General features: G+C 37.7%; 1 protein-coding gene across 1 annotated transcript; it reads right to left on the bottom strand.

Annotated features, from left to right (window-relative positions):
- Window positions 1-17167: 17167 nt before the first annotated feature.
- Window positions 17168-60073, bottom strand: LOC113120216 (POU domain, class 2, transcription factor 2-like). Its single transcript, XM_026290150.1, has 16 exons — window positions 59128-60073; window positions 28220-28285; window positions 27686-27720; window positions 26606-26662; window positions 25694-25798; window positions 24795-25037; window positions 23553-23664; window positions 23369-23460; window positions 23078-23278; window positions 22377-22518; window positions 22139-22287; window positions 20650-20841; window positions 20338-20386; window positions 20114-20261; window positions 18750-18823; window positions 17168-17475 (listed from the first exon to the last, which is right to left on the bottom strand). Exons 1-16 carry the CDS (start codon window positions 59228-59230, stop codon window positions 17168-17170), a joined length of 2076 nt encoding a protein of 691 aa, XP_026145935.1. The 5' UTR covers window positions 59231-60073.
- Window positions 60074-67374: the final 7301 nt, after the last annotated feature.

Below are 67374 nucleotides of genomic sequence, written 5' to 3'. Positions count from 1 at the left end.
ACCTTGTTTAGTTGTAAAGTTAATTAAAAAAAAATCTTGGCTAATATAGCGACGTGCTGATGACATGTTGTTCCACAGACCCAGACCGAAAACCAACAAAATCTGTCTTCAGTGGTGGTCTCACGTTCCTCAAAGTTGACACTGCTAAAAATGAGCTTTGTATTAAGGCTTGTTGTGTTACTTTGTGAATAATGGCTCACACAGAGACTGCAAATCTGTTTTTATTTACTCATCCTCACGTTGTTTCCCATCCAAATGTCTTTCTGTCTTCAGTGGAACTCAGTTTAGAAGAATATCACTTCTGCTCTGTTCGTGTATGGAGTTCACAGAGGTATAGCGCATACAACTTGTGCACAGTTGATGCTTTGATATTAATTTTATAAATTTTTTAAAGCTTGATAACTTGTTTTTTTGTGGGAAAGTGCAACTAAGCTTATTCCACCATTTATGTTTTATTTTTTTATTTTTTGGTATGTTTCTTCGCCCCTGGCAACATAGAAAACCAACACTGTTGGCACTGAAGGTAAGTTTAACAGACATAAATATAAGCTGAGGACTGTAAATATAGAATGAGCAATAACCTTGTTGCAGAAAAGGCCATGGATCCAACAGATGCTGAAATTATAGTTTATTATTTAAACTATTTATTAGACTAGGGGGCAGTAATGGCCTAATGCATCACTACCCACTGCTGTGTGTGTGCACTTGGATGGGTGAAATGCAGAGCGCAAATTCTGAGTATGGGTCACCCTACTTGGGCACAAGTCACCTCCTTTCCTTATTTATGCGAAGCGAAGTGTCACAGTGTCGTAGCATATGGATTGAACGCGACAGAATGTTCTTCAAGGTTGTTTACTCAGAAAAATGCAATTGTTATTGAGAGTGCTAAATGTGGGCTGGAGTGAGAAACGAATGCGAGTCTGTAGGTGGCCTTCTCTTTTCCTTATCTCTCATTCTTTTCCTCCACCGCCTCCCTTTCTCGCTCTTAGGGCGGGAGCAGTTGTCAGTGGAAACTCAAGGGTAGTACATGACATTTGTAAAGCATTTGCACGTAAGTGCTAAATTACCAGTTCAGCGTTAATGCTACTAGCGAGCATACGCACATAAACCAGGGCTTGACTTCTTCTTGCATGCAAACCTCATCTCTGGGGACTTCCAAATATTAAGCATGCAACGAAACCCCACACTTCATCTTTAAATGTAAGCGATGGCAAAATAAATGATGAACAACATTTGTCTTTCATTAGGCAAGATACATTTTCACACGTAATGCTTAACCTCAATCATTACACTCTAATTAACACTGGAGGAAAAACTGACGTCTACCAGTAATTGATGTTAATTTGAAGATGGCTCTTGGTGTAAAGCACTGAATACAGCCATTTGCTGGTGCATTAGCAAATGACTCAAAACGAGCAAGACAGAGAAAGAGACAGAGATCTGATCTGGTTTGTGGCCTCGTTCGGAGATGTTTTCTTTTGCTCCTCTCCTTTGTGGCACGACCCCGCCGTCTCTAATCAGAATGACAGACAGACGCGCAGGAGAGAAAGAGAGGGGGTGAGACGGAGATGAGAAAAAAAGAGATAGAGAGAAAAAGAGGAGTCATACTCAAAGCAAATGGGCCTTGGGAACATACAAAGTGGTACACGGCACAGGACGAACTGTAGTGCTTCTTTAGTGCAGCACTAATGGGTAATTCACATATTCTTGTAACTTAATGAAAACCATAACCGTGAGCTTACAGAAATAACCCTTTTTTGGGAATCCAAGAATATCAGAGCGATGGAAAGAGATCGCAGTGTAAGTACGTCATAAAGATTACTCCAAAATGGATTCGTATGGAGAATAAATGTAATTTATGTGCTGTTTTTTCCATGGTATTCTCAGACGCACAGAACACTTTTGCGCTTTCACGAATCTGAACGCTGACATGCACGTGATCATGTGAAGACGAGAACAAGAGCAATGTTGCTGTGTCCCAAATCGCTTACTTGATCACTTACCACGTGTATTTTTCCACATAACAAATACTGTTCTTTTGAACTTTCTGTTTATCAAAGAATCCTAAAAAGGTTTTCACAAAAAATATTAAGCAACACAAATATTCTCAACATTGACTAAAACATTTTTAAATAAAAAATGATATATATATATAAAAAGCACCAAACCAGCATATTAGAATCATTTTTGAGGGATCGTGTGACACTGAAGACTGGAGCAATGATGCTGAATATTCAGCTTTGCATCAAAGATATAAATTATATGTTAATATATATTAAAATAGAAAACTGATATTTTAATTTGTGCTAATATTTCAAAATTGTACAGTTTTTACAGTATTTATGAATTTTTTAAAAATCAGCCTTGGTCAGTATAAAAGTCTTCTTTCAAAAACACATCTTTACAAAATCTCCAAACTTTTGAATAATAGTTTAGTTCACTACATGGAAAATAAGTGAACGATAATAACTGGATGAATTTAAATACATGGCATTAAATTAAAATAAACAGCTAAAACAAACATAAATAATTCTGACTCACCACATTTTAATCAACTGATGATAAAAATACAATATAGCCATAAATCAGAGTGCATTATGGGAATAAAATTATCTCTATATATAGGGAGTTAAGGACATAAACTTTTAGACAAAGCAATCAAATAATTTTTTTTTTATTCATTTATTTTTTTATTGATTTCAGAAAGAATTAACACCTTGAATCATATAACCAACAATTTTAAACAATTACGAGTTTCTTTATTCCTACGCATGACTGCATCTTATGGCGCATCCCTAATTTCAGTCATGCCGTATTAAATGACTTGTCTTACACAGAAACAAGATAGATGTCATAACAAATCAAAGTGATCCTTCAGCCTGTTGTCCTTTACTTCAACTTCTCACCCGCTGACAAGTCTACACAAAACACCACAATCACTGCAATTAGCGTCCCATCTCCCACACATTTGAGGCCAATGATCACTCAACCGAGGATTCAGAATGAATGAGGAAGATTAATCACTGACAGCTAAAAGTACTGATTAATGAGCGGTCATTAAAACTTCATAAAGGACTTGTCAAAGCAACTTTGTATATGTTGCAACCAGGTTTACAGTGCAACAAATAGAAGCTTGCTGAGCAAAGCAGAATGGGGAGGAAGGGTGTTTTTTTGATGAAGGAAATCTAATGATAATGCGATTGGGGTTCGGCAGGCAAAATAGTTTTCTCTTAGTCATCTCCCAAACACGACTATAGTTCTAGTCATAAATGCCCCTCATTGACCCCATGAAGGGGCACCGATATTCACATCCACATATGCACGCATGCAGAATCCAAACACACACACACACACTCAAATGCACAAAGGGAGCTTTGTGCACCAATGATGGTAGGTTCTTATGTGTGTGTGTGTGTGTGCATATGTAATTGGTATTTCGAAGGTGTTTAAAGGTGTCAAGGTCAGCACCATGGCATACCTTTTCATTTTTCTTACCAGGTTTTTAAAAATGCAGTTAAACTACAGCATCCAAAGTCTTGTCTTCCAAGCTGAGAGAGAGAGAAAAAGAGGCAGAGAGAGATATAGAAGTGCTGTGGGACCAACAGAGAGGAATTCTCAAGGGAATCGGGGATTAGGAAAGAGTGTCAGGGAGAGAGAGAAAGGAAGGGGTGGGGCTAAAAGTGCAAGGGGTAAAAGCAGAAGCCCAAAAATGGTGGGGGAAGGGCTTTGGGGGAATGAAAAAAAAGAGAGAGAGAGTTTATGTATACATCTGTGTGTGTGCGTGTAAAGGAGCGTGTGAATAGACTCTTTGTGATCAAAAGACTTGTTTATTTTCTCTGCGCTTGAACTCTACAGGAAACACATTTGGCCTGTCTCTCCACCGTCTGGCACACTAACCTCGAAACACACACCTTTGACTTTACACACAACTCCAGAGGTGGACTTTACAGTGCTGCGATCCCATGGACAACAACTCCTGTTCAAATGCACACGTACATCTCAAAGGGATTCCCGATGAGGAGCGTGGAAATTGACGTCCATGTTTTCTCTTTCAAGTACACATAAACTTTCCCTCTTGTTCTGTTCAGTGTGCCCTCGCTCGCTGCTTCTCCTTGTCCCGGCTGGTATTCACACATTTCTAATAGGATTAGCACACTTTCACTTTAGGGAAGAGCAGAGATACGTATACGAGGGATGAAGGGGTGGAAGATACGAGCTAGGGAAAGCAATTTGAGGGTTAAATGTGGAAGTGAGAGAACTGGAGCTGTGCTTGCATATGCATAACTTCATGTTGATAAGGTATTCAGAGTGGTTGCTAGGGTATTCAAAGTGGTTTCTATGTTATTACTAGGGTGTTTTTGGTTTCTAGCGAATCGGTAGCTCCTAAAAGTGGTTGCTAGGTGGTTTCTATCCTGTTCTGGGTGGTTGCTAGGGTGTTCTATGAAGTTACTGTGGTGTTTTTATGGTCTTCTTCAGTAAAGAATGCAAAATCTGACTTCACTTTATAATATTTATAATGTCCCTGTGGCTCAGTGGTAGAGCATTGCATTAGCAGTGCAAAAGGTTATGGGTTCAATTCCCAGGGAACCTACATACTGGTAATAAAATATATTTATAATTTTTATTTAGTTAGATGGCAAACTATAATTGAAACATATCTACACAAATAAATTCTGTGCATCAAAAAACAAACAAATAAATAAATATTTACTTAAAATTATTTCAAATTTAGCCTCATGGGATCTGCAATGGCTGCTTCTATAAACTTCTATTTTTATTGTGCACATTTTTTTCTAATTGTATTACATTTTTGCCCCAAAATCAAACAAAATCATCCATTAACACATGGGACCGAAGCACTGCCTTATTTGCCAATTGTTTGTGCAAATACTCCAATTTTTCCACACAAATGACATTCATAACGTGCATGGAAAAATGAAAAAGCTAATGATAGTCCCTAGATATGGCTCACTTCCCTCCTTAAATGGAAACCTGTGCTGTGAGCGCTCGCTGACATTTAATACTCGGGGTTACAACCAAGTATGAGCAAAAACAGACTTAAAAAGTGATGAAAAATTAAATACAGATCAATTTGTAAAAAAAAGAAAAAAAAAGGTGTATTATTTACTCATGTGGGGCTTGTGATGCTGACTAGCTCCTTCCTATAAGCAAATGCAATGAGAATGCAGCGATAATTCATCACACACACACACACACGTACACACACATCATGCAGGCAGAGCTAACATGGGCACCCTCCAGCTATTTAAAGTAAATATTTCAAAAGTGGTAAAACCAGGTGCCCTGCGACCACTTGATTAGGTGTAAATAAAGTCGACTGTAATCCCTGAGAGAGCGAGACTGTTTGAATGTGTGTGTGTGTGTGTGTGTGTGTGTGTTAGGCCTCATAAGCCAGCGAGGAAAAGAGACTTGAAGGAGAGGAATGCAGGAGTTATATTTGACCCATTTCAGGCACTTTGCCAAGCGCTGTGCCAAGCCCACGAGAGCAAGAGAGAGAGAGCACTGGAATGAGGGTGAGGAATTAAAAGTGAGAACAGAAGTAAATTGTAGAGCAGAGACACAGGGCACCAGCCGAAAGAAACATGAGCGGGGTTAAGTGTTAAAGGACACTGAACGGCTACGAGAGCGTACACGTGTTTATAAGTGCCTGAGAAGGCCGCTGGTATGGTGATGGTCTATATCAGGCCCGGCATGTGTGTGTTGACAGCGTCTCCTGTATCTCAGCTAGGAACTCTCTCTTCCTACTCCTATTCGCACTATTCACGACTTCCTACTCTTCTTTTACCTCCCTCCCATGCACAGACTCTTTCCATCTTTCTTTCGGCCCGGGAATGGCCGCGGAGTGAAAAATTTCAAACCGACATCTACACTCTGTTTTGGTTGGAGAAGTGCTCAAAGTCTCCCGATAATTTGTTTCATATTAAAGCAACAAAGCTCAAAGTTATATTTAAGAAAAAAGGACAGTGGGATGAGGAAAAAATGGAGAGGGGATAGAAATGATGGGGTAACATTGGGATAGACAGGGTATAAAGTAAACGTGAGATATAGCGCAGGGTTCGGAAAGAGTGAAACGCTGCCCGGGGTGAGTCTGTCGAACACTGCAGACTGTGTGGCAACTGCTGCCTCATTACCTCACTGGCAATGAAGTCTCAGCCCTGCCTTTTAACACAGAGGAAATGTGTGTGTGTGTGTGTTTGTGTGTATTGCAGTGAGAGGAACACAGTGTCGGTTTGTAAAGGGGAGAGAAATAAAGAAAGAGGGTGAGAATATGTGTTTGCGTACCCAGTGCCAGGATGACTGTGGCGTGCCGACAGCTTGCCAATGCTCCAACCTCAATCACGTTCGTCGGGTGTCGAGAAACACCTCGCGGTGTCTGTTGCTATGGCCATTAGTCTCCAACCGCACGTAGATATAAGCCAAGATAATAATACATAATCATTAAACGCTGTTATAATGGCAAGCCACCGTGATGCCTACGTCGCAGTTTGGCAAATCTGAACAAAGGATTCAAGTAGCTATATTTAACAGTTTTAAACTTAAGCCTTTTTTTGTGCTATATAATTGCAGTGTGACCTTAGTGAAATTGAGTACAATGGATCTACCACTTAAAGCGACTAGTGCTCAAAAAGAAACTTTGATTTAGATGAGTTTGTTTCTCCATCAGAACAGATTTGGAGACATTTAGCATCACTTGCTCAGCAATAGATCCTTTGCAGTGAATGGGTGCCGTCAGCATGAGAGTCCAAATAGAGCACAAATCCATCATTAAGACATTTTTAATTTCAAACCATTGCTTCCAGCTAAAATACGAGTCCTCTGTCCATAAGATTGCTTTCTCCAGTCAAAAAGTCGTCTTGTCCAAATCAGAAGAGAAATATGTGTAGATCAAGCAGCTTTTACAAGCTAAAAAAGCCCAAGATGGCATAAACAAATATTTAGATTGATCTTGATGTGAGAGGACATCGGGGGACATTTTTACTGCAGGAAACACTATTATGGACTTTTGCTATTTTGTCCAGAAACAATATAAATATATATAAATTTAAGGTCTTGATGGATTTGTTTCTTACGAACATGCAGCTTTTCACTTCATAATCAGTTAACTGATGGTCTGGAGTTGTGTGGATTACTTGTGGATTACTGTGATGTTTTTATTAGCTATTCAGACTCTCATTCTGACGGCACCCATTCACTGCAGAGGATGAAGAATCAAACTCATCTACATCTTGAATGGCCTGAGGGTGCGCATATTTTTGGGTGAGCTGAAAAAGAGAATTCTGTAATCCTTTACTGACCCTCATTTTTATCATTTGAACACCACAGATTTAAAAAAAAATTAGTTTTTTTTTGTCAATACTATGAAAACCTTCATTATATGGATAAAGAAAGTCGAAACATCCCTTAAAACATCTTCTTTTGTGTTCTGCAGAAGAAATAAAGTCATTGAGGTTGGGAATGAATATTAACTCTTGTGGAAGGATACTGTGTGCATTGTGTATATAGCCTTGGATTCTCCCAACTGCTTGAGAGTCTGTACATTTTAAACTGTAAGCTGACATGCATTGTGTCAAATGTATTCTGCATCTTGTTTTCTTGCCTCTGCAAGAAATACAGCCTACATGTTTGGCCGGATTATGTATAACACAAGGCCTTGACTGTGAATGACCTTGTTAGTCAGAACTGTTGGTTTTGTGTTTAAATGCGGAGGAAATGGATGAGTAAATTAGCGAGAGTGAGATATCTTCTCATGTCTTGCCTTGGTGTGATTTTAATACGAATCAGCATGTTCAACATTATACACTCATTGAGGGATTCTGAATGCCTGCCATTGTACACTTCAATAATATGATATGACTTCTCATCATATCAGTAACAGGAGCTCAACAATACAAATTAAAGTTAATCAGGCATATATATATATATATATATATATATATATATATATATATATATATATTGTCAATAGTTAAAAGGGATGTGAAAAAAAAACATAGTTGGTGGGCTGCCGGCATAACAAGTCAACTAAGTTTAACAGTAACCCAGAATAATTAGGTTGATTTCAGTTTGACTCCAGTTTATATGTGTTTTCTTTAGGAGCTTTTAACTAGTCTGCTTCATTTATTGAATAGCTGGACAACCTTTCAGACCTATCCCCCCTAGTTAGGCTAAACCCTCAGACCCATGTTCAAATCTGAGTAACAAAGGTGTTCTGTGACAAAATGCGGAATAATTAAAGTGTATTTGTAACAAAATCAACCATTTAGAGATTTTTTTTCTTTGCAAATTCACTAACTTAGACTATTCTTATTTAATTACATCACAAGGCATGTTTTGTGGTCATGTATAGGCTATGTAAATACTTTGGTAGGCTATAATTAAAATATAATACATTCTGTAATTTAAATCTAACTAAATATGCTAAAAAGAAATGTGTTTGACTGTCATGAGAACGTGTTTGTATTAGGTCTACAGCTTCAAAACTCTATTCAGACTCTTAGCTGACATTCAAATATGTATTCAAAAGAACTCAGCCATCACCCCAGGATCTGTCACGAAATGGGAAGTTAACAGTCAAGAGGTTATTTACATGAATTCTCACCGCAGACACTTAGTCGGTTTTGCAGGTGGAAATCTTCCCGTAATCTAGTAAAATCCGCCTGGTTTGACGCTGAAATAATCAGATAGAGTTTGGTGTCCATCTAGTGGTTGTTGGACATGTCTGCAAAATCAAATCTAGTTAATCCAGTCCGAGTGGGCGGGAAAAAGCGTGTGCGAATCCTGAACCCTCGATTTCCTCACGTTCTAAACAGAACAACAAATAACTAATAATAATAATAATAATAATTTATTATTTTTAAAAAAACATTACAGAATTTGTAATGTTTTTTGGTTATAATGCCACTTGTATTAGTTTTAATGGAAACTACCCTGTGGGTTTCTACTGGTAATGGTTTGCCTTCTATTGGTTGCTTGTTAAAACCACTAAAACCTAATGGAATATGTCCCAAAACACAATACAGAAAACCATTTTTAATGGATTTAATGGTTAAAAGATGTTGGTTTGTTATGGTATTCGTTAGGGAAGTCGTGGCCTAGTGGTTAGAGAATTTGACTCCTAAATGTTGTCATAATGTTCACCTTGGATATTGAAAATGTTTCTTTTTTGAGACCCTAGGAGCCCAAATTCAGACCCAGAACAATAAAACCCACAGAAGAGCTGGGAGTTCAAAGGAGGAATCTTTATTGGCTATTACCAAACTGCAGTGAGAGGAAGATGTCATGATCTGCAAGATTAACCACAATACGATGTGATCCGACCACCTCAGAGAAAAAGTTTGTGGATGTTTCGACGTGGAAAGCAGTTCGGAATGGAAATATTGATATTTTATTTGTTAACAACATACTTTTCATACCTTAAATTCAGTAAATGTTATGAAATTAAAGAACTAAGCTAGTATCGCTGGCGGTGTCATTTGGATGGAAATTTCAGATTATGAACCATTTGAATCAGTTCGGGAGTTCGTTGCGGGTTCGCGAATCATTTGAGTCAGTTCGGGAGTTCGTCGCGGGATTGCGAATCATTTGAGTCAGTTCGGGAGTTCGGAGCCGGATCGCGAATCGAGTCAGTTCGGGAGCTCATGGTGGGTTCGCGAATCATTTGAGTCAGTTCGGGAGCTCGTAGCGGGTTCGCGAATCATTTGAGTCAGTTTGGGGATAGCGAATCATTTGAGTCAGCTCGGGAGTTCGTAGCGGGTTCACGAATCATTTGAGTCAGTTCGGGAGTTCAGAGCGGGTTCGCGAATCATTTGAGTCAGTTCGGGAGTTCGTTGCGGGCTCGCGGATCATTTGAATCAGTTCGAGAGTTCGGAGTGGGATCGTGAATCATTTGAGTGAGTTTGGGAGTTCAGAGTGGGTTCGCGAATCATTTGAGTCATAACGGGAGTTCGTAGCGGGTTCCCAGATCATTTGAATCAGTTCGAGAGTTCGTAGCGGGATCGCGAATCATTTGAGTCAGTTTGGGGATCGCGAATTATTTGAGTCGGGAGTTCGTAGCGGGTTCGCGAATCATTTGAGTCCGGGAGTTCGGAGCGGGTTCGCGAATCATTTGAGTCAGTTTGAGGATCGCGAATCATTTGAGTCAGTTCGGGAGTTCGTAGCGGGCTCGCGGATCATTTGAATCAGTTCGAGAATTCGGAGCGGGATCGTGAATCATTTGAGTCAGTTCGGGAGTCCGGAGCCGGATCGCGAATCATTTGAGTGAGTTTGGGAGTTCAGAGCGGGTTCGCGAATCATTTGAGCCATAACGGGAGTTCGTAGCGGGTTTGCGGATCATTTGAATCAGTTCGAGAGTTCGTAGCGGGTTCGCGAATCATTTGAGTGAGTTCGGAGCGGTTCGCGAATCATTTGAGTCATTTCGGGGATCGCGAATCATTTGAGTCAGTTCGAGAGTTCGTAGCGGGTTCACGAATCATTTGAGTGAGTTGGGGAGTCCGTAGTGGGTTCGCGAATCTATAATTTTTTTTAATGGTGCCTTTTTAACAGTATCAAGTATATTAAAAAAAAATCTAAACAAATCGTGCCTAAAAAGTGCAGGCATCTAGGCTAATGTAAAATTAAATGATGAAGTCATACTAGTGCGTGTGCATTTTGAGTGCATTCTTTCACTGCATTATGTGTATTCAAATACATATGAATGCATGTGAATGATCACAAAATTCAAGATATGGGGGTTAGAAAATGTATATAGTTATATAATTTTATGTAGTTAATCAATATCACACAAAGAGTGCCATTTCAGTTTTTCTCCAAAAATCAGCATGATTAAAATGTGATATTAAGTTACTACAAACAATAATTTAATTACAAATAAAAAATGTTGCAGAAAAATGTAATGTAATAAATGAATGAATGAAAGCCTAAAGAACCTTTGTGCCAAAAGTGTTCTTTCTTGTCATTATAGAACCTTTTTAGCATAAAAGGTTATTTGGAGTTGAGTAAAGAACCCTATTGTTTTATATAGAACCCCAATGAACTCTTTTTTTCTAAGAGTGTAGGGTTGTGGGTTTGAATCTCGGGCCGGCAATACCATGATAGGTGCCCTTGAGCAAGGCACTGAACCCTCAACTGCTCCCCGGGCGCCGCAGCATTAAAAAATTCTGAGTATGGGTCACAATACTTGGCTGTATGTGACGTCCCTTTATTTTTAGTGGAAACCATTAGAATTTTTGTGACAGTTTTTTTTTTCAGCAGTTTCTAATTAAGCTATTTGTTTAAAACTCATTTTTTATGAAAGGTGTAGGTAGGCTGCCTTTTTAATAAACATTTAAAAATGTACATAGTAACATGTACTTATTTAGTAGCATATTGGACATCTGGATATCTCTGATATAAGCTTACCATTATTGCACCATGGTGCTGCCACAGTGGGACATAGGCTACTTATTTGAGGCTAGCTATGTTGTTTCATTAAAGGTAGATGGGTAGAAGATAAAAAGACTGCTATAGGGATTTTAAAACGTCCAAATATTTGTGTAAGGAGTTTTAGAAGTGACAGCACAATGACGTCACACAGCAAAAGAGGTCAAGAACTGCTGTAGATGTTAAAAAGTGGTGCTTGACTGACTTCTCAAAACACCTCATAACCAGCTTTCAGAAGAGTGGCTCTTTGGAGACTCCAGTCTGAGAAATCATCCGCTTGTTAGTCTTAAAACTTGAAATTGTTTGGAAATGCCTTGCATTCCAATGCTTAATGTTTTTCTCCTGAGGACCTGGATTTCCACTGCGTGACAGTTGGCAGGTGTGATTTGAAAGTTTTCTTTTTAGAACTAACCATTCCTTAGCTAACATAAATGTTACGTTTGTCAGTTATGTGTCATTTAGAAGACATGGTTATTGATGTATAACGTGAGGTTGCTCTGTGGAATAATGATTAGATGTTTTCTTCAGAACAACTCAGAAAGCACAAGTTCACCTACAGTGCAACTATAGTGTTAGCCTTCCAGGACTTTACTCCGCTTCCAGCTAGAGTTTAAATTGAATTTTTCCAAACCGTTTGTAAAAAGCAGCTTGGATAGGTTTCCAAAATAATCAATGTATAAAAAAGGAAGGTATCTAAAACTGTCAGATCAAATATATAAGGTAACTGAAATTTTGTCAGAATTGAGCAACATCAATTTGGCAAATTAATTTAATACAAATTGGAAGGCAGATTGAAAGTTGCTTCTAGACTTTCCCACCACTTTCTAATAAAGGAATATTACAGGTTCAGAACAAGACAAACTCATTCAGCAGCATTTGTGGCATGCTTGACTAACACAAAAATCTGGGTTACAGTGAAGCACTTACGGAAATGGAAATGGAAGTGAAAGAGGACAATCCGAAAATGTGAAAATATGCAGTACTTAATATGCAAATTGACATGATTTTAGTGTGATAAAATCATACTTTCTTTTGTGTAAACTTATAAACAATTTTACTACATATTAGTTAGCATCGAAACATAACGCTTTAAACCCTAGAACCACAAAGCGACTGTTTAAACAGCTTAACAGATCAAGCAATGCAAGTTTTAACTGTCAATATTTTAGCAAGTGCTTTTATATAAATGTTAACATTACATTTCTGTTTAAAGCTTCCAAAAATCAGTCTTTTGTAAATGCTTCATTTCAGCCTCTCTCTCTCTCTCTTTTTATTTTTAGTCAAAAGGAGAGACATATTGAAATTATTTTTGTGTTAGCTAACATTATGCCACTAATGCTGTTTATTGAACTTCTATTAAATATTGTTTTTGAACCAGGCTTGTCACACTTGAGACTAAACTCATTTTAACTATGGGTCAACATGATCTTATTCCAAGTTTCACTCGGTTCATACTTCACCCTTGGATAATAAATAAAACCCAACTCGTCTGGGTTTGGCTAAATCTGCAACTTATTTACATATTTACAAAACTAAAAACTGGATAAGTGCAAGACATAACCTGTAACTTGTTTTAGTAAGGAAGCTGTCACTTAAACAGTGCTAACCTCTTCCATCGCTGCACTTTACATATTTACCTCAAATGCTGAAACTAAACCCAGGATGTGAGTTTCTGTCACTGCATTCATGAAGGTGCATGCATATTTAATAAGGCAGGCATTGTTTACCTTATGATTGGATGGCAAACAACTTGTGATGTTTTAGCAACACGTTATTTGACACTGCACGCCTTTGGCATAACCCACAGTTTAACAGCAGAGTGAAATGTTAAGCTACTTATCCCAGGGTTAAAAAGAAATGAACCCAGAGTTAAGTGTAGAATTAAAATCCTTATTTTACATACACACACAAGCATTTTTAAAAGGTAAAGTAGAAAACAGAACCAGACATGGACACATTTTTGGTCTAAAGTTGCACTTTAATCCTAACACTTATTGGCTGTTTGGCCCCCTCCCTTCTTTGCCCACCCCACCCCATACAACAGGCACACAGAGAGCGATGAGTAACAGACAGTTCAACAGTTCTGAAACAAAATCTGGATTCAAATCCAGAGCGGATTACAAATTCCATGAAGAGCTTCTGAGGTAAGAGCGAGACACACCGACAGAGAGGGAAAAGGATCTTCGCAAAAACGCAGATACAGAGTCAAAAGTGACCATGGAATTAGCATCGTCATCAACATCAAATGTCAAAAAGAGAAGCCGGTATGTGTTCTGAAAACTAAAGGAAAAGCATCTGCACGTTACGGCAGAACTCTTTGGTTTCAACTCGTGAGGTTTTAGCATGAATATCTTCCTTTGTTGACCTAATCAGTTACCTTTGGATTGAAGCTGTAGTAGCTGAAGAGAAACAAATGGGAAAAGCAATGACATGTTGCATTGGGTATTCATTTAAACTCAGTCAAAATAACTGAACAAACTGTTCGAAGTTTTAATCTGAAGACAGAAAATTCCACTTAAATGTGAGATTTACCTCTGTTTGGCAATGCAAAACAACAGAACATACTGCGCACATTGATAACGATGCAGTCGTGGACATTCCTGCTGTAAATGGTTGAAGAACAGTTTTTCATGTGCATGTCTACAATAACGTCCATGCATTTGAGCGTGTCTAGCATGTGAGAGGTCCCGCTGTAGAGGTTTAACTTTGGTATCATTCAGGGCCCTCTATGGCAAAGCCTTCCACACACACCGACACAAAAACCAGTTATATACAAAAACCAATAATCACATGTGCAACGTACACATAGAAAACCAAATCTGCCATCAACTGTTCTTCAAAACCGATCGTGCATGGGCCGGATATTTGAAACGGACTGAGGATAGACCATCTGGGGAAATCTGTGAACTCTTATGCTCACGCGAAAAAGACGCTGAAAAAGACCCTCTCCTGAGCAACATCTCCTCCGCTCCCCTTTGTCAAATTCTTAAAGCTTTTTTCCCATCTATTTGGCATTTCTAATCAAACATGAGGTATATGCAGAAGCGTATCTCTCTCACTCTTTTCCCCTCATCCAACGCATAGAAAAAAAACAAATCATAACTAAATAAAAATAAACAGTTGCAACAAGAGTTATACTTAAAATTAGCCCATAACTATACATCAACTAAGTGTGAGAGACATGGTTTGGAAACTTGTCATCTCTCAAAAGCAATGGACAGTTTGTTTGAAAAGGTGCCCACAAAAACAACAGTCAGTTTTAGTAGCTAGTTTTGTTTTGTTTTTTGTTTTTTCCTGAAGCTACCCCACATTTCCCCAGTTTGGTTTTAAGAAGATTAAAAGGCGGCCGAATCGATAAAATAAAATGCTATAAATATACATAAATAAGCCAATAAATAAGATGAAGAGTTAGAAACATATAAATCATCGATACACCCTCCCCTCACACAATAAATACAAATTTTCGAGGGAAAAAAAAATCAAAGAGAGACAGTTTAAAGCTTTTGGTCTAAAATCAAGTCATCATCATCATCAACATTTCATAAGGACTATTTTTTATCACAGCCTTTTTTTTTTTTTTTTTTTTTTACATTAGCAATAGTAAGCAGTTGAACATAGATTTTTTTTCCTACAAAATCTATCAAAGCACTAACAGGTACATTCCCTCTAGAAGTGTAACATCAACTGGATTTCCAGTTTCTTTGAACCCCCATCCCGTCCCACCCCGTCCCACCCACCTCTACATTTCTCCTTTGTCTGCATTTTTGTATGCGTCTAAGATCACATAGTCAAAAACAGTTTTGCCGACACGCCGGGCAAAGGTTACGTTGGCCTAGCGGTCGTGTTTCGGTTTGGTTTCCATGCTGGAGATGAGCTTCCACATTCACACAAGTCTCACACATGTCTCCCTATCTCTCCTCGGAGAGACCTAGCACCAATATGGTCTTTCTCCACGTGTTGTGCATTGGTTAGGTTGCTATTTGGTGTCAAAAAAAGAAAAGTTTTCGCTTTTGGTATGTCTTCAGTTTTGGCTTATCGTTTCACAACATTCGCAATCGAAGCAAAACTTGGAAGCTACATGTTCACAGTATTGTTGCAAACCGCCTGATGAGGGAGCCCCCTCCCCGGCACGATCAATTCAAGATGACCAAACACACGAAATATGAAAATAGGCAATGCGTCATTATCCCCATTATCCCAAAAATATAAAGCAATGAGACGAATCATACAGCATAAACAGACAGGCCGAGAGGAAAAAGCAATAAAACAAAATATATATGTATTTATATATATATATTCTGAAGCTCAGTTCGATGAGGTTAATAAATATTCTCCCGTCCAGGAAGGAGAGTGAAAGCATCGACTTAACGGAAAGAAGGAGGGAGGAGGAGGTGAAGGAATGATCTTCTGAGAGTCTTTCTACTCTAAACACCTCCTCCTCGTGCACCTCCTGTGGTCCACTCCTAGTATTTGGTTTCATTCCTTTGAGCAAAGTTCAGTTTTAGTCCATTGGTTTTGGTTTGGTTTTATTTTTGGTTTAATCCGTGAGTTGAAAAGAAAAAAACGGCGACATCACGTCTCCCCTCAGTATCTCGGTTGTTGGATGTCCCCCTGCGAGTTTCCTTTGGTCGCTGCTCCTCTTGCTTTTCTTTGTTTGACCCATGTTTCTGTCCGAGGCACAGGAGAGGGGTCCAGAGAGGATGGAGGGCAGGGGTTTGGCGGCTCGGGGGGGATTAGTTTTTAAATTTCTCCTTGTGTATGTTGTGTTTTTGTGTTTTGTTTTTTTTGACATGTCTGAGGTCTTGTCATCTGAGCACTTTTCAGCTGACGCAAAAGGCCAGACTTGGTATCCAAGAAAAGTGAGTCGAAGTTTGAGGCATGGATGATGGAAAGGGAATCGGGGATGTGTTGTCACAGTAATGTGTGTAATACTGTCGAAAGTGGAGAAAAATCCCTCTAAATACGTTTGCCGTTGTGTGTTTCATTGTAAGTAAGACAGGAAGAAATGCTGAAAATGTCATGGGATCAAACGGAACAAAAAGAATGAGAAAAACTAAATACTTGGTAGCAGAGGTAGATTGAGAAATACATTTACAAAGAGTTAAAAAAAAGTTGAAATTATTCAGGGTGCATGGAAAATGGTATTTGGTAGAGTTAATCTGATCCTGGACAAGTCAGGTTTCAAAGTCTTAGGTAAAGCTTTTCTCTCCGATTTTTTGGTTTTGGTTTTTGGTATTGGCATTTTTTTGTCTTTTTAAGTCTTTCTATTCTTCCTCCACGTGTTTATTTTTTGGTTTCTCTTCTCTACCATCCAGTGACACTTGTCAGATGTCCTTCCTTTGTCCCATTCGTTGCCACCCGTTTTCCTTTTTGTTTCTTCGCAAAGTTTTTTGGCTCTCAACCCTGCCCTCAAATTAAACTGTTCATGTAAGTTTGTCTTTTTCCACTTGGAAAGGAATAAATGTACATTCTCAAAGTAGCTCCGTTGAAGCCACCTCTCAATTTTTTGGTTTAATCAGTCCCCCGTAATCCTGTTCTCTCCTTATCCCCGTTCTCTTCTGCTCATTTCTCTGTATTTTTGGCATTAAAAGATGTAATGAGAGAAAGAGAGAGCACAAGAGAGAAATGGAGGGAGGGAGAGATGGCTTTGGTTGAAAAGGCGAGTCTTGTCTATCTTCTTTCTTCTGCCCCTCTGACTCCCCTCAGGTGCAGCAGGTTGGTGTGGGCGTCACTCAGCCATGGCTCCGCCCAGAGGGGGCGGTGAGGCATCGCCTAATGAGCAGAAGGAGGCGGGGCTTGAGCAGGGGGAGATGGAGCAGGAGTCTGGGCTTGTGCCGCTGGCTCCAGGAGGCGGAGAAGCCCTGGGGGTGCCCAGCAGACCCATGCCTGCACTCCTGGCCAGGGGCAGTAAAGTGGGGCGGTTTAAGAAGAGGGACTGGCGAAGTCCAGCTCCTGGACCTCCAGCTCCACCCAGGAACATTTGGCCGCTGCCCTCAAGAGCGGAAATGGGCATCTGGCCACCACTGGCAGCTAGGGCTGTGAAACAGATGAGAGGGCATATAAAACACATACACTCTCACCAAAACCTTACAATAGCTGTTTGATGCCCCTTTTCCACCAAAAGGGTGCTGGTGTAGTTTTTCTACTAATTGAGAGTTGAAAAAATTCTTGAGTATTATTCGTTTTTAGAATGTATTTGAAAATTAATAAAATTCAGTGCCTTTATGCCATCATGCCATCTTTCGAGTGAAGGGCAGAAATTTTATTCTAAAAATATATGCACAACATTTTAAAAGATTTCTTAAAAAGATTTCTTTTTTTTTGCTCACCAAGGCGGCATTTACTTGATCAAAAATACAGTAAAAACAGTAATATTTCAAATTCAAATAGCTGTTTTCTATTTTAATATATGTTAAAATATGATAAATAAAAGCTGAATTTTCAGCATCATCACTCAAGTCTTTAGTGTCACATGATCCTTCAGAAATCATTCTAATATGCTGATTTGCTTCTCAAGAAACATTGCATGTTATTATCAATGTTGAAAACAATTGCTGCTTAATATTTTTGAGAAAAACTAGTTCATCAGGATTACTTGATGATTAAAAATGTTTTGTTTAAATAATAGTCTTTTGTAACATTATAAACGTCTTTACTGTCACTTTTGATCCAGTTAATGCATCCTTACTGAATAAAACCATTGTTTCGGTATATTGTTTTTGAAGAAAAATGAATACTTAATAGTTTTCAGTAATATAATTCACATATATCAATTCACATATATGATTTTTATAAATCAAATGTAATCATTTTATCAACTTTTTTCAAACTTGGTATAATTTTTTTTAAATATATAAAAACACAGTATTCGTAGATCTCAGTTACCAAGATTTTTATAAACGTACAGAACGGTTCTAGATTGTGCGTCGGCTCCAGCACTGTGTTGGTGACAAAGGGTTTTAAGTGGTTAGAAAGAAAGTTCAATGATGAGTTCAGTAAGGGACTAGAAATGGCAGGTGCTTATGAAAAAGACAAACAAGGTACACAAACACAGTTCTTCTCACTCACGCACACATACATGCACGCAGACACACACATCAGCAGTGAGGATGGAGATGTGATGGATATGCAGTGGGAGTACAGCGGAAGGCTCTTGGATGATGAATGATGGGAAGGTTTCCCTCATGCTATTCTAACTGATCTCTAAATATCTTCCCCTGCTCTGTGTATTTCTATCAAAACACTTTCATGCAACCATCTTTTTCTCCAAGCCTTTTTGTTTTTCTCTCGTCCTCATCACTTTGACAAACCTTGCATTGTGGCCAGAGGGTTGCTGCTGATGAAGGCCTGGTTCATTCCTGTGCTTACGCCCATCATTGTGTTCCTGTAACGTGTGTGGTGTCATTTACACATGCCCACAAACACACACCATTCATACATGCAGAGAGAAGCAAGTATTTTTAGTGACATTTCAAGAGCAACCGTGTTCATCGTGGAGTTTGTGTTCATTTCACATGCTGGAGCCAGACAAAGAAAGAAACACAAGAGCAAGAAATCCAGCATGCGGTTAGGCTTCAAATTGACAGCTTTGGCACACATATGAGAATAGAGATAGCATAGCGAAAACAAGTATGATAAGTCTACAGCAGAGCTTTTATTATTTCAGTTCAGAACGCTTAGTCATATTGAAAGCTGCTGACAGAAATACACTCTGTTGCAATCACAGGCTTCCTGATCTCAGCATTCTGCTAAATACTGAACACTGGACGCCAGATATAAGAAGCATCATAAATAATAATAAATGAACATTCACAATATTTTATGATTCAGATACAATTACTTGATTTAAACAAACTAAACAAAGATTTTTTTGGTACTGTGTATTATTATTATTATTAAACATATTTGTAAAAATTCTGTTCTTACATTATTAACATTATGTAGCACTATATTTTTTATATTTGTGCACATTTCCAAATGTGATTTCAAAGTTAAAGTATAATAAATAAGAAAAATTAACATTCATAATATTGTATCACTCAATATGTTACATGTAAACAAATATTGTTCGGGCTAATTGATTAATAATAATAATATAATTTAAATTATTGTTATTATTATTGTTGTTGTTATTGTCTTTTTTACTGTTATTAATAATTATATATGGAGCAGTCCTGGTCTAAGATCATTTACGTTTTGTACAGTATCGGATACAGAATTGGTACAAATATTTTTCCAAATGTCAAACTATAATAAACAAGAATATATTAATATTCATTATATATCACGCAATATAATACTTTCTTAGCTGATTAAAACAACCTAAACAAATAATTGATAAAATTATTATTATTATTATTATTTATTTAACCGTCTTGTTCTAAAATCATTTACATTATTTATAACATTGGATTCTGAATTTCTTCAAATGTCTAAGTATAATAAACATGAATAGAAAACTTTCTTAGTGGACTAAAACTACCAAAATAAATAGTTTAAATATATAATAATTAATCCATTATAATCATCTTCATTATTAATATTCATATTATCATAATAACACACTTATAATAATTTATAGTAACGTATTATTTACTATTACTAATGCTTATTATTTAATATTATTATTGTTTCATCATTACTGTAAATAGAGCATCAAAAGAGCATTTCTCACCCTGTGTTGAGGCCAGGGCTGCTGAGACTGCGCGGAGTCGGGCTGACTGTGCTCAGAGGGGGCGGAGTCATGGAGGAAGGGGCGGAGCTCATCGCTGCATGTCCACTGGGGTTAAGAGGGCAGGCCACAGAAGGTGTGGGACTGACGGCTAGATTCAAGAGAAAGGATTCAGAGTCAGTACTTATAACCGCAGACCTGAAGTGTAGATTATCTGCTCTTCTTACCTGTTGTGCTGAGACTGGTAGCGGCTTGAGCCAGTCCCTGACTGGACATCTACAGGAAAAACCAATGAGACTCTAATTAACAAACGTACATCTCCTCATGACGGTGTTTAATATTTTCCTTTAATTCAAAATGGTCCAATTATATCATTTTCTGGTGGAACACTGTTCAAACACGTCATGAACAGACATGTCTCCTCGGTACGGCATTTTGCACCTATTCTCAGCATGCACCATGCAAACAACATTTGAACGCAGCCGTCTGCTGAAACGGCTTGGGGCCGGATCGGGGGATAAAGCGGTGAGTGTGTGTACCATGTGCGGGCTGTAGCAGGGCGGTTTGTGCGTTTGCGCCGGAGGATGATTGGGCAGAGGAGGGGTGGCGCTGCTGGGGTTTATGCGCTTCTCTTTCTGCCGCCGGTTGCAGAACCAGACTCGGATGACCTCTTTCTCCATGTTGAGCTGCCCGGCCATCAGCAGGATTTCTTCAGAGGTAGGCTTCTGGTTCTGGGGTGAGACGAGGTGCATGAGTACACAAGATATGACAAAAACACTTGGACAAAGGCCAGGTTTCAGCACCAGACTATTTCATGTTGATGCATGAAATGCATTACATAAATCAAAGAAGCAGTTGACCATAATGCTTTCAAGTGTATTGGCTGTTTGCCTTGACTTGATCTTGGTTTCCTCGGAAAAACACATCAGTCTTCACCAGGACAGGTGTGGTGTTTACCAGAACAGAAGTGTGATGTAGTGCTTTAGTGATGCATGTGCAGACATACAACTTGGGGATGAGTGTTTGTGTTGTGTGGTATCATGCACTGAAATGATCTTGAAAGGGGTGTAGTTTGGGTTTCAGATTCACCAACTCTTAATGCTACTTGGTGTTCTTGTGTAAAGCAATAAACATTATTTTATTTTATTTTAAATATTTATTTGTTTCTTCAATCCAAATCCATATTATTAAATAGAAGAACATTTTATTTTATTTATTCAAAGCAACTCACAAATAAAGATTGGAAGCATAATTATGTATAATTTGGTATATATATTTGTAATATTGTTTTATTTAATTGTTAAATTAACTTATCATAGCATATCATCAAAAATTATGATTATGATTAAAATGTATTATTTATTATATTTTGGAATAATATTTAATTTTTTATATTATATATTGTTATATTTTGGTATTATATTTGATCTTGTTTTATTATTATTTGATTTGATCCAAATAGACCTTAAAATTAACAGTTTAATAAGATAAGTATTTAATAAGATGCAATAAACATGATCATCTTTATTATTCTATTATATATGATTGTATTTTGTAATTATTTCATAATTTATTAATAAAAATAGTATGCTCTTTTTTATTTGTTCTTTTCCTTAGTTGGGCCACTATCAAATTACTACACTTTTCCAAAGAGAGCCTTCTTTCACAGTGTAGTAAACTGATATTTTCGGTCTAATGCATATGATTTGATGTCTATAAACATGGTTAAGTAATACTTCTACAATCATGTCAGATGTATAAGGGGTTTAACGTGGTGACAATTCTTATACTGTATATTGCAATAAATTAGGTTGCGGCAGACTTCTGATCCAGAGAGAGAGAGAGAGAAAAAAAGGTATCAGCATTTTTAAAACCAATATATAATTTTTTTTAATCATGAGACAGCAAAATAAGATGTCATTTCTGAAGCTGAGCTGTGCTGTTCAGAATGACCCAAGTCATGTGAACAAGAAACAATTTCTGTGGAAAGGAAATTAAATCTTGCTACATGTGATGTGTGAGTCTAACCGAGATGAAGTTGCGCTCCAGGGCTATGCGGACGTTGGTCTCGATGCTGGTGCGTTTCTTTCGGCGGCGTCCAGGCAAGCCTTCGAAGCCCAGCAGAGGTGAGGACAGAGAACTGGGGCTCGGCAGCATGTTGTCTATCGCCATTGTTTCTGTTACACACACAGAAAAACACACCCATACTGTAAGCTGAATCACAGGGAATGCAGCTGCTGTTGTGAAACGGCAAAAGGAAACACACCTGCATCGCTCAGCCACTTCTCCAGCAAGGGTTTGAGCTTGCACATGTTCTTAAAGCTGAGGTTGAGAGCCTCGAAGCGTGAGATGGTGGTCTGACTGAAGTCATTGCCGTAGAGTTTACCCATGGCCATACCCACGTCCCCCTGCAGGAAGACATGCAGCAGGGTCGGCATTCGCTTGTTTTATTCATTCAGCCCTCTGCTTTACCTCCAGGACAGTTTACATTTCATTTACATAAAGAAAGTCGGATTCTACATAATGCATTACATTAATGTGTAAAATAAAAAGGTACTTAATAAATAAATAGATTTTATAAAAATAAAAAAAAAGTTATGTAAGCTAATGCCTCTCCTAATTATATACATATTCATACACACACACACACACAAAAACACACGCACACACACACACACAAAAAAGACGACAGCTGCATATTTAAAATATTTAATAACAATTTGAATGCATTAAAGCTGTATTAAAATGGCATTAAATAAATTAATATAAATACATTTATTATTTAGTGTGATTAAAATGCCTACCTTAATTATATTTTATAAATAATCGTATAAATAAATAAGTATTGTTCATTTGTGTTTATTAATTGCATGTCAAAAATAAGTGTCTTGAAAGAAAGTTTGAAACGGTGACAGAAAATATCAGAGATCACCACAAACACACACACACACACACACACACACACACCTGTGTGAAGCCTAGTTTAATTCTCCTCTGTTTGAAGGTTCTGGCGAACTGTTCGAGCTCCTCCAGATCGCTGGGCTCCTCGGCGTGAGGTGTCACCGTGGAAACAGAGCTCATGGGCGGGGCTGAGGAGGGGGCGGAGCTTACGATGCTCTCCACGCTCTTCTCCCTCTGCAATGACCACAGCCTGTCGTCAAGATGATGCTACAGCACAGATCGGGGAAACACACTACTTTCTCAAACACATGTGTAGTGTACGACAGACACGACTGGACACCATTCGATGCTTCATACCTGTGCTTGAAGGCTCAGTCTAGGTGGGGAGGTCAGGAGACTCCCTGGGCTCTGCTGAGGTAGTGGAATCAAATTCGATGTCGAAATCAAACCTGAAAGAGCATCAATGACAATTTCTCACTCGAGACGTCAGTGCACACAAATGGACAAATGATGGCCTAATGTGTGAACAGGTGTGTCTCACCTTGCTGCCCCTGCTGAGCCTGGGCTTGAGGAAGCAGGAACTGAGCAGGAGACTGTAGAGGATGCCCGGGCATCAGGACCAGCTGCTGTAACTGCAGAAACTGCTGAATGTCCTGCAGAGACAGACAGAAAGCCTTATGAGGATGAAATAAAGACAAAAGAAAGGGGGAATAAGAGAAAAGATCAAGTTATTCTACAAAGTCAAGTTTCAGAAACAACTGTATGTTACTTCAGTTTACTAAATATTTGAACTCTATGTAAGACTATATATTCAAAATGCATTTGCATAACATTAATGCATGAAGAGAGAATTTAACTGAATATACTCTGTGTGTGTGTGTGTGTATGTATGTATGTATGTATGTATATATATATATATATATATATATATATATATATATATATATATATATATATATATATATATATATATATATATATATATATATATGATAAAATAAGGTAAAAGCATTAATTCAAAATAACATTCAAATTGTGTTTAAAGTACATTTAAATAACAACATATCAGTATAATAATTTAATTATAAAAAAGAATTAAATGGTTAAATAAAATGCATAATAGAAATTACATTAAATACAGTTAAATAACAAAATAATATAAGAATTTAATTTATATTAATGTTTTTGTATTAGGATTTTTTCCAAATATATATCTATTAAATATTTAGATACAATAACAATGCAAGGCTTTCATTGTAAACGTTATTTATTTATTTATTAATACATTTAATAGCATAATATCATTAAATAAATAATATAATAAAAATAACAATATAATTATTTAAATTATATTAAAATAATCTTGTTTTGCAAATAAAAAATATTTTTAATATAAATGAAAAACATTTATTCCAAATGATACTTAAATTGTATTAAATACATTTAAATAACAAAATAATAATTTTATATTTAAATTAAACTAAACAAAATTCACTTATTTTCAAATAAGTTTAAAGGATCTTTTCAAATGTAAAAAAGTTTTATTAACTTATATATTTATTAAATATTTAAATGGCAAGATTTCCAATGTAAACATGTTTCTTATTTATTTATTTACAAACTAATGGACAAACTGCATTTTCTTATATTCTGTTCATAACTGGCTGCATGCTACAGATGCTGATGAAGAAGTTTATTTAACTGGGAATGTTCTTGCAACTGGAGTACAGGAAAATCTTTCCTGCGTTTTCCTGAAAAGCTACAAGCGCAGCGCTGAAGGTACCTGGGCAGTGAGCTGGTAAGGCTGTGACAGAAGTGGAGGCGGAGCTTGCTCAGGTTTGGCTTGAGACTGGGCTTGTGCTGCTGCCTGATTGGCCTGCTGCTGCTGCGTCTGCTGCTGCTGATTGGCTGCCGCGGCTGCGTGGGCGGCATGCGCGGCGTTCGACTGCTGCACGGCTGCGGCTAACAGCTGCGCTTGAGCCTGCTGCAACAACAGCTGCTGCTGCGCAGGGAGAAGAGCGGCCAGCTGAAGACAGGAGCGAGGGATGAAGAGAAAGATGGAGAAAAGAACAGCGTGATCAAGCAGAAGAGCACTTTCTCTTAAGCAAGCAGGGCCTTAGATGGCATCCAGAGCAAAGGCATTTAGTTGCATTTAGTTAATATAAGCATAGAACAAAGAGAGAGAGTGAAAGAGAGCAAGAGAGAGAGAGCAATCCATTCATCTATTTACATTTATGCATTTGGCAGACGCGTTTATATCTAACAGTGTATTCAGTGTATCATTTTTACAATGTGTTCATGATTTATTTACAGTTGCCGCTGCATGTTGCACTAGAAAAATCAAAGTCGTGTATAAAATGTGTCATTTGTAAAATAAAAATCTATAGCTGAAATGTTTAATGCCACATTAACAATCAAGATGGAACATTTTAATCGGGTCATTTAGTTAATTTTTTAACTAAGAAATTTATCATTTATTATATTTAATTTGGAAAAAGGAGCACAAAATCTGGGCTGTGCTGAGACTGGCCACTCGACGAGTGAAAATTAAATAAATAAAATGTTAATTTCTGCTTAGTGCTGTTTTGCTTTCCCTCAAAAATGTCAAATATTTAGTTTTTTAAATCTCCACTAGCCTCATCAGGCAGACCTGTGTGTGTGTGTGTGTGTGTGAGCTCATACCCCTGCAAGCTGACTGCCGGCCAGCATGAGTTGTGTGTGTGGCAGAGCCGGCTGAGCTGGAGGAGCGTGAACACTGGTCATCTCAGCAGTCTCCTCGGCTTTCACCTATCAAACACATTCAGAAATATCAATCTGTGCATATGGATATAATAAACACTCACATAATATAACACTCTTCACACACACTCACACAGAAAATCACATAAACTGCAACAATATAAAACACACAAAAATGCATCTAGCAATATAAAATTAATATTAATTATTTTAATGCTATTTATTTATCATATGCAGTTTCTGTAAAAGTATTTTAATTTAATGATGAAAAATCCATTAAAAATGCACACTTAATACTAAGACTAAAAGCAGCATTATTCATTTTGATTCCCTTATCACTATCAAATGAACAATTGTTACTGGAACAGCTGGTTTGTAACTGATATGCAAATTCCTGATACTAAATGCCAACGACCGATTGTACCAACAACCACTTCATGTCTTTTCCTGACAAAGACAAAACCACACACAGAGTCCATTTCCATGTGTAAACACACACACACACACACACTTCCAGTTATTCATCTGATTACTCACCGATTCAAGAGAAGACAATTAGTTCAAATCATTTAATCGTAAATATCAATCCAGAATCTCTCTGCTAACTACAACTGTCTCTTTTTACCTCACTTCTGATCGATCCATCTCCTTATAAACATTGTTCACGCGTCAACCCTCTCTCCCTCCCTCTCTCTCTCTCTTGTATCTTGTCTGGCATCTTGTAAGGAATGCAGCTCAAAATTACGGAAGGAATCTCATTTGCATATTACAACTTTAACGGAGAATTACCTGAGGCTATCCATGTCAGCAAAAATGGATGTTACTTAATAATAAGACATTAACACACACACACACCTTTGTGTTGCTGGGTGCAGGAGACAGGCAGAAAGGACTTGTTTTCATCGGCTGGGTCTGAATGAGACGGGAAAAATTGATTAATCTCACTGGACTCAACTGGATAACTTTAGGTGGAAAAAAACAATCTAAAACAGAACATATCAAAATGTTTTGCTTGAAAAGTAACTGTTTGTTGATTTAGATCTCAGGTTCTCAGTCAAATACACTTAACAATAAAGGTTTTTGCAACAGTGCCATAACATAACCATTTTAGGTTCTTCACAGAACATTTAAGTCAACCGTTTTTTTTTTTTTATTAGTGTGACATTTTTTTTTATATTCTAAAGAACTTCCACTATAAATAAGCTTTTGAAGAATGGAAAGATTCCATGGATGTTAAAGATTCTATATGGAACCATCAAGACTCCAAAGGTCCCAAAAGTGTGTTTTTGCAGTGATGCAATAGAAGCAGCATTACTGGATCCTCAAAGAACCTTTCAGTGATCAGTTCTTAAAAGCACTGCTATTTTCTTGTTCTGAATATTGATCTAAAGAAACTTTTCCACTATAAAATAACTTTTTTTGCAATGGAAAGATTCTATGGATGTTAAGGTTTCTACATGGAACCATCATTGAAAACAAAACCTAACACACGATCAACACACTGCTCAATATTCATTCACTGTGTAATTCTCACACTTTTATTGCATCTATCAATACTGTTAAGGCAGTAAGCAACAGACTTCAGACTTCAAAGAGGGAAAATGAAGATGTTCGCCACGGGACTGTCCCTGCGTTCACCTGGGATGACATTTGCAAATGACGAATGCTGCGTGTTGATATTAAAAGAAAGGTTTGATCCGTTGGTTAATGATACTGATTCTATGAACATACATATATGGTTTTTAGCATCTTTTGCCACACAAGCTAAATATATGTATTTAGATTTTCCTTGAAATCAAGTCTTTGACGACCCAGATCAAGACAGTTAGGTTCCTCCAGAGAACCGATTATGAACGTCTTTCATTTTTGTGTTAAAACACATTAATTGACATCTAACCACAAATAAAAAACATGGACTAAAAGATGTTCACACACCTGATCGCTGGCTTCTGGACTGTTCCTCTCAGAGTCTGTAGAAACACACACACACACACACAGACATGAAGGACACATCAGGTCAGAATAGTGCCTCAGGCTTCGGCCCTCACATCAACAAAAGCGTGGTCTGGTTAGCCAGAGGCATTGCATTATTGGAATACCATGGAGCGTTTAACCTGGCTTTTACTGTATGCTGCTGTGTGTGTGTGTGTGTCAGACTGGGGCCACGGCTGACTAAAGTGTTCTGCGTGTGATTCAGACCAAGTGGAAAATGTGAGAATTATGCCAAAAGAAAATCTCATAACACTTACACACACACACACACACCTAGGAACAATTATGATAAAACACGCTTACACATGCAGTGTTTCAAAATCATCACACAAACCTCTACATCTTTATGATTTCACATACAGTACTAATAGCAATAATTAAACAGATTTTATAGACAACAGAACACATTTCTACTACATCTGAAAGCGTTCAGGCTCACACAGGCCTTCAGTAAGCACTGGTAATTTTGATTTGTACCTGTACTGTCCACTGGAAGCTCAGTCCCCATCTTGTCCTCGATGGCTTTAGACATCCTGATATCTACTGAAACAGAGAGAGAGAGGCATTAGCTTTGAAAAGCTTTTCTGTCAATCTACGCATGAGAAGACATGGTTTCAAACATTAACATGTCTACTGTAGATTTTGAAACTTCTTAACTTAATTAATTTCATGACACATTTGCATAAAATTGTAAGATTGCATAAAATAAAAACAACGTTGTTTTTGTTACCTGAATTACACTTTTAGACATGCTGAAGAATAAAAAAAAGCAATTTGTGAAATATCTATTTAACTATTTATGAGTAAAACTACTTTACTAAAGCAAAACAATTTGATAAAACAATATGAATTCATATTAACTTTAAGGAATCTAGAATGACAGAAGAATTAAGATTTAGCTAGTTTTGTCAAATACATTTTTACAAATACTGTCACCTTATTTTAAAATCCCCAAATACTACTTTTCATATTTTCATCATCTATAGAATTTATACAACAACAAAAATGCTTTTTAATCTAATTAAGCATAGCTAAATATCATACAATGCATTCAAAAAATCTGACAGATTATTTAAATGACCTTTAACTAAAAACAATATTGTATCATTATAAAATACAATAATATAACATAATAAAAGAATAATAATATATAAAATACATTTAAAATCACAGTATTAATAACAACCTCATCCAAACCAAAACCTCTAATTATCACCCTAGCATCAAAAGTCAATTTCCATCAGCACAAAATTCAGCGACTGCTCTATCTGTCTTTCCTTTGTCCTTTCCTTTTCTATTTCATTCTGTTTTGGTGCTGTTTGACACTCTCTTCATCCTAATACAGCACCTGCGCCTCCCAGAGAGCAGCAGGGATGCAGGGGCATGTCCCATCCTGCACGCCATCATTCATACAGATACACACTCACGTACACACACACACAAACACTAACACACCCACAATAGCTGTTAATGCGGACAGGAGAGGATCTCATCCCCCGAGAGCACGTGTTGCACTTCGCAGGAGGATAACAGCTTCTCTCTTTCTTACTCACGGTGAAATTGATGGCCACCTCAGACCATCTACACGGCCATTTCCAAGATCAAATTGATTTCCCTGTCCAGTTTACTTCATGTTTACTAAGTTCATATTACAAGGCTGGAACGTGTATGATGAATATCTGATCTGTCATAAAGATGATTTGTACAGAAACAATCATTAGCGAAAAGGAAGGAACGCAAAATTAAAATAAGAGCATTTTAGAAGATGCATGCAAACAGAAAAGTTAACAGGCATTCACGTAAACAAGAAAAGTTATTAAACAAACATTAATAAATGTAACTAAAAATTTTATTTATATGCACTGAAAAAATATAGGTGGGGAACCAGATTTTACTGAGAAATCGCTAGTAAATTTTACAGATAAAAACAAATGACATGTAAAATTGAAATAAATGTCAAATTTTGAAATGTATTTTTTCTCTAATTAAAGAAACTCTAATGATGTTTTATTTAAAAATAATAAGAGTTTAAAAAAAAATTTTTACAGCATGGTAATAATCAGTGCGATAAAATAAAATCAAAACTCCACTTTCAGCAACTTAAGTCTCGAGTAAATTATGTAACTACATTCTAAAAAATATTTTTTGAAGTAAATCTTCGCGAAATTTACTTTGAGCGAAAGCGCTTTCTACACACATTTTTTTAGTCAGCATATTATTCAACATTTCAATTAGACAAAAAAAACCCTCACTACTTAAAACATTTCATCCAATGCCTGAAATTGATCTTAAATGCATGAATGTTTCAAAATGATCAAGAACAGTCATTCTCAAGCCAAAACAATCACTGACACACATGCACACAAAGCATCATTTTGAACCTGATATTCAAGTAATATTAGAAAAGGCTATTTTAGTGATGCATTATGAGGTTGTGTGTTTGTGACTCACCGGAATGTTTTTTGCTCAACTCTCTCTGTCCTCCGATCACTCGATGAGAACACCTCCTTCACTCTATATGCCACTACACCGGCCGTGGGCGCTTTTTTCTTTTTTTCTTTTTGGTGGTTCACAATTTTCACTTGCTTTAGTCATAGAAGGCAGACTCAAATTAAAGCCACTTTCCACCCGAGGCAAACGAAACCTCCATCCTCCGCCGCCACCTCATTCGAGTGTGTTACTAAATCAGGATCAATTACTCACTGATATCGATAGTCAAATGAGTGGAAATTAAAGAAAAGTTTGATCACCTGCTTCCAGACAATCACACCGGTGAGGTGAACCAGAGATATAAATCACACTCAAGCCGGTGTTCATGATGCGAGGTGAATCTGACGTGCTGGTTGCAGAAAAGTGTGAGGTACTTCCTTCATCTGAGCATCAGACTCGAGACCCTCCTGTCTTGAAAAGAAAGCTTCCAGGAACTCTTTTGAGACCCACAAAGCGTTTCTTGTTCTGAGTTTCTTTAGAAAACTATTGATGATCTGCTGCACGAATGCAAAACTCTGATCTGAAGAACCATAAACAACTTTTTTATGATCGCTAATCAACCATAAACATAAAGAAACCTTCATACAGTAGCTAAAGTGTGGTTGATAATGATACATGTTAATTTAATGGATTTCCTTAATTAAAATAAACTAAAATTTTAATTACATAATGCAATATGTTTCAGGATTAAAGGAAATGTCCACAAACCTAATGTGTAATGTCCTGATGTTTGTCTTCTAGTCTGGGTTGTGTGTTACTTTGAGAAATATTAAAGTGTGTTTGGTTTTCATAACTTCATAACCATAAACTATTAACATTTGTAAGGTGAGTTACAGTATATTTCGTCTAATCATGAAATCAGTCTTCATATTTTAGTCCATATAAGCCAATTACAGCCAGCTTATTGCTTATAGTCTGAATATTATATTGAATAAAAATGTTTAAAAAATATAATATTATTTAACATGTTGATGGTCCAAATATTTTAAGTATTTTATTTCCAGTAGCCTATGTGACGTATATAAAGAATTATTTTCCTTTCAAATATTTTTGCACACTATTTGTTTCCTGCTGTGTTGAATAAAAGGTATTTTACACGCTAGCTGTATGTTCGTCGAAAGCCTGTGGTTTATTTTAGTAACGACTGACCTTTTTATTCGAAGGACATAACAAACATGACTAATTAACCAAAAACCTCAGGAAGCCAAACTGGAAATATCATTCCGATGACACAGCTATGAAATATAAAATAGTGTGAAAAACGTGAAGGTTCACATGCAGTGGATTCTGTCAGTATTACCCACAAGCCTCTGTGCTGTGTGAGTCAGAGTAGTGTCACCCCATTTCCTGTTTAAACGTGTGGCCTTCCACTCACTCTCATCTCACACACACACACACACACACACACCTCGAACGACAGAGTGAGAGATTTTCTTGGAAAAACTCATCTTCGCGTCACATCTTCATAAAGGCATAAAACTGACCGAGGGAAACTAATTTACAAATCATGTGCTTAAATTAAATAATTTTTTTCAAATGTATTTTTCAAATGCAAATTTTTAATTCATTGATAAAACTGATATGTATACCTAAAAAAACACTAAGTCGTGTACTACACATAATATAAATATATACATAATATACATTTGTAATGAAAATTTGATTATGAATATGAAATTACCTTAATTAGTTAAATACAATTTTATTCCATTTAGATTTCAATTGTAGCTTAGCGGTTATTTAAACTATAATTACATTTTTAACTTTAATAAATTAAGAGGCATGTGATTTCATTTTAGAAGGGTTGTTACCATCAAATAATGAATAACAAAAAAAAGTTAATAAGTTAGTAAATTTAGTTAATGATAGAATATGTATTATTAGAGATAATAAGATGTATGTTTTGCCTATGGTTATATGTAGGTGCATGTACTGTTGTGGGAAAACAATATTGGAATAAATAACCAAATCAGCCTGATTGGAGTAAAGCACAACTTATTCACAACAATAAATCCTTACGTGGACATCTTTAAAACAGCTCTTCACTTCTCCTCTTCAAATCTACAAGCTCAACTTTCCTAACAATATCTGGCTCCATGTAATATTGGCTTTTAATCTAATATAACTGAAACACCTGGAGCTTTTCTAGTTATAGAGTGACCTTAAGTATATAACAGCTGCTGTATAAACAATAAGTACTCAATTTTACTTAGTGCCTCATCTCTCAAATATCCTTGTATATTAAAAAGTAATGGGAGTATGTACAGAATGTTTGCATTAAACCAGGCCTCTACATACATTACACTTCATACACACACACACACACACACACACACACACACTGATATTCTCCTCCAGAGGTTTGCCCCCTGACATTTCATTACTTTCGGCCTCAGTCCAGTTAGTTTTGATGTCCTCTCATTAGCAGAGTCTGTTAGCGAAGGTGAAGCTAATTAACCCTTGCACCCCAACCCCCACCCCCACCTCGAGAGATCATTAGAGGGAAGATAGAGCGAGATAAAGACACTGACTTACCTGGAATTCAGACATTTCACCATAGCCGCCATTTCATAAATAAACCACAGCCTTCTGTCTGCGTCTGTCTGTCCGGGGTTTATCAGTGAGCAATAAATACTTCAGTCCAGCTCACAGCGGCCTAACAAGCTGACCAATCCTTGCTCTCAATGATCAATTTATGCAAATTACAGAATTAATATTCATACTATTATTTGAATATATGATTCCATACCCAACACAACGTTACGGACTCAAACTTCTAGCTTGAAAAGTGTTAGGTCGTCCTAGTTCAACTACATTTAATTGTCACATGAAAGAATGAATGAGATATGGGTTCATACAGTCACTCTCTCCTCACTTCCCTCCCACATTTTCTCTCCACCCACAAACACCGCTGTATTTCACCCCTACACTTCCTCTGACATCTCTGAACACGGGTACGGGTGAACGCTCACACAAAAGAGGAAAAAGTTATGATCTAGAGACACATATCAGGTAAAAAGGTGGTTATTCTGTGTTGTTTTGTTGTGGGGAGCTATCAAGACAGGTTTGAAGTGGTGGAGTTCAATGTTGAGAAAGAAGGAGGCAGAAAGAGAGAGAGAGGGAGAAAGCTCTTAAATCAGCATGAGAAAGTGCTGGGGTGGCTGGAAAGTGCTCATCACAAGAACGAAAAACAAGTATATCTCATTTTAGTTCTTCACACGCCTCTCTTTTCCATTGCTTGGTGTCAATACGCTAAAATTACCACATCTGCCGAGCGAAAATGAAACTGAAGTAGCGCAAATGAACCGCGAGAGGGCAGCAGTGTCTTTAATAACCAGACATGAAACCTTGCTTCACAGGCGGCTTAATAAAATCGATTTCTGGTGATTTTTTAAAAACTTAAACGTTTTGTCCGGTTCATTTTACATATTTAAATATTATGGCTTTGATTAACAAAGCTGCATTTTAGGTGTATATAGGTTTTAGCTTAAAAGGAAGACCAATAATAAACCAGCACGGGAGACTTAACCGATCGAACCGACGTTTTCCTGATATTACCACCTTTCAACTTTTCTCCTCACGGTAATTTTACATGTGCTTCATTTCAATGTATATAGGTTCTATTTAGAAATTATTACTAAACTAAATCACTCGCTATACGGGCAATATCACAATAAGTCGTTTCTGCTTCAACTTCTTCCTCTGGTTTTTAATTTAACGTTTCTTTTTTTGTAGGTCTGGTTGAGGTTTTTTATATTTGGAAAGCCATTTTGTTCAGAGTTAATTATGTTGGTGTCGAGTTCTGGGACTTAAAAGAGAGACAATTATATTATTAAGAGTTTTTAACCATGGCGCCATTTAAACGTTAACAGACATTATTCCCAGAATAACGGTCGCCATATGAAAACGAGGCTAATTTTAACAATACTATTTTTTTTCCCTGTCATCGGGAAATATTATAATATATATATATATATATATATATATATATATATATATATATATATATATATATATATTACTTTCAATGTTTAATCAGGTAAATAATTAAATAGCCTGGATGTCTACTCTTCACAACCATGTTTTCAGTCGCGAAATATTGTCTCTTAATTGTCCAAGTTAGTTTAATATTTCTAGTTCTTTTAATATTATTGCCCGTGTTTCTGAGTCAAAATATTGCTTGTACATACTACAAATGTTACTAATAATACAAAAAATGTTAGCAGTAATGCAACTAAGTGTTTAAAACCTTGAGTTTTGTGTCACACTAACGATTTAACCGTGCAATATCCAAGCTATACAAGCATCATTCACCTGCTTGCATTTGTTTTGAAAATGCACACACACACTTTCACCTCACAGACCCCTCACACACACTGATTTAGCCACAGGACAGTTGATGTGTCCTCTAGTTTAAAGCCTTCATAATGGATCTGTTTTGTGAATATGTGTGTGTGTAATGCTCAGGGTCACGGTCAGGGGTTTAGCAAGTTTTCGGGCCCCCTTTTATGTGCCCCCGAAGCTTCTCAGTAACGCCTGTCAGGGCCGTGACAGACGGCGCGTGGGTGTGTGTGTGTCCATGCGAGGGACTGAAAGAGGGATGCTGGGTGGCGTGTGGTAAGGTCAAGGGTCAGTCCTCTGCGCACCCTCCCTCATTCCCCCTCCCTCTGGTCTTGCCCCCCTTGACCTTTGGGGAGGCCAGTGAGGGGTACGTCTGCCTCCGAGGAACAGGAGGCGGTGTTTCTCGCAGGGACGGCTCTATAAATAATGGTGGGCCGCTGATCACAGACTAGTTGCGCTGCCCAATTAATTTTGAAGTAATTAGCTGCCAAACAACGGGGACACAAGCGCATGTATGGACATATATCTTTGTTTGAGTCTGATTTTAATGTGAAGGTAAAAGAAAAAGTTATAAAAAGGTTCAAAAAGAATACTTTCTTGTACCATAATTTTTGGTTTGATTCTATTGCCAAGATTTCTGATCTAACATATAAATTATACATCGTATAAATACTACACTACAACATTTAACACTAAAGACAGAAATATGTTCATGAAATGTTTTGTTTAAAATATTTGGTTTTGCTACACTAACATATTTTATGTCAAATATCCAAGCTACAAACCACCATCAATCACCAACTTGCATTTATATTAACAAATCAATTAAAATCAAAACTTTTACCTCACACAGTACAGAGTAAGAAGTGATAAACTGCGATTTTTAAATTCTTGATTCAACCTTTAAATTTACATTTGTAAGTGTTACCCAATCCATAAGCATTTTTATTATTTGTATTTTTTTTATTATCACTTAATTTTACTTTATTATTAAAATTATGGTATTATTTATATTTATAATATTTTTATATTTAAATATTTTTAATTAATATAATATTAGCAAAATATGACGATAAATAATATTTCTGTCTCAATTTGCATGTTACTACATGAAGTCCACATTGGAACGTTTTTCTGGCTAAACGAAAACAAAACGTTAATGAAAATGAACTTAGAATGGACGTCTATGAGGCTAATCATTTACTTTGACTGTAATTGCAAAACTGCCCAACACTTTTATTTTTTTGTGCAAATTCAAGTATGTGTCAGAAATGTTCTGTGATCATCTTGAACATGCCACAGTCACCATCCACAGAGCTTTAATCAGGAATATTCATGAAACCAGAACTAATGCAACACCAATTCAACAAACACAGTGCTCTAAAGATGCAGTACACACACACACACACACACCTTCCCATACTTCAAGCATAGCAGTGACTCCCCCTTGACTCAAGGAGAGATGCAGGGGCAGGTTAGGGTGTTAAATCTTATTGGTTGTTGACCTGATTTAAAGACAATGGAGCAGAACAATGGAGGGTACAGGTAAAAAAAAGTAGACCTTTTTCACACTTTTTCTCTGTCCATAACCGAAATATATTAATACTAAAGTTGCATCATGTACTGCCCAAGCTTTTGTATTCAAGATTCACTTCAGACATGTTATGTTTTAATATTACATTTAGTTGCATCACTATATATATATATAATTTGTGGAACGTAAATATATCTATAATTAGGTCTATTTTCATTTAAATATTATATTTAAAAAACAAATATTTTAAAACAAACTTTATAGTAACTCAAGGCCGTTGTCGCTCAGTATATTTCCCCTCTGTCTCTCTCTCTCTGTGCAGCAGTGCTGGTCAGCTGCGGTCATGACATCACTGGACAGCACAGCTCTCCAATAGGACACCTAGCCATGTTGCCAGGCAACAGCAGTGAAAGACCTGCATGTGTGTGTGTGTGTATATGTGTGTGTGAGCGTGTATGTGATAATCAAACTAAAAACCTGATATGTTCTGGCTAATAAGTTGATTTGTTCTCATTCGGACAAACAAATATCCTCATTTAAATTGTAATACAGACCTCAAACAGGAACGCAACACAAATTCAGAACAGATAGTGTAACTGAAATACACCATGTAGTGGACTTTACCAACATGCATTTTAGAGGTATTTCTGAGGTCAAAATGATGTTTTTCTGTTCTTAACAAAACATTTCCGTGAACGCAGTTTAATGCAATTCGAAAAGCTTTTTTTTTAGTTCATATGAATCATCTGTATTAGTGTATTGTGTGTGTTTTCGGATAGCATGTCATATTTTCTTGGCCTCTAGCTGTGTTTTCGAGTGCATCTTAGCTGCACGGGTTTTAAAAGCAGATTTACGTAAATATATTTGTGCTCGAGTGTGCGTAAGCCTCTCCGGCAGTGTGTATTTTGTATTTGTGTGTGTACGTGAGCGTCTCCGGGTTGGTATTTTGTATTATTGTGTGTGTGCGCCTCTGCGCCTGCCGTCTCAGGAGTGTATATTATATCCGATACAGTACCTCTTTCGCGCACCACATATTTCTGGGCCGATCGATACCTCTGACTCCCTACAAGACAATAATCGCTCCTCTCGCCCCCCCTCCCCTGTATGGCTACCATTATTACCACCCTCCCCGGGGGAACGCGCATAACAGGGAGGGAGGCCAACGCTTCAGCCCTTCCTCCATCCCTCTGTCCATCCACCCCGACCCTCTGTCCTTCTATTATTTCACCCTGACAGGAGGTGTCAGGGATGGAGGGATGGAGTGGACGACGGCCGAAATAAAGTGGCAGGAACCATATTAAGACATGAGTAAATGCAGGACGGGTAGAGAGACAAAGAGAGGAGAAGAAGAAAAGTGAGTGCAGGTGCATTGTGATTGTACAATAAAAGGAGGGAATGACAGGAGAAGATTTACACAGCTGTCTTCTAATAAAGGATAAGAGGGAAGGCTCAGACGTGGAGCGAGGCAGCATGTAATTATGGCCAAAATGTACAGAAATCCAAATCGCATGGCAAGTTCAATGAGTGCCGAGCCAATCCGAACGAATCCCATCTGGGGGTCTGTGTCCGTCCGTGACAGAATCTACTAAGCAACTAAACAGCATGATGTATGTGTTATGGGGGACGGCAGATTGCTCGGTGTATAGGTTTATCGATTGCACTGGACTTAAATTGGCTCTCAATTAAAGAGAACACTTATTTGACCTCTTCCTCGCCGCCTGCGCCGCATGTCTTTCTTGCTTTTCTTTCCTCACCTGCACATCCATCTCTCTCACATGCTAAGGCTACGACCTCAAACCTGTTCTGGCCTGCTCGTCCAACCCAGCGGTCAGTCCCTCCGCATGCCTCTTTCATTTGTGATGGATCCTGCGGAATCTTTCACCCGCTATCAATCCAGTTAAAACTGCGGAGATGAATTATTAAGTTTATTTATTCAAACACTATTAATAATATAAGCAGACACAACACATCGAGTCGAGGTGGATGGGGAGAGGTGCGTGAAAAGGGAAAGAAAAGCTGGTGTGCATAGTGGTAGTAGTAGTAGTTGGAGGGCTAAAAAAGGTGGAGGGAGAGGAGAAGGGAGGGTTAGGAAATTGGTCTGGCTAGCGGAACAGCTTTTCACCCCTCTATCCCCCCTCCACCACCACCCTCCCCTTCTCTCCCCCATTCTGCTTTGTATTCTGTGGAGATGACAGGGAGAAAGCTTTATTGCTCCGAGTTGGTATCGATCGGGGCCCCTCTCGGAGGGCGCTCAGACCCGCACATATTGGAGGCACTTTTGCAACGCCCACAACCTCCCCCCTTGTCTCTCATTTCTACTTGTTCTTCGTCGTTATATTTCTTTCTCATTCGGTTTCGCATTATCTCATGCACTCTTTTTGTGTCATTTATGCGGCCTGGGGATAAAAAAAATAAAAATCACAATTTGGAGATGCTTCGGGTTGTATTTACCCAAGCGCTTCTTGCGCAAGTGCGGCGGGGAGTCGAATCAACAGCGGGCCACAATTCAAACATGGATGAATACACACAAACTTACAGATCTCCTATTCCCTCATCCTCCTCGGCCTAATTTCTCCATTCCCGTTTCTCTTTTATCACCTCATGTACTTGGCTAAGCACTAGTTTTAAAGTGGGCTCAACAAATGTCAGCATACCTGTGAAAAAGTGACAAGAGGGAGAGAAATCCGCAGGAAGATACGTGCTTCTCTCGGAGGATCGAAGGCTGTTTTGTAAGGTAGGTGTGCTGTCGTCGGCTAGCACGGCAGTGATGCTAACAGTGCCTCAGCGTCGGGAAACATTAGGATGGCTGTGTGGAAATATACTGAATGACAATTCTCCTGAAGAATGGAGAGAGGAGAGAAATAGAGGGATAGTTGGATGGATGAAGGCCCACTCTACCTTTTTGCTTGTGCCCTTGGGCAAGGTTTTTCACCCATGGTTCCCTGGGGTGTGTTCAACCTCTATTTCTTCTGTCTTTCTGTCTTTCGCCCGTCTATTTCGGCCTCGGTACCTGCGCTTCTTTCACAGGTTATTTAACCAAACTCCATTTTGAATGGCGAGGCTCATGGCCACATTCGTTCTCGGACAACGTCCTAAGCTCTGGCTGTGCAAAAAAAGGTGGCCACTCTGCTGTCTAATTTTACCTCGCCCTCTCCATCAGCCTACCTTTCTACCGCCTCAGTGCCACTTATGTTCACTCACCAAATGACACACACAAAAACCCCCATCTCCCCCATCCATCCATCGCTCGCTTGCTCTCTTTGTTGCTACGTCGTTGGCTATATGGTCGTCAAGCATGGCAATTTTGCCAAAATCACAGAGAGTGTGTGTATTTGAAGGGGAAATGGCAAGATATGTGTTTTTGTGTTAAAGATGTTGAAAGGGGAGTGGGTGTGTGCTCAATGTGGCTTAAAAGTACTTTGTGAAGTCACCTTTTGATTTGTAGTGTGTTAGGGAACTACACTTTCTGTCAAAAGGTGCGAACAGAACTGAAACAGATCTTATTGTGGACGTAAAAATAAATTCAATTCATGAAAATGTGTAAAATGAATGGCAACTGATACCATCTTATTCAAAAATTCATTTTGAGAACATCTGTCATAATTTATTTTAGTCTTTCACTTATGGAATTTGTTTAGGTGTATCCTTATTTAAAAATAACTAAAGTCTTTCAAAATTGTCTTATCAAAGTTACAAATGGTTGTATACATCAACTGATGACACGTTACATCAACATAACACCATCATAATATGGACAATATGGATGTGTTTCTTTATATTCACTGTCCTCACACACAAAAACTATATTTTAATAGCGATCAAATGTTATTAACTAAAATCTAAAATATTGAAATCTAAAAATCTGATTATTTAAAAAAAAGACACTTAAGACAGATTCCTCTATATAGCTTATCAGTTACAGTAAAAATTGTATCATATCTTTATAAACCGTGTTGTTGATCAACATCACATGATTTCTATAAATATTTAATATATTTAATAATATGTTATTAATAATAAATATTATTATTTACAATTTAAATATTTTGAAATATAGATTTAAAATATATAATTAATAATAAGTCCATAGTCTGATTTCTTCTTTAGTCTGATTTCTTCTTCAGCTTCATTGTGTCAGTGTTTGCATGTATGTGTGTGTATGCACATGTGTGTATGTGTGGCGTGTTGATGGCTGGGTTGTGGTTGTGCTGGGTGCCATGGTAGTGAGATGCTGGGAGAGTGGCACATCACCAGCTGAGAGAAAGACAGAAAGAGAGAGAAAAACGAGGAGAGGAAGAGAGCTGAGAGGCTTTGGAGAGTGCCGGTCCCCCGGCCGACCGCCATTTCACACTGGTGACCAACACAAATTGGATCAGGCCGTGTTCTCATTGCACCAGCAAAAAATCTGATGCACAAAATGGCTGAAACTCCAGAACCGCAATACTGGACCACTGACTACTGGATAAAGGAACAAATTAGTATCACAAAGTGAACAATAATAGTGTAATAAGACAATATATAGAATATAAAGAATATATTAATGCAACATGCAAAGTGTAGCAACTTACCAATGTTTTTAAAGTGAAAGAAGATTTAATATTAGAATAAATTGAAATAATGCAAGTGAAAACTGGGAAAGATAGACTCAAATTCTGGTTGCAAACCTATTTGCGTCTATAACAGACTAGATTGGATTAGTGCTGTGGAAAAACATATCATACTGTGATTTTATTGGTTAATATTATTTTCCCCAACCTTGCTGCCCAAGTTACATCAAGTTAATCAAGCCACAGACAGAGAAATTAATGACAGATAATAAAAAATATACATTTTATCTCTTTAAAAATGTATGCATTGATGAATCGTGCACAGTAAGACCAGAGGGCATTTATTAATAAAGTAAATGGAGTCGATATTGATTTCATGTTGTCTTTAATACATGAATGCTATTATATGTAGCATTAACCTGACAAAGAAACAGATTCTCCTGCATGCTTAATGATGCTGAAACATCCAAAGAACATCATTCAAGTCATCTACAAAAAAAAAAAAAAAAAAAAGATTTATGACAGAAATGCAGTTTTGATTGAGCGAACGCTTTCATTCAAATGGTCTCCGAATTTCGTCAGCATCATTTCTAAGCGATGACCTTGAACTCAAAATGGCTCTGTATGTATAGGATGAGTCCTTTGATTTTAAAGATTTACAAAATCTTGCCTCACAATATCTACAGGAACGCTGCTATTGGAAAAGACGTCCTTGCCTTTTCACTGACCTGTGATGCTTGTCATCAGGTTTTTAAGGAACAGCAGGGTGAACGTCTGAATGAGTGGGTTTTTGAAACCGCCGCTCTTCAGAAAAGCTCAAAAACTTCAAATTGACTCGGATAAATTGGGTTTGTAGTCATGATGTGAAGCCGACACAATAAACTGCAAAAGTTGTTTATCCAAGGTCAATGCTAGATTCAGTACATACTGAACATTATATATCATACGTTGTGTATGTGTAATCATCTCAGTCCACACAGTGACATCAGAAGATACCTGAGCCAGATTCACCAAGTAAACATTTACTTACAAGCCTGATGTTGAATTTGTTTGAACCTTTGTGTTATTTGGCAACAGCAAAACAATGAACTGCAAGGCAAAGACTTTCAGATGAATATAAAGTGACGTCTATGCCTTTTTTGATTGGACAGAGCAAGCCGGGCAACGCCAGCATAACATAAATGAAACGTTTTGCATATTTGCTAATGCATGCTTGGCGTATTTGTTTATGTGCGAGTGTGTGTAGTTCTGGGGCCACGTGTTCGGCGTGTTTACACACTGAGAGTGGGGCACGTGGGGCGATATCTCACGGCAATCGATGAGAGGGGGAGTGGGGGGGGTGGAGGAAAAATCGGTAAGGAAAGCAGGTTATCTCCCGCCATTAATGGGGGGAATCCCGGGTAGGTGGGTCCTGGGTGTGTGTATGTGTGTAAGTTGGGGGAAGACCTGGATTCATTGAGAAAAAACACAGACTGTTTGGCATCGGGAGAAAGCAGACAATTATCTGTATTGATTAAAGCCAGCCAGCCAGCAGGCTGAAGACAGAAAACTATGACTAGATCAATAGAGAGAAGGGGAGAGAGAGAGGGAGGACGGCTGTGTGTTTTGTGGGGGTACTGCAAATAGGTTGTGAGTTGAACAAAAAAAAAAGCTGAGTGATGTAACAGTTGTACGAAGCAAACGGGACAGAACAAAGTCAGCGGTGGACAAAGAGAGGAGAGTGTGTTGTAGGTCAATGAAAGGAAATGAGAGTACAAATGTTGTTAGTGAACACACAAAAAGTTTTTTGCTCTTTCTGTCTGTAATTTGGGGGGTGGGGTTTGCACAAAAAATAAAACATAATTTAAAACATTCACATGTGTGCATTAAGCAGGTGACTTGCAAAGAGTAATTTGCCAAACAATCATGATCATATTAAAACAAATCAATTCAAATGCACAAACATAACAAATGTTCCATTCTGTGGAATAAAGGCTAGAAATTATGAGATTAATTATTGAATATTTAATAGGAAAATATTAACAGCCCAAGTCTTGTATATTTATTTATGTTAACAGTACTCTAAAGGTGTGTAGAAAAAAAATACAGTAAATTTTTTGTTAAAGTAAATATATGTAAATATGTAAGTGAATATTACCAGATATTTATAATAACGCTCATATTTAGAATATACTGTATATTTCCCCAATATTAATGGGTCTTTATACTGATACATTGATATAAATGTGTATATTATATATATATATATATATATATATATATATATATATATATAGTTGTTTTTATACTCTCTATATGAGGGTCTGTGGGATCAAAAAGCTCATTAAAATCCTGTTATTTTAAGATGAAGTAAAAAAGTAAAAAGTAAAAAAAAAAAAAAAGCATGGCATAAAGTGTGTTTTGGGACTTATACATGTACTACACATACAACAAGCCTTGCAACTTGTGTTCAAGTCACACTCGAAACAAATAAAAAATGGCAAAAAGCCTTTAAACTGCAATATTTCTGGAAAGAAATGAAGATACTGTGGATTAACACAAGTTCTGCATAAATCACAGGTTTCCTCCTCTTGAGGCTAAATAGTAAATCACTGCTGAGGAAACAGGTGGACAAAGTGAGAGGCGTGGTTAGGCGTCACGGGTATAAGAGACAACGTGAAGCCAGATTAGCAGGCAACAACTAAAAGAAGTGCTTGTTTGCGTCTCCCACTGCAGCTGTGTGCTTTGTACCTTGTACAAAAATACATCTTTCATGATTAAACTTGAGAGTCAAGCCTACTGTGCTAGTAGTATGTCTAACAAGCCACTTCAAAATCAGCAACCAATCACACACACATAAACAGCTGGACACACATATTCAATTATGGCACACTCCAACATTGTACAGCACAAGTCTGGCCTGATTACTCTCTCTCTGTGAGGGCGTGCGTGAAAGACAGACAGAGAGAGAGAGAGAGAGAGAGAGCAGGTCTTTCCTGAGCTGTAAGGCCTGGGAGAAATGGAACTTAAATGCCTCTCACTGGCTCTCAAACTCCAGTTGCCTTTATTGATGCACTGGCCTACTGCCAACCAGAGGCCTTTTCCACTTCAAAGAGTCCGCGTTCACACACACAAACACGCGCGTGCACACACACACACACACATACATTTGTCCTCACCTGTGAGCATGAAATGCACTCCAACCTCTATCTGTACTTCAGGCCTATATCCGTGATGTCCACCTCCATGTGTAATCTTAGATATAAAAAAGGCCACTCAAAGTGCGACTCAATGTGCAATTCAAACCTCTATCTGTCATCTGAAAGTCTATAAAGCCCCATCTATACTGCGAAACTAAAACACTCCCATTATAATCGGAGCTGTTTCGAAGCACAAAGTGATTCGGTTTGTTGTGAGGCTTGCGGGGATTCGAATTTGATTTAAAGCTTGCGGTCATTTAGAACCATTTGACAGTTTTAATTCTTTTGAATTAAATTAAAAACTTTTATGGATTTGAACATAGGATTCAAACTGGCATTGCTTCAATAAAAGTCCAAAGTGTTTCAAATTAGTTTTGAAGTTTGCAATAATTGTAAGTAGATTAGAACGTTGGATGATTTACAGTGGCATGCAAAAGTTTGGGAACCCTTTGCAGAATCTGTGAAAATTTGAATAATATTAACAAAATAACAGATATCATACTGAATGCATGTTATTTTTTTATTTAGTACTGTCCTGAGTAAGATATTTTACATAAAAGAGTTCTACATATAGTCCGAAACAAAATATTGCTGAAACTGTTAAAACAACAACATTCTAAAGTTTGGGAACCCTTGGTTCTGTATACTGTTCGTGGTTACCTGGATGATATCGATGACTGTTTTTTTTTCCCTAAACTTTTTTTTTTTTTTTCAACACAACTATTAAAAAAAGGTTCAAACATTCACTGATGCTCGGGGGCCAGAGGGGTGAAAACTTTTGGAATTTGAAGATCAAGTTAAATTGTACTTAATTTGTGTTACAGGAAACATGCAATTATCTTCTGTTGCTTTCGAAGGGCAGTACTAAATAGAAAAAAAAAGGATTTCAACTTCATCCTTTCAACTCATCTTCATCCTTTTCATATGTTTTCACCCCTCGGCTTTTAATGCTTTGTGTTTCCTTCTAGAATATCAATGAATGAATATGTTGGAAAACTGAAGATTCCGCAGAACAGGAATTTTCTGAAGAACGCTGCTCAGTTTAACTGTTCAAAACAAACAGTGAATCATGGACAACCATCACAAAACAAAAAAGCAGTCACGGATCATCCAGGTAACCACACACAGTATTAAGAACCAAGGGTTCCCAAACTTTTGGGGTTATTTTAATAATTTCAACAATTTTTTTTGTCTTTTGGACTAAATGTAATATGTACAATGTCTTAAACTCAGGACAGTACTAAATAAAAAATAACATGCATTTTGTATGATCCCTCTTATTTTGTTAAAATTATTCACATTTTCTGCAAGGGGATCAAAAACTTTTGCATGCCACTGTAGATATGTTTTGGAACGTTCAGTTATTCAAATTTGATTAAAACTTGCAATTTGAAACATGCAGTAATTTGAATTGGAGTCAAAGCTTGCAGTGATTCAAACTCGATTCATTGATGTAGTGATTCAAATTCATTTTGAAACATGCACTGATTGATTTTCAATTATAGCTTGCAGTGATTCAAATTTGATTCAGCTTTGCAGTTATTCCCATTGCCTTTGAAGACAGAAAAATCGGATTCAAATATTGTTGTGAAAATTGAGATTATATTTGCACTTGTGTAAAAAGAATAAAAGCATTTAATAATTCATAGTATGAAAAAAGATTCTATTCTAAAAAGAAAAAAAAAAAACAGTATGCATGTTTTCTGTGACTTAATTTGTTTATTACAATACTTTCCTTAAGAAAGAAAAAAAGTTACCTGACATATGAATGAAAAATTACTAAAAACTAAAGAGGCATGTAATAACATGCTCCATTCTTTTAGAGTTACTATAAATATGCTTCTCAAATAATTATGTGCAATGCATAAATTATTACTTGCGTATTCAATATTTATTTGGCTAAATGCTATAAAAATGTGCTACTGTAAATGTACAAAAAAACCATCAGGCGTTTTTCTTTAGCAAAATAAACACCTTTATAATTTATGACAAATATTAAGCAACAGCTTATTGAGATAAGTAGAAACGCTGCTACATTTCAGTCCCTTTCAGGCTCTACAGGTCTGAGATAGAAACTCCACAGAATTCACAAATGTCGATACGACCCACGTCTACGCCTCAGCCTTTGCATTTCAATGTAGTTTCCTTTTCATTATTTATGACTCTTTTACCCACGTCAGAAAAAGAGCATGGGTCTACACCTCCACACCTATCCCCATAGTAACCAGCCTCACAAGTCCTGTATATGCACAGAGAGCCCTCACAGATCACATACCATATACAGGAGTATGTGTGTGTGTGCGTTTGGACATACATGTATGCACAATCGTAATGGGCTTCCTGGTGTCCTGGGGAGGAAGTGTGAGAGGTGAGTGTTTCACCGTGCCTCTGAGAATGGAGTGAGAAACCAGACTACTGCTGAGTGTGAACAAGCTGGGACAAGAAGCTGTCATATCTGATGGGAGAGTGACAGTCTGCATACAAGGACATTATATATAAATATAGAATAAGGTTTCAATATTTACATGAATTTCTGGTGCATCTCTTTTGTTTTAACGACAGCAGCACTGGAGCTACATGAACAAAACCTGATCATCATGTTCTCCAGCTTGATTTGAGAATGATTCAAAGAGCATATTGTGCTTCAGTGGAAGAAAAAAAAAAAGATTGCACACACAAAAGGAGTTCACAGTCACAAATGTGATTTATTGTGAGCTTAGAGAGATGCAATTATTTTTTTGTTGTTGCCTTGATTCAAAGTCAATTAGAAAGCTGTAGTGATTCAGATTCATTTCGATTCATCAGTCTGTAAGAGCAGTTCAGAATCGTATGTTCTGTTTGTTCCTGCCTGTTCAATGGTCCTGCTTTGGCCCACCATCCACTTTTCCTTATGTCACTTCCGTTGGACAATAGCCCTTACTGAGGGTCCGCACAACTGCAGCTTACACTTAAAGAACAACAACCTATCCATCCAATCCCACCGTCATCCATCTATCTACCCCCCAACACCCCCTCCCATCCACCCCTGCCCACAACCACTGTTGTCCACTGTTCACCTCATCCATAGTAGACAGTATTGATTTTCAGTGGGGAAAATAAAAAAGGCCATGAATTTTAATGCTTTCTGTCTCTCTCTCTCTCTCTGTTATACCCCCCATATACCTTTTTTCCGCCCCTTCTTCTCCTGACCCATCCCTCAGCTGCATTTTTTCCTGGGGGAAGGATAAAGGAGAGGGGGATGGGACAGTCATGGAGGGGAGAGGTGGAGGGGTTGGTGGTGTGGCTTTGGGTCATTTCTCATTTCCGAACCCCTTCCTGTTAACTAGCCTCCTCATTGCAGGAATGATATGAATGGGGACACGCAATGACCCCTCTGGATGCTCTTCATCAATAAGATGTGTGTGACTCTACTAAAGCTTGTGTTATTTTAATTACAAAAAAGAATTATCTGATCACCCGGCACCATATTTAATATTTAATAATGCAAATTTATGAAAGTTAATTAAGAGTTTCTCAAGCTTCAAGATAAAAAGAAAAAAAAGAAAAAGAAAAAAGGAATAGCACAGGAATTTTATATTCATTTTGTCCAGTTAAACAACACTAATGTTCAACAGTTTGGAGTCAATAATTATTATTTTATTTTTTTTTGCAAGGATGCATTACATTGATAAGTGATAGTAGAGATAGTTCTAATGTGATAAAATATTTATATTTCAGATAAACACTGTGCTTTTGGACTTTGTTTGCCAAATAATTCATAATTTCCACAAAAATGTTAAGCAGCACACCTGTTTTTATTAACTATATTAATAACAAATGTTGTGAAGTACCAAATCAGCATATTAGAATGTTTTCTGAAGGCAACCCTTTACATTGCGAGTAAATCACTCGCATATGCGACAAAATTTTACTCTGGGCGACTAAACTATGTCTATTGTTAGCCATTGGCTAATAAATTCTTAGATTTTACTCGCCAGTATGTGTTCAAGGCTATTATAAGATTAGCACATTTTCACTTGCTGAACACTGACTGAGTGCTTCAGAGTTCTCTCTCCATCAAGCGATCTGTACTTTTCACTTCATCTCAATGGACACACAGCACACCTGTATTTGATGCTCTGTAAACTCTTTGTGAAGGCGCACGACTCGCCGTCGCTTTGCTCGTAGCGCTGTTTCTCAAACATGCAAAGAGAGAGAGAGCGAGAGTCTTTCCACGCTGAATCAACACGCTATATGTAAACTATATTTTTTGTTGTATTTTCTCGTCAAAATGATGGAGTTAATTTAGAATTATTAAACTTTTTCGAACAAGCAGAAAATGTGCTGGTTTCTCCGGTAGTGGGCGGAGCTAATGCGCAGATGGCAATTTCATTAGCTGGCGCTCATCTATTATCTTCCCTGTTTTGATTTCAGCAAATCAGTTCACCCGAACACAGACAATGTGACTAATATTCATGAACCAGCAGCTCATCAATCTATAGTGCATTGTATATTGTTAGTATGGTAGTAGAATTGGTAGGAGTATTATCTTTTAATAATAATTAATATGATCTATTACTATTTATTAATTTTTTTTTTTACAGAAACCCAAAATGACAAATATGCATTCATACATGGTTATCAAGTTATAGTTCTAATCACTAAAGTTCTATCATTAAATAGTGCTTAATACTATAATATAATGCTTGACTGACTGACTAAGAAGCTGAGATTTAAGAAGCTGTGCCATTTTACAAAGATAAGATGATTGGAATCATATATGTGTGTGTGTGTGTGTGTGTGTGTGTGTGTGTAAAAAATAGTATATCAGTCTGGCGAATAAACTAAAAATGTTACTTGCCAATGGCGATTATATTGCCAATGTGTGCGTAGACGTTTGGAAGGATCACATGACACTGAAGACTGGAGTAATGATGCTGAAAATTCAGCTTTGATCACAGGAATAAATTACATTTTACAGTATTTTAAAATAGAAAAGTGTTTTTTTTTATTGTAATATATTTAACAATAATGCTTTGCATTTTACTATATTTTTGATCAAATAAATGCAGCTTTGGTGACATAACAGACTAAAAACTTTTTTACTGACCCCAAACTTGTAGTTTCTGCTATTAAATGTACAAAAAAGCTACTTTAATTAGCCTGGAAAATAACAGGTAGGTGTACACAATAAACACTATGCTTTATGACAACTTGACAACTTATTAGAGTTACCCCTAGTCATGTGACATTTTTCTAACAATAATAAGACTGGAATATGGACTCCCTGCTAATGACCATATACTGTAGTTATCAGTAAGTTGGTCGCTGAAATAACATCAAAGCACAACAAAGATAGATAGAACAATCTCCCAGCACTCCGTCAGAGTGACAAATGCTTTAATAATTTCAGCATTAGAAAATGGCACACACAATATACCATTACTGCAATGGCATAGCCATACAGTGAGTGACCACATACTCCAATTTACCAGCATTTACACCTAACTGTCATCTGTGTCATTTCTGACGGATAAATAAAAGTGTGAGGACAAATCTTCAAGGTAAGACACATGCGGTGAGGCTCAGAATTCTGACAAGCATCTTGTCAGACATCTTTTTGTGTTATTTTTTGTATGTGGTTTCTCATTGCCTTCTAATAAAGTCGAGAGGATGGACGAGAAATTGACTAAATTAAGGGAGTAAAAAGGGGCTTTTAGGGCCAAAAGTGCAGTTGGTATGTATGTGTGTGTGTATGTGTGTTAAAAGGGAGGTCTTAAAAACTGCTTCTACAGATTGCGGTACACAGTAATGTTTCGTTTCCTTTTACAGCTATACAATAAACTATTATCGTCATCCATGGTAGAACATTCAGACAGTCTGCTGTTGTCAAGCAAATTTTAACAATGTTTAACTGAGGATACAAAAACTCTAAAACTGTATATATATATATATATATATATATATATATATATATATATATATATATATCTCATGTGTCCTTAAAATTCCTGATACCACATTAAGAACTCATTCATGTGAAATACGACAAATTCAGCCTCATTGGTTTTGTCCCGATCTCAATCTTTCCCCTTTTCTTTTCTATTTTCAATCCTCAACTCTGAGGCCACTCTGATAATCATTCAGTTACACCATACAAAGAAAGGACACAACAACCACATTCACACAAAATTGTTCAATGCACAAAAACATTCCTCGAGTTCACATGTAAAACTGTTTTGATTCATATTCACCCTTTACGTGTGTCTCTTTGTGATTCAACGATTCACAGTCTGTGCTTCCATGCCATGCAGAAGGTCATTTGCGGTGTATTGTGGTATTTACTAACAGCCAAGTGTTTTGTGTTATTCTTGTGTGTTTTTGATTAATCTTGCGAAAGCTGCCGGATTCATAATGAGGATTTGAAATTGAGGTCAAACACTTTTGAAATGCATCAATACGCATGTCAAGAAATAGGAATGTCGCAAAAACATTTACAACGGATGGATTCAAAAATACATAAAACATAATACATGCCACAAGAATCATGCATTTCTCATCCCTGAGAACTTTCAACAACTCTGGTTAATTAAACAACACAGGCTATTCAATTCAAACCAACCACAGTTGATTTGCTTGTAGAGATACATTTGAAAGGCAGTCTCAAACATCTATCGCAAACACAACAGCTCCACATTTTTGAAGCACTTTTGGTACACATTATAAAGTTGACTCATTCAGGTTTGAGGTTGTTGTGTGCTTTGATTAATCACACAAGAGAAGCCAGACTCTTAACGAACATTTGAAATTGTGGTCAAACACTTCCAAAATGCATAGGAAATTTGTATCTGAACATCACACAAACACTTATAATGGATCACCAAAAATACAAAATTACATCTTTAAATACGTCTTTATACATTTAAACCAACAACAGCTGATTTTCTTGGATTTTGAAAGCAATATTAAAGATACATTACAACTAAATTTATACAGTGTCCAATATCTCAAATTTTGGAACCTATTTTGATGCACATCACAATGTTGCTTGCAATCCAAACACATGGTGCATTAAGACACTAAGCACTAGGCAGAGGTTCCCGTCTCAATGCAAGCGGCTCGCGAGGCCTTGAACTTGAGACAGCAGGAGAGTCAATAAGAAAACGGTGCTTTTAGAAAGATGGGACGAGATGAAAAAGAGCAGAGGGGGGATGATGAGTGGCTGCATGTGAATGGAAGGGGCACGAGAGAGGGGCGGAAGGTGGGGTAGGGCTGAGGCGAGGGTCAGGGGTCAACTTGTCAACCCCCACTGCCCCTGATGGGCAGACAAAGGGAGGCACGAGGGGTCAGAGTGCATGGCTGAATGGACAACTGGTGAACACACTCCAATCGGGGGTGTCTCTGTAGCCACTCGCAGAAAAGAGCGTCTTTCACACTCGCAGCGCATGCTTTTGAGGGCGTTTGAACCAGTTGAGACATTCAGATTCCTTTCAAGGTCTCTAAAAAGAAAATTTGAATACACAGCCGCCCTGACAAGAGTCTCCCTTTCAAGAGCCGCTCTACAAGTTCACGTATGCGCACAGGCTCTTTTGAATACGCTAATGTGACTGGAGATTTCCTTTGTTGCCTATACATTACAACTAAAATAAAAATGATAACAAATCTCCTTCTAAATATAGACGCAGTACATGCGCATGAGTGCATGTCACAACTCCCTCATTATCTTAAAACATGCACCGCTGCCGTGCCGGCGGAGGTCAACTCCACTTACGGTCGGAGCTACGCTAGCTATTTATCTTATCTGCGGGATTAGCCGGGCGGCCTGTCAGGTAAACCACACCCCGTACCAACTGCAACGTTCCCGTGGTTACCCTCTAGGGTAATCAGAGCGGGATTTCTTTATAAAATTATGCAGCTGACCGGCCATATACTCACCATATTCATCCTGCATATGGAACAGGGGAAGATGGATAGACGTAGGGAGGAGCAGAAGTGATGGGGTGGGTCACCTGACCTAGTTATTCTTAACAAATACATATTATTCATACATACACAAATCAGAAGTCTCATCATGAGTAAACACAGAAGTGAAAACACTGCTTTCTATGTACTACTAGTGCCATTCGTGCTATCAAACCATTTGAATTCTTTAAGCCATATAACATATGATTTGGATCTAATTAATCATATATATCAATATATATATATCTCATTAAACTTAAGCCGATCACAGGCCTACAGTCCACAGCATTAGATTTTGAAATAGAGTTAATAATTATTTTTTTCATCTGCACCATTTTTAAATGTTACTGTCTCTATGCGCTCTATCATTAAAAAGTTTGGGTGAGATTTTATTTTCAAAGAAATTATTACTTTTATTCATCTAGTACACACTTTAAATTGATTTTAAAAAGTGGGAGTAAACACATTTAAACTGTTAAAAAATATGTATTTTTCAAAACAAATGCTGTTCTTTTTAACTTTCTATTCATCAAATAATATTGAAAAAATATGTTGCAGTATAGGTTCAGGTTTGGAAGAGTTGAAAGAAGTTAGAAGAGTCAGAAGACCTCAGTTCCATATCGTATTTAATGAATACAAAAAGCAACAGCAGAAAAGCAGAATGGCAAAGAGTTGAAGGAAGAAATATGAAGAAAGATGGTTGTAAGGTGGGACATTGATTTCATTTCAGGATCAAAAGAATGAAAAGGCCATGATAGAAAATAATACAAAATAAGTGGACAAAAAAATCAAATAAATAAATGTTGAACTTGGGCGCTTGTCCTTGTGCAAACTATAAACAAGCACCTTGACCTGACAGTGTTTATGTGAAGTGTGCAACCCATTCTCAACATTCCTTTGGACACACTCGCATGTGCTGAATTTTCAATCATTTTAGACAAAAACATACAGGTGTTTGCTATAGATAAAGTTTGAAATTCAAAAGAGTTCTTTGCAAATCTTTTTATGAACATGTGAGCTGTGAATGTCTTTCTTTAAATTCTTTTGTCCACCTCTACTGTCAAAAGTGTAAAAGAGTACATGTTCGCATTGTGTGTGAATGTGTGTGTTCTGAGGGGGTTGTAGGGTAAAGATGTGGTTACTTTGAGAAGATTGAAGCGCAAAAGCACTCAGATTTATTAAAAGCTGCCGCTCACGCCTGCCTCCCTCTCTCTCTCTCTCTCCCACTTATTCCGCACCATTGTTGCAATACCCCCTTCATTGTGTATACATTGTGGAGGGATATTAAATTTCTCCCTTTGAACCCAACTGTACCCACTACACAACCATGGGGAAGGGCAGCACGTCCCTGAGGTCCAGACACACACAGATACATGCACATGCTCATTTTCATACTGCTTGTCCATCAAATTAAACTGGATGGTGAAAAGCCCACCCAAAATTGGGACACTCTCAGTCCAGGAGCTGATATGAAATACAGGAGAGAGGGACAAATTCAATCAAACGAGCTGGTTGTTATGAGTCCAAGTTATTACTTAAATGGCCACATCATGGACAGCTGGTCCAATGTAAATACTTGTCAAAGCCATGCGTACGTGCTCAGAAACCTGCACGGTGAGACCAGATCGATCGATAAAAGTTTAAAAGCGAATATTAATTGAAGCAAGATGAAATTAAAAATCAATATGAATGCATACCTGATTGTTTTACATTCCGCTTTACACTCTTGGTCTTCATCTAACACATTTATCCTTTCTTCCACTCGACAGACAACAATTTCTGTTCTTCATGGCGCACAGCTGACCAGAGGGCTACGGTCTCTTTCTCCCCATATTAAATGTGTGAACCCTGACTCTTTTCCTTCAAAAGAATGGGATTTCCTTTGGTAAGGACTCAAAAAGTGGGAATGACAGTGAGGTGGAGAAAGAAAGCAAAATCTCTGGCTCATATTGTGAATTCTATAATCAGGGTTGTGTACTGGTGTAAATGTAAGTGGTTTCAAATGGGTAAATGTCTGTGTGTGTGTGTTGAAATCTAATTCCTGAGCTTAATTAAGAGGCGGTAAGACCCTGACCTCAATGACGAGCCCTACAGCTATTCACACGCTGCTTCCAGAGAAAGAAAGATTTACAATCTGGATATAAGGCAAATGTATTTGGTATTTATATACACACTGTACAAACAACTAGTATAGTGAAAGGGTAATGGACAGATTGAGAAATGAAGCTTCAGGAGTTTCTAACTGGTCTGAGCTAGTTATTTCTATCAGGTAAACTGCCTTGGTCGTGCTTATTTGGGCTGGTAGACCACCCTAGTCCAGCAACAAACCAGCTTGACCACCTTAGGCTAGAAACATACTTTATGCAAGAGCGTGGATGTGAATGCATAGCCAATGCACTGCAAGCATGTCTCACTATACATCCTTACTGTATAAAAATACTGCAGTAGATTTCTTCTGTTTTATACCATTATTTTTCATTGTTTGAAAAATATTTAAAATCCATGTTCAGATGGAAAACAAATTCTCAGTGTATATTTCACACACAAAATATGTTACAGGTTTAAAAGTGATTTTAACACTCTTAAAAATAAAGGTTCCAAAATGTATTAACTGTGGCCAAAGGAGAACCATTTTGGGTTTCCTAAAAACAGTTCTTAAAAGAACCATTTATTTTAGTGTGTAAAATATTTTTTTCTACTCTGAAGAACCTTTTGTTGAATTGAAAAGTTTCCACGGACCTTAGACATTCTTTGTGAAACCACCAGTGCCAGTTAAGTAAAATAATAATAATAATAATAAAGAACATTCATAATTTATTCAAAACCTATTACTTTTTTCAATGTAAAACAAAATGTGTTGCTGTTAGCAAAATTTCCAAAGTTGCTTTCTTCCATACAATAAAAGTATGTGTGGACCACAGCTTTTAAACTTTTTTATGCAGGCTGTTCCTCACAATAAACTATGATGTGGTTCTAGAAGACAGGAAACTTCTATGAAGCTTTTATGCCACTTTTGTTGTTCTATTTGGAGCAAACCATCCACTATTATTGTACGGTTAAAGCAGCGTGGAAACTCTTCAAAACTTAAAGTCATGAGTTGAAACGACAAATTTAACGTGAACATTTTTTAAAAACTGGTATAAACTGGTTTTCTAACAAGAGAGGCGTACAAACATAAAGGCACAGGTCACAGTTGACCAGCGAGAGTGTATTAACATGGCTGTACCGTGTAATTTGGTTTATGAGTCTGATAAAGGTCCATCGAGAGAAAGAGAGATTGCGATGTCTTGCTCCGCCTGCACAATATGACCACTGGATCCCATTTCACATGGTCGGGCCGTAATAGCTCTCAGTGTGTTAAGAGCTATCAGAAATCGGCCAACACACTGTCCCTCCAGCGATCATTACACATACGTCCTCACCTACACACCAGGTAACGCAAACACACACCAGAGCATGAAAAAACCACTTGGCCCTGTCAGATATGGGGTATTGGAGTCCGAATGAGGTCCATTTAGTCGGCAGTGGTCTTGATGGTGGTCTCCATCGCAGAGGTGAGGGCCGGCGCAGGGGAGAGAGTGTTTACCTACATCCCTTTATTACCATCTGCTTAATGGCCTATGAATGTCTCCATGGATACTCAGGAGGGAGAGAGAGATGGATGGAGGGACAGAGATGGCTCCGATCGGAAAGGTAGGCTCTCAGCAGGGAACTCTCGTGTGCGTGTGAGTGCGTTTGGCTTAATGCATGTGTGTGTATGTGTTCAGAGATACTTAGTGCAATGAGTGCAGTACTTCAAATGATTTCAGTTTCCTGTAAGTGCAACATCAAAAAAGAAAAAAAAAGACGCAAACCGGTAGATGTGTGTGTGTTGGCGCGCATGTGAGTGTGTGTGTGGAGGGTAAGCCTGGGTGTCGGGATGGGGAAGAGAGAGGTGGTTTAATGCAATAAAGCATGTTGTATTGACATCTCTGTTGTGTCTATTGATTCCCCATTATGTCCCTAACAAACCCGGGTGGACATTTTGTCATTCGCAATCACGTTAGCACTGGGACTCGCCGACGTTCATGCTCAAATCCGATCTATATACACACACACACTCGCACTCTCGGGCTGAGGACAGCAGGACTGATCTTCCTTAATCAATACCTGTTTGAGGTTAAGACACTTTGCAGCGCATCTAACTGTAAATTTGTATCAGTGTAAACAGCTCACCTGCGCAGACAGACATGCGGAGGAGCAATAGACTGACCTGATCGCATTGACCTTTAACCTTAAGCGCACCTCTATATTCTCCTAAAGAGCAGCTTCTTTGATTCATACAGCAGCATAAAAGTATTTTGTGGTTTTGCCGCAGTGATTAGGCTGTGGATATATTTACTGTCTAAGACTATTATTCCAAAAAAGTGACCCTGAAAAGGGGTTTAGAGACTGCGCAAAAAACTACAGTACAACAATGAGGTTCCTGATTACAGCACCAGGGAAATAAGGCCTAAAAATAATGGTTGACCTGTTAAAACACCTCTATAAGCATTCATAGAGCTAAAAACACAGAATACAACGGGCTTCAAAACTTTGAGACAACTAGTGGAAATGGTTCTCATTTTCTTCTTTCTATCACAAATTATATTAACAGCATCATTTAAGTGTTACAAATTTTTGTGTGTGTTTGTATGTCAATTTTTTGCCTATGCACTTGAGATGCATGCACTCCTCCAGTCACCAGGGCCAACATCATGCTTTTCTTATACTTTGAACATAATTTATTAATTTTTGAATTTGTAATAAAAAAAAAACAATAAATACAAAATGATATGTTTTGATGTTATCTTAGACCTTTTGGTCGAGCTGTACATCTCATCCACAGCCAATATAAATGAACGTGCTTAGTGAGGGAAGGTACAGCGTTCCTTACAGATAGACACTATTGAGGGCATTAATTTATATTAGCAACATTTAACCAAAGCTTAGCTGACATCACAGATCCACTGTTTCGGTGCTCTGCATAGCATTTCTTTGTGAGAACGTTACACAATGTGATGAAAATAAGTGAAATATCTATTGGGCAGATTGTTAAATTAGTCATAAAGATAATGTTCACAATATTAACTTTGCTGTTTACTAAAATAAACACTGATGCATCAATAACAGTGCAGCATTTGCTAGAAAACATGTGTTTCCCAGCAGCCTAGGCACTCAAAGCTACATTATAAATATAGTGTACAGACTATCCCAATCTCCCTGATACTAAGATTCTACAGTAAACACACAGAGTAAAAGGGTTAGATATCTTCATGGTCATCGGCAAGGAAAAACCTAGTAAAAACTTCGACCCAATCCCCCCGATAGTGTCTATCATCTGTAAATAAGGCTGAACATAAATGTAGTTTCCCCTCACACAACATAAAGATCCTCACTGGCTGCTCCGCTTGTCACTCTGACCTCTGCAGCATTTAATGTCAGCGGTGGTGCCTGGTGTCCATTTTGAGTCTTATATTATCAAAGAAGTGAAAGCTTTAACCTTTGGCATAATTTTAAAAGCTGAAAAGGTTAAAGTCTTGAATACCAAGTGAAAGTCTGAACACCAAATACATTCAGCTCATTCTGTTTTTCATTTAGTGGAAAAAAGTCAGTTTAAATATAAGAAAAACAGAACGTGACACATCAAGTGACAATGTTATTTCATCCCCAGACTGGTGATGACAAGACTAAAAAATGCTTATTACCTTAAAGAACAGACAAACCCAACACACAAGTAAGTGTAATCAAACACTGAACACAAGTACACACACAATCAATAACGCATCCATCAATAAAAACATGAAAACACTGTAAATACCTGTTCAAAATGAACTTGCTGCACAATTAATTGTTCACTGTCATTTTTAAGGCTCCCATTCATTTATATTTTTTAAAAGTACATTTAAAAATCAATGTCTCTCTCATTTTAAGGAATGATATAGAATCCCACTCTCTCTTTTCCTCTCTCAATATCCTCCAGTTCACTAGACTTCTGACCTAAAAGATAAATCCTAACCAAACAAGCAGGCCAATCCAATTTTAACACTAACCTATCTGCATTTCAAGAAAGCACATCACCACGTGGGCCCATTATGTGCTGTAGCTTATGAAAGATTAATGTCTGGCTCTTTGCTCATTTAGGCACCAGTAAGTAATTAAATACTCCTGCTCTCATTTCTTGGGGTATCAGGGCAGACGCCATATTTACTTTTTGTGAATGAAGATAGTGATTGGTTCTGCAGATGTAACAAAGAAAAAATAGACTATCCACAAAACTCTTGAAAACGGGTGATATGAAAATTAACTTTACGGCCTAACCTTATGAGCGGACTCTACCTGTGTCCTTCAGCTTCGTTTTCATTAACTAAATAAATAATTAATGAATAAATACTTATGTTCATTCAGTAAGACTGTGGCGTATCCACTTAGTTCTTATGCGAAACAGTTAAAGACAGCGGTGCCACGTAAGTTTTTAATTTCCTTAATTACATTTCAGTCATCGTGTGCTGGTGTATGACTTGTTTAACCTGACACATGATCTTAAAGTGGCGCATACGTTTAATCCATCTGCTGGTTGGAAAATTTCCGCTTCGTTGAACGGCAGACGCTGCGCGCAAACATTGCGCCCCGCCCCCTCACTATAATGCAGTAGGCTACTTCAGAACCAACACTCCTTATACAAGGAAAAATACGATGTTCTTTCATTTCAAACCTACATTCTTGGTAACACCTCGCATTAAAGGGTCATGTCACACTTTCCATGTAAATATGACTACTATAATAATTTGTACTAATTGTAATAGCCTAACTGTAAATTACTATAATAAGTGACATTCGGTCTCATCATTCTCAAACTTGTTAAAGTCACACACTCGCTCCGTATTTCCCCCCGCTGTCTGCGTGTATCGATCTCGGCGGAATCGATAAATTACCATGAATATTCCCTGAACCGGTCGTGAGAAGAGAGTCAGACGGCAGATGGAGAAGCAGATACGGGGAGGACAGAAGGATGAATGAAGGCAAAAGAGGCCGAGACGAACCATTCAAACGAGGGCAATTAGGGCAGACGTCTTTTCAATTCAACCAGCCTCCCTTAAAGCAAAATCAAAGTGGCACGTTTTTATAAAAATATATGCTTACACAAACGGATTACAAAAGGTTCTGAACGTGATTTGTAAGAAATAGAAAAATATGGATTTCATTCAGACGGTTGTCTGGGGCTGAACAGGTGTTTCGGCTCCACGTTTAGATTTTTTTTCTTCCCAGTGTGAGGGGGAAATAAAGAAAAGCTGTTACCGACATTCACCAGAGGGAGGTAAAGGTATCTCTTACCGGAGTTCCCGGAGCGCAGAGGCAGCGGAGACTTGAGTCGCCAGGCGCTGAAATCAGGAGCGGTTCTCTGAAACACCAACGGCACCGGCAAGGGAACAAACATGATCCGCTGTCGGCTGGGCTTTTCTTCGATGGGCTCTTGTATTTGGCGCTTGTCTTGAGTTTCTTTTTCTTTGGTTGCTTATTGTGTTTGAGGTTGTTTCTTTATTTTTCTTTTTGGTAGATTAATAGTTACTATTTGGTTTAAACTGTACAACCTAAGTAAATGTCTTAAGCTATCTTTACATTTTTGGTATTGTGCCTCGAAGTCATTAGCTACTTCTTCCTCAGGGATGTTCTATCTCGGACTCACACACCGACGGATAGTCGGGATCTTTCAAGCGGTCTAAATATCGTCGGAATATTGGCTAAAAGTCACTTAATGTTTGTTTTGTCTTTCTGTAGGCTTGTCTGAAAATCCTTTAAATTATCCTAAAAATTTGACTAACAAAACGTTTAAGACCTACGCTTTCAAACGACGAACCGTTGGCTGAAACTCTGACTTCTTTAAATTCGAAACTCACTTGTTGTCCTAACTGTCATAACGTTTCCTGGGGTTTGCGTATCCCGCGCGAGACCAGGTGAGCGGCCGGTAAACGTCACAATGGCCTTGCGCGCGTCGCGATCCGGTTTCACTTTGGTTTAGCTTTTTAAAACAAATCTCGAATCCAAATCTTCTTCACTTTAGTACAAAACTATTTGGTTACATTACAATAAAGTCGCGGTTGCTGGGTTTAAAACGGTTTGCAAAGGTTATACATGAATATTTGGTTTCTAGCTCTCCTACTGTCTGGTTTATCTCGTGCACATTGCATGCATTTCAAGCAGCATTTAATTTTATTTGTATAAAATATAATAGAATCACTTAATATATTTAAATAACCACGCACGTATAAGGCTACGCAGCGGCTCGATACGCTCCCGCCTTCGTTTCCACTCACGAGTCGGTAATTAAAACGCAATCAATCGATACATAAATTAAGGAGCAACACTCCTTGAGCACGAAATGTTGAAACTGAACGAAAAGAAAACAACACGGTACCCGTTAAGCGGAATTCGGCTCTTTGGCTCTGTCCCACCACCATCCGTCTGTGTGTGCGTGTGTGTCCGTTACGATAGTCCCGTTATCTGGGAACCCCGGTAGCTTGCGAGCTCTGTCCGCCTCCCGGTACGAAAGCAACACTGAAACGAGAGGAGCAGCCGCTATACTCCCCCGCCCCCCTTTCTCTCCCTCCATCCATACCTCCCCCTCCCCCATTTTTTTTTTTTTTTACTAATCCCATACAAGGCAAGCTATCCTGCGTATTGATCGCTTGATTACTCTTCATTATGATGACTGTGATGATCGCGGTGGGCCGCTGGTCGAAAATCTTACACACATTCACCGAGTGGCTTACATCACATATCCTCATCTACATGTGTAGGTATATGTCTGTGGAAAAAACACGTGCAATATAAGCGACCAGTGGGAGAAACCATTGATATGTTATGGTGATTATTTAACGTGGCGGATTATACTGTGAATAAACAACAAACAGAACCCGATTATCGCTACCTCACAAAAGTTTCATTTGGTCTATTGCTAGTCTAGGGTGTCTCTCTTGCTCTCTCTCCCTTTCTACCTTTCATCCCCTCTTTCCGAAACACTGAATGCTGTCAGTAATAAAGCTACAATCTATGCCGCGCACTTACACTCCAGATTATTGCCGACATGGATTTTTTAAATAGAAAAATCTATACGCTAAACATCGCAGTCAATACGGAAAAATCGAAAGCTTAGCTCCTGATCCCCCCACCACCCTCACTCACCCAAACTCACATTTGCCCCAAACTTCCTGTCTCTCTCTATCTGTCTATCTATTCGACTATATCCGAGGTGATATAGAACAATTATTGGCCAGCGTATCATAAGAAAATAAGAAAAATACTTCATAATCATAAAAAAAGAATTTGAAATATGCCTTTATAGCTAGGCTATTTAACACAACATACACACGCATATTTGATTTGTTTTTAGAATATCATATCTTCCTGCAACACAACAGACTCACAATGGTTACTTGAGCTTTATTGTCCCTAAGCACCCCCTCCATTTGACAGATGACATCCGCGTGTCCACCGAGCAAGAGAAAAAAAAAAAAAAAAAAAAAAAGCAGCGACAAGTTGTCCTTCACGAATCCCCCTCGCCTGAAAGGGCACGCGTTGCGAACCCCCCCATCCAAACTCCTTCCAGACAAAAGCAATTATTTCTTGTAGAATATAGTGTGTTTTGCGCGTCTATAGCAAGGAGAAGGAAGAAAGGTGTGCAGACTGAAACACATTTTCCAAATATGACATTTCCATTTGGTTACATTCAATGGTCAGCTCACAGTCCACTACAGTATCGAACAGGCATTAAGATTGGCATGCCATCGTTTAAAAAAAGAGGGAAAATCAAAATACAAAAAACTGAAAAACTATTCCAAATGTACTACTACATGCAATACACAATTTAAAATAGCTTGACCACCTGCTATAATGAATATAAAGTGAAAACAAATAAAGTCACTTATAAAATTCTGCACATTTTTTGACAGGTATTAATAGTAATTCTGGCATCAATATCATTATTTAAGTTCCTGTTGTGATTAAAAAAAGAAAAAAAAGTAAAAGAAACTTGGTGATCAATAGAAATAATCATTACCCAGTGCACACATAAAAAGAAACTTCCTCCTGTGTGTGTCTGGGCGGGCGAACCAGACAGCGATAGTGAAAGAGTTCATCGTTAAATGGCAATGTCATGTTGACAAATGCATTGGTTGAATTAAATTCTCTCTCATCAATAACAAGGCGCCCCAATCAATACCAGCTTACAATTATATCAACACCCCCTCTCGCTGTAAAAAGCAGCTAATACCGTGGCTTGGAAACATTCCCACTGTGGTGCAACCCTTGTATACAATATCATTCCTTCTCACCAACACATGACAGATACAAAACAACTCCAGATTTCTCTTACACAACCACATAAATAATTTAATGTACTTTCTATAAACAATATTTGGATCCTATGCTTATGTATGCCTATAAACACAATAAAAAGATCTAAAAAGAATCAACATTTACTATACTTCACCCAATGTGAAATCTGCCTGAATCATGGCGTTAGAAGTGATTTGAGCAGGGACTCACACACTTTCTCTCTTCAGCTGATCTAATGATCAGTGCTGACATATTGTCAATATCCAGCTCAAGTCTGCCAATACCCCTAATACAAATCCATCCTCTGCGCTGTAGCTCTTTTAACACACACACAGGGTAATAATTACACGGTGCTAATGTTGTCTTCTCATTATCACCAATTGACATCAGATCTTGTCTTATTGACAGATAGCCTGCACATCAATGCAAGGGAATGTTGGGATTTGTAGTTCTTTAAATGCCAGTAGACAATGGATTTATAATTAGCCCTATATTTCCTCTTTTATATATTAGTATTTCTTTTGCACCTTTAACATCTGGGATGAAAGGAGGAGAATAAGATAATGAATTTTCAATAGTTAATAGTTACTTTAATGGAATATTACCACAACAAATGTCGTTTTTAATCCCAGATACAGTCTAGGCTGCTTACACCATTTGCCCCTTTTGTTGCTTTTCTTGCATAGCCTGCCAAACACTCTTACAATATTTTGATTTCACACATTTGCTTATGGCGGCTAAAATTCACAAACAAGATTTTTATTTCTTCTTTTATTAATGCATCCTTTACAGGACCCGCCACAAAACATCTTTTCCATTTCATACAGATTCTACCATCATTCCACGCTATGCTAGTTTTAACACGATCAAAGACTTGGCAGACAGCAGCTGAAGATCCAGCAGTCAGAGCTGGTAAAAGACATCGACCCCCAAAGTGCTGGCGATGTGTCTCGCCCGCAGCGGCCTGCCGCGGCCTAATGCTATGACATGGAAGGGGCTATCAGTAGCGCCCAGACTAGCTTGAGAGGGGGAGCTGATTTCGCCCCGTCAGAGGCCTGCTGAATATGTGATCCACCGTTACAGTGGAAGAGGATAAAGCCCCAATACCCCGTCTGTGATCTTTATGGGGTGCTGAGTGTGTAAGTGTGTGTGGCTAAGCAAAGGCAAAAGGTAAAGAGAATGTTGAGATGTGAATAAATGTATGCTATGTCCACTGTTTATGTGTTAAAGAAGAAAAAAACAAATCTCTATATATTATTTAATATAACATTTGTTATACTTTGTATCACTATATTTAATAGTAGCCTATTAAATAAATAATATTATTTATTCATTAATAACATTTCATTAAAAAAAAAAGTTAAACTGTCATATACATATATTTTCAAATAGAATTTTGTCGACAAACATAAATAATTACTCCGCATTTATGAACTATCCATTCTAGGTCATTCCAATAAGTTTCCTATTTTGCCTAACAATGACACACTTAACAGATTCCTCTCTTCTCCCTCTCGCTCTCTGTCTCGCCTTGTGCATTGAGACTGTGTGTGGGTAGATTTAGAACCGAGATCAATAAGAAATGTAGAAATCAATGCACTTAGCACTAGGAAATCAATGGGCCCTAATCGGGATGCCGATGGCACAAGTCAAAACAATTAAGAGAGAAGAAAAATGTTTAACAACCTCTACTCTCTTGCTTACACAGTGAAGACGAGAGCGAGTGAGTGGGGAAAAAGGAGAACGAGGGGAGCAATGCCGATGAGATTACAGCTGGGAATCGGGAAGTGCAGAGAAATGGCAGAGAAATGTGGATAGAGAGAAGTGAGTGAGGAAAAGGGACGTAAGGAGTCAATGAAACGGGTGGAGATGATGAAAAATTGAGGACGAAAACAGACATGCAATTATCCAACAGAGAAGAAAAGAGAGAAAACATGGAGGGGAGAAGCAAAGGGAGGTATTATTTCACACAAATAATGACCGAGTGCCAGCGAGAGGACTCAATTATGGACGACGGCCAACCTAAATGGACCATCACACAACTTTAAATGGTGACTAAGCAAATTAGGGTGTCAAAGGTTAGCGGCCATGTTTTTAATGCACAAACGTACCAGTTGGTTCAACGGTCCTATCAGATGGCTGAACACAGGGGCACTCATCCATGGGTAAGCATGTAAATCTAGCTGTCAATCAAAACAAGGCCCAATTACAGATGCACCTTGACCGAACCAATCAGAAGCAAAGAGAAGTGCCGTTGGCTCACCCTATGAAAGCTACGGTGGCACCGGTTGACGTGGAGTGGGTGGGTTGTGATTTGGGGTCAATCAATAGCTGAACCCCATGCCGACCTCTACCTCATTCTTAAGGCAAAGGGGGAAATCAATGCAGAAGGGTCTATGACTCCTGACTAGTGAATGGATTGGTGAAGTGCCAACTAATCAGCGACTTAGTTTATGTGCCACTGTGCCTATTAACCTATTGATATGACACTTGGCAAAGTGAACATACATGCACATGACACTACATATACACACACTCCTCTGACATGAAGATACAACAAGCAAAAAAAAGGAGGAAATAATTAAGAGATGTACCATAAATTTATATAAAAATGCATTTAATTGTATCTTAAACATGTATGTGTTGTTGCAGGTAAATAAATTGCACAAACAACATGGCAACTAAAAGAGAAAGAAGCGAGCGAAACAATACACAAGGCACAAGAGCACAAGCGCAGGGAGTGTGAGTGAGTGATAAGATGAGGGGAAAAAAGAGGAAGCAAAGAAGGTTGTATCAAAGGAGGTTTCAGCATTAGGGGCTCAAAGGCGAGGGGGGGATACCTCTGATATTTGGGATTAGAAAACATGTGGTGAAGTAGGCAGGGATTAAGCAAGAAGATGGAGAAAGAAAGAAAAAGAGAAGGGTGTTTGGGGGAGGAGATGTAACAAAACCTATAGGAGTGTAAATACTTAGTCTGGAGAATTCTGTGGGTAGGTTTTTTTCTTCTTCCCTGGCCTTGCATTCCCTCGTTTGTGTCTACCTGCTTATTTCTTATTTGTATATTGAGGTTTATAAAACATAAATTAATAAATACGTAACTCTACAGTTACTATTGCCGATTTTTCGAAATAAAAACACAAATAAAATAAATAAATAAAATAAACATAAGCCCCATCGGTCTTTTATTGCATTCAATAAAAACAGGAATAAAATATATACATTAATACATAAGTTAATCATGTCATGTGTTTATATATATAGAACACACACACACACACACACACACACACACACACACACACACATATATATATATATATATATATATATATATATATATAATGTTAAATAAATGTTAAATATTATATATATACACTTGTATATATACGTGTGCACGCATATACTACAGGCCTTTTTAATGACAACATCCACATGTTGTGAAAAACAAATTATATATATATATATATATATATATATATATATATATATATATATATATATATATATATATACAGAGCCTTCTCTATTTCGTGTTCAATAAATACAGGAATATTTAGAGGACAAACCTCCATAGATTGAAGTGCAATTTATGATGTGACATTTACTTAAGATCCTCACACAGGCTTCTAGCTGGACATCTGTGTGTGTGGTTGTTTCTCTCCTCTCTCTTAATGTGCATGTGTGTGTGTGAGTGTGTATTTTGGGGCCGTGGGGGTTGATGTTAGGCACTCTTGAAGGTTAGGTTCAGTGTCAGTGGTCAAGGTCAGGTGTTAATTCATGAGAGCGAGCGAGAGAGAAAGAGTGAAAATCTACTTAATCTAAAAGGACAATGGCAGAATCGGACCAAAACAATGAAAATGCACAAACATCAAAGACGACAACATCACGACTGTTAGATGATAGGCCACAGTGCCAATCGTTTCTAATTTCTTTCTCTCTATTTATCACTTTCTTTCCTCCCCTTACCCAGTTTGACCACAGGGGTCAGCCTCCAGCGAATGAGGTCATTCGTCTGGGATGAAATTGACCTTCAACCCCTCAACTTGATCGCTTGCCCGCATTCTAACCACCTGGACAACCAACCAGCACATAGCTCATGGAGCGTGCGTGTGCATGCGTTCACGTGTTTGTCGCAAAACAATCAAATAATTGTACTCATAGAAAAACATGGATGTTCCAAAGCCTAATAGGCAAAGACAGACAATAAGCTTATTATTAACCATTCAGATACTATTTATTTACATTGATCTATTCCATTTTTTTTAAGTAATACAGCAAGGTCTTAATACAATCGAACACATGCATGCACACACTAGATTTGGTCTTTAATAATAAAAAGAACACACACAATGAAGATGCAGAAAGGCATCAATGTTGGAGGTCAATTCCTCACTGACACTCCTTATGATGGCACATCAAAAAGTCAATGATCAGCTCAAGAGAACCAAAGTTATTGATTACAAACAGACCAAACATGACACCCACTAAACACTGTTTCCATTCCATGGTAAAATTCACTGAAATCCAGTCATGAAATATCATTATTTAATATCTATCAAATGCATTGTTTTGTAGGAAAACATCATATTTTATATAAATAGTTTATGTTTATCTTCATGCATTATTTTCAGTTTCTATTTTACTTTCTACTTTACATAGGAAAATAAACATTTTATTAAATCTATATGTGGTACAATGTGTCTAGGTTAAGATCTCACTCAAAAATAGGTATAAATTATAAACAGGTATGGATATTTACATTTTTACCAATATTAAGTCTATATATCTGTATTTGTAATAGTATATATTATTTGAACGTGTGTGCCGGGCATGTGCTTCTTCACTAATGAAATATAGAGCAATAAGGACAGAAGCCGATGCGCGCTCTCGCGGCCGGCGCGTCTGGAGACTGACCAGCTGCCCTTTGACACTGAGGTCGTGAGCTAATGGGCTTTGCACAGCTTTGCACATTGTGTGGACAAATGGTATTTTTTAGCGTTAATGTCAAGGTTGTTTTTTCTCCTGTTTTTGTTCTGATCGTCAAAGCCTTTTGGACCAAAAGTTGTTGTTTAAGTTGAAAGATCGATACTATTTTGCAGCTTTTTGCCGAGGTGAGCGAAATTCTCACAAATATCAGGGAACACAATGAACTTACCGAGCCCTTCATGACAAAAACATGAGATTCACAGCGATATATAGGCCTACTTCCGTTTAGTCATAACATGCGACCGATATATCAATATATTC

The sequence above is a fragment of the Carassius auratus genome, chromosome 19 (genome assembly GCF_003368295.1).
Source record: "Carassius auratus strain Wakin chromosome 19, ASM336829v1, whole genome shotgun sequence".
Lineage (NCBI taxonomy): Eukaryota > Metazoa > Chordata > Actinopteri > Cypriniformes > Cyprinidae > Carassius > Carassius auratus.
Note: the sequence above shows the minus strand (reverse complement) of the source record. Positions and strands in the feature narration are given on the sequence as shown.

What these genes read in the sequence shown, in the direction of transcription:
- LOC113120216 (XM_026290150.1), bottom strand. Translation starts at nt 59,230, where the DNA reads ATGTTTGTTCCCTTGCCGGTGCCGTTGGTGTTTCAGAGAACCGCTCCT. An exon ending in GCTTCCAGTGGACAGTACAG is followed by an intron (nt 27,721 to 28,219) that starts GTACAAATCAAA and finishes GTGTTTCTACAG; the next exon opens with ACTCTGAGAGGAACAGTCCA. An exon ending in CCGGCAGTCAGCTTGCAGGG is followed by an intron (nt 25,038 to 25,693) that starts GTATGAGCTCAC and finishes TCCTGTCTTCAG; the next exon opens with CTGGCCGCTCTTCTCCCTGC.